The sequence below is a fragment of the Pinus tabuliformis genome, chromosome 3_2, assembly GCF_031772625.1.
Source record: "Pinus tabuliformis cultivar Carrire ecotype Pingquan chromosome 3_2, CPIR1, whole genome shotgun sequence".
NCBI lineage: Eukaryota > Viridiplantae > Streptophyta > Pinopsida > Pinales > Pinaceae > Pinus > Pinus tabuliformis.
This window is the reverse complement of record NC_142302.1, coordinates 1067422913-1067495001: the sequence shown is the minus strand read 5'-3', so window position 1 is coordinate 1067495001 and position 72089 is coordinate 1067422913. Positions and strand designations below refer to the sequence as shown.

General features: G+C 35.6%; 2 pseudogenes; both read right to left on the bottom strand.

Moving 5' to 3' along the window:
• Nucleotides 1-34742: 34742 nt before the first annotated feature.
• LOC149184343 (uncharacterized) lies at nucleotides 34743-36213 on the bottom strand (annotated as a pseudogene).
• Nucleotides 36214-37128: 915 nt separating this feature from the next.
• Nucleotides 37129-38458, bottom strand: LOC149184342 (uncharacterized; annotated as a pseudogene).
• Nucleotides 38459-72089: the final 33631 nt, after the last annotated feature.

Sequence of the window (72089 nt, the reverse complement as noted above, 5' to 3'; positions counted from 1 at the left end):
TGGGTGTGGAATGCTCATCACATTGAACACCCTCCTCATTATTTCTGTCTCCCATTCACTGAAATTCAACAATCTGCCAACATTCAGGAATGACTATTGGATGATTTTGTGCAACAAACAAATCATCATGTGCTTGTATCTCCTCCCCATGCTCACTCCCAGATGTTTCACCTGATTCCTATACACAACACACTTTAACTTGTTATAATAATAATAATAATAATAATATCCATTTTTAAGGTCACAGCCAAGCCAGACACCAATATTGGTGTATGAGACCCCCTTGTTTGTGGGACAAGGGACCCACCTCCGCACAGCGATTTGACTGCTAAGTGTACGAAGGCATACATACTCTACCCCCCTCTGGTTTTGAACCTGTGACCTCTTAAGAGGAAACACATGCTCTTAACCATTAGGCCCACTCAAGCTGTATTAATAACATTAAAACCTCCAATTGATTTATTGCATTATTCATATAATATTATAAACAACTAACCTCGGATCCATAACCAGTAATTATTTTTTCCCCTCGATTTATCATGTGTTGGCGAAGACCTTGGGAACCATGTAATACAACATATTTTAGGTCTTCCTCTGAAGCTTCCTTTTGAAACTGGTGAACCTACATTAACAAAGATAATCATATCTATAAGGTAAAATAACTAATAAGATACAATTAACTCAACGTGACCATGGTTACTTTGCCTAAAATAGAAAATATAATAGATGGAAATATCACTTACCATACCACCACGAATACTATTATATCCACCAGAGCCTAATTTGTGAGATCCAATTTTTGACACCCTAGCTTGGGTTGCTTTTCTTGTATCGCGTAGGCGTCTGTTAGCTCCTCCTTGATGGCGTATAGTTTGGATTTCTAAGGACTTTCCTCTTAAACGTGGCATCTTTCATAAGTTCATCCCATGTCACTTGGTCTCTGATCCAAGTTGGACGTGGATGCATCAATTTTTTTGTCAACTTTGTCCTTAAATTGGACCTCTTTAAGTGCATGTATTTACTTGCAATCTGTAAAATAAGTTCCTTATCAAATCCAGGATTACCAAATGCTATTACTACATCTTTAAATAGTTCCTCCTTTTTGGCATTGGCTTGTTTCCTCCAATCCATTTGGATGGTATTTCCAAATAATTCTTCTGCACGATGAAAATAAAGTGATAAAATTTCAGCCCTTTTGCATCCTTCAAGACATTTCCTTTTGAAGTGAGCAAGATTGTAACTTCTTGCATTCCTTTTGTGGTCACCGATGATATTGTTGTAGTCTTGGGGATTGAGGAAGGTTCCCTTATAGATACATTAGGCACTGTGTCACTTACTTCCTACATTTACAATGAAATTGTGGAACTATTAAGAACCCAACCAAAATATGAAACTATTTTTCATATCTAAAATAATGATCCTAAACATAACAAATGAAATGATAAAAAAAAAAAAAAAAATTTACTTATTGATCTGTTGCAGGAGCTACACTCTCCAACAATGACATTTCCCATAACTGAATTTGTTCAATTATTTCTTGTGTGATTTGAACATTTGCAGGAATATCTGGTAGGAGCCTTAACATTCTTGTTTGTGAGTCTATAAGACTCCTCAAAGAAACTTGTTCTGGTCCTGGTGGGAGAATGCTGACTAGACCCACATTTGATGTAGAGGGAATGTTATGGGGTTCTGGTCTAGGTGTAGATGGCATAACATGACCCTCTATACCAACAGATTGTGTAAAGGGCATGTTATTGGTTCTAGTCTAGGTGTAGATGGCATAACATGACCCTCTATACCAACATATTGTGTAAAGGGCATGTTATGCGGTTCTGGTCTAGGTGTAGATGGCATAACATGACCCTCTATACCAACAGATTGTGTAAAGGGCATGTTATGGGGTTCTGGTCTAGGTGTATATGGCATAACATGACCCTCTATACCAACAGATTGTATACTTGTTGGAGTCACCCTAGAAACATCCTGCAAGGCACAAATATAAATAATAAGATGGAATAACAGATGAATAATGTTGAAATATGTAACTAGGTTCGGTCTTCATAATGACATATCTAATCACAATTCTATGTAATTTATGTAAAAAAAGGAAAAAGAAGATTATTTTTGTTATGACTGAGGCATGGGTTTCATGAACACATGAAGAAGCAAGTCCCATTATAGAATGACAATATCTCAGAAGACTCATTAAAAGAAGGTCATGAAGGTGGCAAATGATCAATGAAATGTAGTGTAAAGTTGCAAATAATCATGGCAACCAAAATACTAATCAGTACAGATAGGTGTCCATGAGGTATGTATAATAATTTTATTTTAAAGGGTCCCTCATAAGATGTAGTAGGGTTGAATTTATGGGTTTATATTTTAAGAAATACCCTAGTATTTAGAAACCTTAATCTTAAGGTATTTGTTCCCTATGATTTGATTTCTAGGTAATGGGATAAACTCTAGAATGACATAAAGGGAAAAGAGTATGATCTAATGTTTGAATTTAAGAAACCCTAAAAAGGCCTCTTGATTACATAAAAACCCTAAAAAAGTAACTTGACATCACGCTTTGGAATAACATATTGCTTGGGTTACTTGTTAAAATAGTATTGTATGTACAAGAAGAAAAAAACAGATGGGGTGATCCATTTGAAGGCATGATGTAGCTCTTCGTAACACCTCATAAATCATGGAGTCGTTGTGCAAAAACTTTATTAAATATATGCCCTAGATTTCTCAACAAATAACATAATCAAACTCACATAAATAAATGGTTGAATCTTACATCTTGCATAACATTAGATGTATATGGGGGCATTAACGATCCCTGCATGCCAACATTGGTTGTATTGAGGGGCATAAATGAATCCTACATGCCAACAAAATGCACGCTTACTAAAAACACAAATATTAATAAATATATATAGTGAAATAAGTTAACTAAATGCAAAAAAATATTGAACAAGTTTTACCACTATCATTACCTTAGATGTTTTATAAGGTGTTATAGGGGTTGGAATGACTTTAGCAATTGCCTGCATTCCACAAACATAAATTAGCATAATATAATAAGGAATATAAGATAATTGAAAATATAAAAGACAATATTCAAGCTTACCTCATGCATCATCATAGCAGTGTCTTGCCCTCGTGCATTTCTTAACATTTCCATGAAAGTAGTGAATATCATTGAACCCCCTATGGTAGCATCAGTAACAGCCATGGGTACATTCTTAAAAAAACACATAATAACATAAAAATAAGAAAACCTTGATCAAAAAATGGATAAGAAAATAGAATCGGTAACACCAAATATGTGTTGAGTGAGCATTGAAGATCTGTCCAACACTTTGAGGCAAGCTTATCAGAGTGTTCTGACAAGCATTTAACTAGCCACAAACAAACTTTTTAAGTATCATTTTAAAGTTAATTTCTAAAAAAAAATCCAACCTCTAACTAAATCAACAACATAAATAATACAAATACCAAAAGCAACATAAGCAACATAAATACCTGGTCTGCCATTTTGTATAGAATAATGTAATAGAAATCTACGAAGAAACGTTTGTGGACACTCGTTAGGATCATTACATAAATAAATGTTGAAATATATGACAACGTGTAAAACCATAAAATTATTCTAAAATATGTTGGTTTAAACTTCTATGCATGTAATACTAATTTCATTGAGGAGTTCTTTGGATTATATTACAAAGGGTAATACACTGTCTTAAATTGTTGTCACATAATGCAAAGTAATCTCTGTAGAATATCTCCTTGCTGCCTATAAACATTACTTCACTATCTCATTGTAGCCACAATCAACTCCAAACCAGACCTTGCTTGCCTCAAAACCCCAGACCATACCTCAAGATGATTTGCTGCCACATAAAAACCTTAGGGGTGATTTGTTGCCACAAACAATCTGTGAAATCAACATTTGAAAAGAAATGCATATGAAGCATATTAAGCATGCATGGAAACTACTAATCGGAGTCCAAAGAATTATTATGGTAGATGAAGTGATATGGTGTGTTGCCTTAGAAGAGCACCAATATGCAATAAAGAACCCTGAAATATGCTTGGAAAATGAAAAGAAATAAAATAATGTAGATCACTGGTGGCAGAGAGGGTATAAAACCTCAGAATTATGTTTAACCCTCCAATATAGTTAACCACACATGGAATAAGTGAATTCAAATGAATGACAATGCAGTGAATGCCCATGAGCTCTAGTTTCATCAATTCATGAGTAAATGTTGGTGTGGGATTAAACCAAATAATGCCAATTTCATGCCTTATACTTCTCAAAGACCCAAGCTACAAATATCATGGCTTGGCATTATACCTATGTGCAGATTTATGCAGATTTGAGATGTTCAGAGGAGAATCAATCATATTTCCATAACACCCCTCTCGAACCTATTTCATGCTAACAAATTAGAGTGTAGTGCCAAACACATGATCACATATCCAAGCCAAAGATCATCCCAGTGCATCTCCTAGAATGGTTGATATCAAGTGACTCAAACTAATAAAGAGAAGCCACGATTTGACTCCAAGACTATTGAAGACTGGAGAAATTCACTTTTTCGTGTTGCAGACATTAGTGGTTTCGAGCTAGAGGTGTGCAATACTGGGTGAAAACTCAACCTTCACTATCAGTGATAGTATTTTATGTTTGATAAATAGACATAGTTTGTTTGTCACTACTATATTTATTTTCTTTTGAATAACTAGCAAGGAGCTCGAGATGGAGCTGCTAGATAAGGTGGTTAAATGTTTGTCGGAAATAGTGAAAAAGCCAAAGTTGCTCGTGGCCGACTATCCAACAGGCTTGAATTTTAAGTTTCAAGATTTTGAAGAGAGAGTCCTATTGCAGCAACAGAAAAGGGGGAAAGCTCATATATTTGGCATAGTGGGGTTAGGTGGCGTAGGAAAGACAACTTTTGCAAAACATTGAAAAAAGATGAGATTTTAACCCTGTTTTTCATGTGGCCCCATACCTTTTAAAATTGACAAATATATTTGGTGTAAACATGCTGAAACCTTTGCACTACTCTACTAGGAATGGAAAAGAGTATATATCAAGACTATTACATACAAAACAACTAATACCAAAATGATAATGTTGATGTCACAAAGTTCTAAACATTGAAAATAGATACAATGAAAAGACAAGCACCTAGCTCAATCAATATTTCCATACTATTGAAATATATGTCCCCCAAATCTAGACTAGATGACCTAAATTCACTACCCAGTGATAGATAGAGAAATAGGTACTTTGAGGCCAAATGTTTTAAGAAAAAACTAGATGATAACATGGGTAAAAGTATGGAGAATATTGTGAACTCATATGGTAGAAAAATGAGATAGGGAAACTTGTAGTAGAATTAGTGTTGGTAATCTTCCAGTATGAATGTCACTAATAAATTTAGCTCTGATTGTACTCAAATGTTTTTATAAATATCCTCCATAATATTCCAAGGAATTTAATAAAAAGTTTTGAGATTAGAACTAGTTTCAGAAATCAATTTCAAGAGACAAAATCCAATAGTCCTAAGAATAAAAAAGGCAGTCCAATTCGTTCCTTGTATTTGGGGATTAACACTATCTTCAGGTTGAAATAAATTTACATTTTTCCAATTCCCAAGTGAAATTTCAGATCCATGTTAGAAAATTTGTAAACTCAGATATATCTAACCAGTATGATGTTTGCACCAAAAGAGCCTAGGTTCCTTCTACAACATTCATGGAAATGAGATGAACTATCATCTCTTTCATGGCACATTAAATAAGGAAACCAACACAATCTCATGTAAATCAAGATCTAGAATGCACCTAGACATAGGAAACTCGAGGATGAATATCTATCTTGAGTTCACACAAATGGTCGATGTATGAATTATTGTAACTCTAAATATCCAACCTAAATTTAAATAGATTTGGCTAATGTATATGTTAATTTATAGAAATGTACTTCTAAGAAAACCCAAGTGCCTAGAGAGGGGCTGATGACATAAAATTGAAAACCCAAATCATGGTTACAATACTTAAATATAAAATGCTATGTTGTTTAGTTTGAACATATAAAGGAACTTACAAGCATATCTTGCATGAGAAGTGTGGGAAGAGGTTGAAAGAGGGAAATATGGCATCATTTAAAACAATTCTTTTCTCAGAAACCACTGCGTGCAAATTGTTGCATCTTTGAAGCTCTCCTCCTTTCCATTGTCCAGAAAACTTCATAAACCATTTTTTCCATCTATACATAACCATCTTGAGAGATGACAATAAAGATGGGAATAAACCTTCCTTGTACTACCAACTTCAATTCTGCCCATTTTGTGTTGAACTCATGGAAGACCGAGAGGCCACAAAATTGGTGCAACCTAAGTTTTTAAAATGGGTTTATGAGCAAACTACAGAAAAACCCACAACAAATTGAGAATGAGTAGTTATGTAAGTATAAAGGTCCCCAGAATACAAGGTTCCCATTGATAAACAAAACGAAACCTCAATATCCTTCGAGGGGCCAATAATAATGCAGAAAAGCCACCAAAAATTTAGATTGAGATAGTAAATTGGATTATCACAAATTTGTCTCGTAATCCACGATTCAACTGTAGCAAATTATAAGTTTTTTCCATGGAAATAAATCGAGTACTACTGGAAACACGAGAAAGAACTTGTTGACTCAACAATAAGGTAAGATGAACAAAACACATCCAAAAACAACCAACTCCATCGAAACCTTTCGAGAGGACACACGGGATTCTGGGGGGTGTTGGTGGTCTGTAGTAGCATATGTAGGAGGATCAGCCTCGTGAGATTTTTCTAACATTTCCCTGAAACGTTTCATGACCTCCTCATACTTATTAGGTGGATCAAAGATGTGGAATTTCTCTAACATTTACCTGAAAATCCTCATGATCTCTTTATACCTATTGAGCGTAAAATGGTCCATCATTAAATGATTAAAAGTCAATGTACTCAGTGTCATCTCAACCTCGTAGATGGTTTTCAGCATATCGAACGAGGCTTCCATGTCCAACCTAACAATGAGTGCTCAAAACTATGTTATATGTAACGAGATTCCATATAACACCAGGTTATTTAATAAATTTACAAAGAGAAACAACATTATGCCCTAATAAACATTATTACCCTAAATTTACACTCAAATTCATGATGAAAGGGTTAAATGTCTGTCAGAAATAGTGAAAAAGCCAGAGTTGCCCATGGCCGACTATCCAACAGGCTTGAATTTTAAGCTTCAAGATTTTGAAGAGACTGTCCTGTTGCAGCAACAACAAAGGCGGAAATATCAGATATTGGGGATAGTGGGGTTAGGTGGCGTAGTAAAGACAACTTTTGCAAAACATTTCTTCAATATGAAGAAATCAGATTATCACAGATCCTGCTTTTTATTTGAAGTTAGAGATAGTGCAGCTAAAAACTCTTTAAATTTGTGGCAAAGAATACTTCTTAATGCCAACATCTTTGCAATGGAAATACATCAAATTGAACGGAAAATACCTATGGAAAATAAACCCTTTGCTGTCTTCCTTGAAACTTCTAGCTCAGCTTCGAGTTCCTTTGCAAAATAACAGTGAAAGCTCCAGCATATAAAAACTAAAACAATTTAGCGCCAAAAATATTTTCAGCCTCTACACCAAACAAGTTTCGGTGGTTTCAGCGGTCTTGTTTCCATTTTAAGATGGCCTAGCCCGTTGTTTCCTGCTATTTCCCGCGTATGTCTCCCACTTTTCATAAGAATGAGGGTCTTAATATCTATCTCCCACCACCCACGAACGAATAAATGAGTATGTACTCTGCGGTCGTTGGGCCTCATGCCCTTAATTCCCATCACAGAAACCCTAGTCTCGTGGCTTTAATAGATCAATAACTTAACACAAGCGCATTCTTGGCAACAAGATTACAATTTCATAGCCAAAACCAAAAGTCTAAAAAGGAGGAATTATTCCTCTGAGTTCGGCCCAGTCCCTCTGAGTTATTATAACAAAACCCTCAGCCTTAGGCCAGAGAAACCTTTTAAAAATACATTACAGGGATAGTATTCCGTCCAGTTCACAGATGAAGGATGTTAACTAATATCGCTAGCCTAATTCGACAAACAAACACATACCTGGTAGTGGGCGCCAAGAAACTGGTAGACCCAACTGCAATTCGGCATGACTCCGAAGACCCACACCATAGCCAACCAGGGCTGCACATTCAAGTAGAAAACAAGATGAGTATGTGATGACAAAACAAGAGAAAAGCTATAAAACTCAGAAACTATTTAAGTTTAACACCTAAAACGAATATGCGCTTACCTGAAGAGACTATCCAAGCTGGAAACCCTTTCTAAAAACAGAGACTTTGTCTCAGCGCATATCGTGTTGTACCACTAAAAAGAACCAATTTCGAAGGCAACCAGAAGTGGGCAACTTGATCAAAGGCAAACTGTGGCGAGGTAAAGCAGCGGGTAGAGAACCATAACAGAGAAAGACAGAAGTGAACCATTTGAGGACTCGACAGACTAACACTCCCGGCTCGACAACCCTGGGAGATCACCTCAAGACACAGAATGTACCAGGATCTAACACCACGACCGTTGCATTTGGAAGAGGCATCTGCACCATAGAACCGATCTATATTCCCACAGAATGATTCCAACTAGAGGCTCCTTGCATGAAGTCGAAACATGCATAACCCTAGGCATACGACAACCAGGGTACCAACTGGAGGCTCCTTGGCAATCGAACCATGCATAACCAAGGGCTCTTAATACTTAATATATTTTAATTTAAATCTTTTATGTTAAATTTATTAATAACAAACATATATTTAACTTAATTTGATTTCTTATAGGTTTAATAATGTTAAATTCGATAAGAATTTTAAAATGTTATGTTTTTTTACATAGGTTAAGGTTCCGTTTGAAGTTGCTTTTCTGAATTGACTTATTATTGATCTACTAATTGTTGTACTATAGGTAGTGTATCTATTTTATAGTAAGTAATCATTTTACTATAGGTAGTGTCTAGTTATTTTTTAAGGAGCATTCATCAAAACAAAGAAATCTAATGAACCATAATAAATATCATATTTATTGAAGGGATTTTATCATCATAAATTACCAAAATGTACTTTGAGTGACTAATAAAATTCTACTATTACAAATAGATAAAAAAAAAAAAAAAATCATTCCACATTCATAAACACTTCAAGGTGGAATGTGTTATTCTTTAGTAACTACACCTTATTATCTTGACATCTTTACTTTATGTAATGACTATCAATCCTTCACTCTTTATTTGATTATTGTGATTTATTGTATTTGTTTTGCATGTAGGTAAATTATTTAAATAGAAATGCCTCCAAAAAGGAAGGGTCAATCAACAAATTTTTTTAATGTATATTTTAAAACATCAAAGACTTATAATGTTAAAGATATTCCATATATACCTCATTTGAATGATGATGCTAATGAATATATGAATGAAGAGTATTTTGTTGATATAGAAATTCTTGGCAATAAAAAGGAAGGACACGATGGTGGATCTAGTAGTTCGAGGAGCCTTCCCATATAAATGAGTGAGCCAAGAGAACCCAAGAGGTAAAACGGAACTAATTGATGTTCTTTTACAACTGTATTACAAATATTAAAGGTAACCCCCACCGGTAGTGAGCAAGCTTCGAGAAGCTAACCAGGAAGAGGAAAAAAATAAATGAAAACGAAACCCTCTAGCTCCAAAACTAAAAAAACCCTCTTAAAAGGCAGGGCAAGGAAAAAGAATTGTTAACAAGCAAACCCGAATATCTCTCCACAGTTCAGTCTGTACAGGGGACAACATACCCGGAGAGACTGCTCGCTCCATATGCGACTGGAATGCTGCCCCACCTATACAATCGATAGCGCTTTCCGGTCTCACCGCTTCCAAAACCTGCGTGAACCATTTACTGAAGTTATGCGGCCAATTCCATAGCAAGAAAGGAAAACGAAATTCAAAGAAGAAGTGCCAGAAGATAGACAGGGTAAAGTTTATCCACCTCAAAGCGAGCAAAGTAGACCAAAATCCAAGGTTGAGGCAGCACCTAACTTCCTCAGTATTCGCAGACAGTGGTAGGCCTCCAAGCTTCGACCCGAGTAACCCACATCCAGAACAGGAACCCCAAACCGAGCTCTGACATCAAGGGGTGACAAATGAACCCTCATTCCTTGCCTAGGAGATTGATAACCCGCCAGGAGCGCCTCCAGTTGTTCGATGGAAGGGCATGGTTCCTCATCGTCGATGAGTGAGAGGATCCCGAGGAAGACAAACACGTCTGCATTGCACATTAAACAACTTCACAAAGAGGATTATTCCCATGGGACAGTAGGGGTAAAGATCGAAGAGGAGAGCTGTGTTGTCACACTCTGAATAAGTGAGGATGCAATAGATTTCCTAGTGTTCACAAATATGTATGTTTATTACTTCATCTCATAACTGAAATATCACAAGAAAATGTGACACATATGTATCTAAGTTGGGGCAAGAGGAAATAAAGAAATTGAATTAGCCAAGAGTAAAAAAATTGCGACGATATAGTAGCAATAAAGGTTATTTTAGCAAACAATATAGTACCAATACCAACATCGTTCGACAACCTAGTAATTGGGTCTTTTGACTGAAGTCTGAAAGAAGGAACCAGTGAAGTACATTGGTCAATTGGAGGAGCACCAAGGACCACACTTTTTGTCAATGGAACCAAAACTACCATTGAAAGTACATCCAAGAGAAACCAACATACCATGGGGAAATAAAATATCCATCTTGCATATAAATAATATGTCCAGTAAAGACAAATAACATAGTGTGGAAGACAAATATCCACACAATCAAGTTAATCTATTGTGATAATTTGATAGTCATCCATATAGTCATCCAATATATTTCATAGACTTGTGAGTATAAATTGCATTAAAGGAGTCCAGAGGGGTCTCCCTTTGTAAACAAGCATCTGTAAGACAAGTCATGACCCAACATCTAGCATGACTGAGTGGGTCATTGCACAAATCAAGACACAATTTTCTTACATGACGAAGTGGAGATAAGTTCTTATTAGTTAGAGGAAATTATAAGCATGCAAATATAAGACAAATAAATACACAAGCTTCTACTTGAATAAAGGATTTATATTATGTAACACCCTCCTCCCACATTTACCCGAGATAATCGGTCCACCGGGGTAAACATGTGATGAAGAGTTACTATGATATGATTAAACTCCCTAAGTGCAGTTAAGGAAGTGGAACTAACTAACCAACTCTTTATAGACCTCCCTCAGGTGCTACAAGACCCCCAGGAACCAATCCACTAGTCTCGGCGCCCAACCCTTGAGTTAACCTAGCCTTTCAACCCTATCCTACATCACTTGGTCTATGTGACACTATACCCTACATCGCTACATAAATGACACTTCAAGTGATAACTGTAGCCATTATTGCAGGGAAGTTAACTTTTAAAGTGATAATATCTCTCTCTCTCTTTGTGTGTTTTGAGATAATTTGATCGTATCACTTCGATAACACTCAAGGTGTTGGGTTCATCTCAAGTGATACCCATAGCCATTATCGTAAGGAAGTTAACTTTTAAAGTGATAATATCTCTCTCTCCCTTTGTGTGTTTCCAAAGAAGTTGACCCCATTGCTTGGATAACACTCAAGGTGTTGGGTTTGTTACAGATGATATTAGAGCAAATTACAACATTATCCTAGTGTTGGAAATAATTAGGCTTAAAGGTTAAAAGTTGCTATGGTTTTTGTTATGGTGATGACTTGTAACTAAACACTAAATTTATTGCATTACAACAATGAAGAAAAGACATAAGCATGTGATAAGAGTACAAATGAAGTTATAATATTGACAAGGTTGACATCGAAAATGGATATTTTTATTATTTGAAGGTTAGTGTTTCATTTCATTAAAATGATATTGCAAGTACCAAAAACAACAACATGAAATAGGATTGGTGCATGGAATCCACCATCCAAGACACCTTCATTTCAACATTTGCATGAGCTCTAGTCTATTCCAATTCACTTGCATGAGGATAAGTTCGATATATCAGTGGACTAATCAATATGCGAGCTAGTCTTGAGTCCAATAGATGCATGAAATCAGGATTGACACCTCCAATGGGGTGGATTTAGAGATTCCCATATAGGCTATGATGCGTTATGGGAGTGGATTAGGTCTAGCTTTGTTTTAAAGCTTGATCGCATGAAGACAAGATTGAAGGGTTAATAAAACTGGAGAGTTGATAAGTGTGAAAAAGATTTTGTTTTCTCTATTTGGACAGTTCCACATCATATAACTTGTTGAAATAGAATGGAATATCCCCATAATGGTATTTTGTTCTAGTAAGTGCTCTACTTAATGGATAAGTTTTACAAGAATCAAAATATGACATTTTCTCAGCATACTTGGTTGAAGTTGGGTTGTCAAGCTAAAGTAGAGGAGAGGTTGTGCACCCTACGAAGAAGTCTGAAGTTGCAACTAAATCTGAAGGTAGTCGCTAATTTTTCTCAGGAGAAGAATAAGAAGACTAACAAGTGTCTTGTTCCTTATACACCACACCAAAATGCACACAACCATCTGGCCCTCTTCAGTGCTTCCATGGTTATGGTCAATGTTTTCATGGTTATAGGTAGCATTTAATGTTTATAAACTAATGCTAGAATTAGTTTCAAATCTTGGAAATATGAATCAAATAAATGAATGGAAAAAAGATATTGTATGAATAATATCAATGATATGGTTTGTCTACCTTGGGAAGAGGCCAAATAATACCATCAATTATCTTATTGGTCCTCAAAGTTAAATTGATAGGTTGAGAACAACAATCATTTTATGAACATGGTAAAGTTCATAAGAACTTTGGATTAATCTGCACAACTACAATCTATGTTGCACTACATTCTTTAGAATCGGTCAGTTTAGTAGAGAACTAGTCACTTTGGTGTTTTAAGGTCAGTTCAATACAAGACCAACCTTAGCCAATCTGAATCACCAAATTAGACCAATACAACTCTAAAACCATTGGGACCAACCAATTCCACTAGTTCTAGGTTAGTTCCAATAAGAGTGTGCCCTTCTCATCTTCCTCTCAAGTCGTTTTGTTGGATCCTTCCAAGAATGGTGATTTGGAGAGTGCCATAAACTATCGCACTGTTCTGAGCACCTAAGATCATAAGTAGTTAAGCCTTGACAAGAAGGAATTTTCAAGGAACTAGTACAGACATCCCAAAACATATTTAGTGAGGACGTGCATGCAAGGAACTATTACAGACCTCCCAAGATAGTTAGTGATGTTGTGCATGACCAAAAAGTAATACTCTTCATCTTCTAAGTTATGTAATAAACAAGTGAAAGGGACCAAGACATGAAGAGGAAATACATGGAATGACTTTCAGTTCTTGCAACAATGCATGTCATTGAAGACAGGATGATTCGACAATGATAAGAAATATTTTAAGCTACACTAAGAGGTGTATTTCAAAAGATGTGCTTTGTTTTCCATACCTAGCCTCAAAAGGGTTATGCATCAGATGGATTCTCCATGCGGTACTGATATTCTCTCATACCTTCGGTTTCTCGGTCTTCTTATTTTTCTCCTTAGCTCCTTGAGAGTCATCTATCATGTCATCATTCTTCATGGCCCCTGAGAGACATAATTGTGTAGTTTCAACGGGCAATGATTGTTGTGGGATGAGGCCCTTGGGGGACACGTTTACATAGTTTTAGGATGCAAGCCACTGCTATGGGATGAGGCCCTAGGAGGACACATCTACGCAGTTTCAAGATGCAAGGTAGACTAGGTAGTCAAGGAAAAAAACTACACAATTTCTTGAGACAGTGGGTTTCGGCTGAAGGAAGGAGATTGGAGGAAATCACTTTGCAGTTTTCAATGCTAAGGGAGGTTGGAATTTCTGCACATTTCACAGTTCCAACAGGCAAGGGAAAGTCTTGAGGGTTACATATCTGAAGTGCAAAGTTTAGGAAAGTTGGATGAGGTTAGGTTGGTAAGGAAACTCCAAAATTTGGCGAAGTGTGGGATTAATGAAACTGATGTGAACAGTGATAAAACTTGACTATAATCACACACTTGAAAACTTAGAGATACAACATAGACCATACAGAACATATAACGCATACTTCTCTTAATGCAACAACCTTTGTGGCAGCTTACAATAAGTGTGACTTTGATGATAGACTTTGGGAGGATAAAGGCAACACTTGTGTAAGAGTGTGTGAAATGAGTGTGAAACACGTCTATGTGGTGAGGACAACCCATTTTCATAAATATTTCCCCTTGAAGAAAATGAAACCTCCCTTTGCATGACAAGCGATAACTCCCATGCCCAAAGATGACACATTCTATGTAAATATAAAAGCATGAACGACTCTTAAGATCGAAAAGGCGAGCTTTAGATCATAAAATTACCAATAAGTGACTAAGAAACAATTGATCACAATATCCATAGTAGGTTATGATATTTAAGTGCAGGCCAAAATTTTGGAGGGCGTTGCAGTTGCTACAATAGAGCCTTCACCTTCTTGCTAGCTTCTTTTTTAACCAATGCCTTGAATTATACGAACTTGGATAATGTGTCATCTTTCTTCCACATGAAGAAGATCCAACACTTCCGTGAGAAGTCATCAATAAAAATGAAAAAATATTTGTATATGGCAGTGGAGGTTGTCGAGAAAGGTCCATAAACATGATAGTGGATCCTTTCTAGGACTGCATGTGCTTTGTTGTCCCGATCATGGAATGTGGATTTTATGTACTTCCACAATGTACATCCTTTGCATATTGTTGGGTTCTGTTATATTCTTTCCACGACTAGCCCACATAGTTAACCAGGGGGTTAGAGGGAGGGAGGATCCCGCCTTCGTTGCACCGATTATGTAGCAGGGGGGTTTCACAGGGGGTTTGAGGCGTACCGGTAACCCCACTTTATGGGGTCTAGGGTAGCACCCCGGAAAATTTTGGTTTTGGACCCTATGTTAGGATGGGCAGACCCACCTATGGTTTTGTGCATGATCTTCACACATGTTTTTTGACGTGATGCTTTTCGGTCCATGGTATTAGACGTGATGGTTTTTGGTCCATGGTATTGGATGCTTCGGCATGTAGAAATATGTATTATAACATTGAAAGGAACATAATGAAAAAATCAAGCTGGTAGTCCCGGTTTCCGGATCCAGGGGAAAATCTCTGTGTATATGTGTTTTATGTGTTATGCTCTTGCATTGTTTATTTTCTGTGTTTTAGAATTCGTATGTAGGTAATTTTTGTATGGGATTTAAACCTACACATACATCCTACTACTTAAGTGCTCCTTTAGGGAGGCTAGTGGTTATTTGTTGTATAATATTCGAGGTGCCATGATGCAAATGGCCAAGTATTTTGTGCCAAAGTTCAACGACATCATGACCTGCACTTTCTCCTTCTTAGTGCTTAATGCAACATAGTCTTCCACATCTAGATTATACAGGTTCTTCACACAAACCCTGATCTACTTCACCTATCCCGTGGCTATGTGTCTTAGGAACGCTTTTCCTTTGATTAATATCACTTCACAACCATGGTCTTCCAAAATAGCAACAAAGATGAGATTTTTCTTTAGGCCTAGAACAAACATGACATCCTTGAGCCTAATGCAGGAGCATTCGACACTCTTAATCAAACAAGGAATCTAAATTGGAGCAAGGAGGACAACATGGACCATCGGAGAAAACATGGGACATTTCTATTAAAATAAAGCTAGTTTGATAGAATGGATAAAGTCTCTAGAAGACTTATTTAATGTAATCTGCCATATGTATGTATGCATGTAGAGAGAATTAGGGACAATTGAGTGATTCATGGAGAGGATTTGATCGGATCCTTTCAGCGATCCGATCCAATGTGTTTATAAATGATGAACCTACGTGTACAATAGGAAAGAGTGAGAACAAAGTAAATTTGGAGAACAGAGTGATCAAAATGCAGTTGAAGGGGAATTTGCTCCCAAGGCTAAAATGCCTTAGATCTGTAATCATATCGTGTATAATATAAAGTGTGTTCAGTGTTGATATTGTGTGGATTTCAGTGTGTGTATATGTAATAATGCCTTTTCGTGTTATCCGTATATATATGCGATGGTGGCTTAATTCCTGTGTTACGAGATTGTTGATCGACCATCGATCACTATAACGATCGATGGTGATCCATTGATTAACGAAAATAGTTTTATATATGGTGTGTCATGTGTAGACAGAGTCAGTGGCAAAATTGTGTTTTAAGCGTAGAATCCATCAAATGGCGGATGAATGAGAGAATGCATAGGATCGTTTGGATCTCAGAGATCAATGGTCCAGATCAAAATACAAAGGAACCTGAAGGAACTATCAGAACCGTCCAATGGAACAGATCAACGGTCATCACACGGTGGAAGAGCACGAAAGTTATTTTGTGGAAAAAAGTGGTTTCGAAATAGTGGAAGTGGTATTTTGGGTGAGCGAAAAGTGGTAAGTGATATTGAAGGGTGAGAACCCGATTCCACTTAGTGATTGATGTGTAGTAGCGAGGAGGAGAGAGGAAATAGCTTTATCGGGCAGTTAATCCTCGTGCTATTTATCCACCTGAAATCGATGTGGACCATCGGATCCACTAAGTGCAGATCGACGGTGGAGGATTGATGCACCAGTTTGAATATTCAGAGTGAATGTTGACCGTTGGATCCGGGAAAGTAATGGACGGCAAAGATCAGTGAATGGAGAGTGCAGCGGGATGCCGATGGACCGGATGTGGGGACCTGACGATTTATGAATGCGGGTTCATTCTTTTTGAAGTCTGGCCATGCTTTCAACTGTGTGTTTTCCCGTGTATTCCTGTGTATTTCCAATAAAGTGTTGTGGTCCCCATTTATAAAGAAAAATCGACTAAGTCGTATGGTCCTGGTTTTTAAAGGCTAAGGCCACGAATAATTCTTCTGATAAGTTTGTGGGCCAAAACCCACAGGTCTCAGGGTTGAATATTGATATGAAAGGGGTTTTGGCCTTACCCCAAAATCATTTTTCATCATTTGGAGACAGTTTTTGGAGATATTGGGTTCCGGCTGAGGGAAGGACACTGGAGGAAACCACTGTGCATTTTTGAATGGTAAGGGAGGTTGGGATTTCTGTGCATTGCACGGTTCGAACAAGCAACGGAAAAGCTTGAGGGTTACATATGTGAAGTATGTAGTTCAAGAAAGTTGGATGAGGCTAGGTTGCTAAGGAAACTCTGAAATTTAGCTAAGTGTGGGATCAGTGGAACTTATGTGAATAGTGATAAAACTTCACTACGATCACACACTTGAAAACTTATTGATACAACATAGACCATCCAAAACATATAACACATACTTCACTTAATGAAACAACCTTTGTGGCAGCTTACGGCAAGTGCGACTTTGATTATAGACTTCGGGAGGATAAAGGCGACACTTGTGTAAGAGTGTGTGAAATGAGTGTTAAACATGTATCATTCTCATAAATATTTCCCCTTGAAGAAAAACAAACCTCCCTTTGCATGACAAGCGATTACCCCCATGCCCAAAGATGAAACATTCTATGTAAAGATAAAAGCATAAATGACTCTTAAGATCGAAAAGGGGAGCTTGAGATCATCAACTTACCAATAAGTGACTAAGGAACGATTGATCACAATATCCATAGTAGGCTCTGAAATTTAAGTGCAGGCCAAAATTTTGGAGGGTGTTGCAGCCTCTACAATAGAGCCTTCACCTTCTTGCTAGCTTTGTTTTCAACTAGTGTCTTGAATTCTACGAAATCAAAGAATGTCTCATCTTTATTCCACGTGAAGAAGATCCAACACTTCCGTGAGAAGTCATCAATAAAAGTGACAAAATATTTGTGTTTGACAATGTAGATTGTCAAGAAAGGTCCATAAACATCATAATGGATCCTTTCTAGGACTGCATGTGCTCTGTCGTCATGATCATGGAATGTGGATTTTATGTGCTTTTGTAATGTACATCCTTTGCATATATCCTATTGCTTAAGTGCTCCATTAGAGAGGCGAGTGGTTATTTGTTTTATAATATTCGAGGTACCGTGATACAAATGACCAAGTATTTTGTGCCAAAGTTCATCGACATCGCGACCTTCACCTTCTCTGCCTTAGTGCTTAATGTAGCACATTCTTCCACATCTAGCTTATACAGGTTCTTCACACGAACCCTGATCTGCTTCACCTACCCCCTGGCTATGTGTCTCAGGAATGCTTTTCCTTTTTTGAATATCACTTCACAACCATGGTAAACCAACCACTCAGTGAATGCTAGTAGACAGACCCCTAATCCTTTACCTTTACCTTTTTTTGCTATCGCCTCATATTGAAATTTTGAAGACAAAATATTTCTTTTCTCTTAAAAAATTGTCTTAAATTCCCCCTCCGTGTAGTAGTGCCAAATGCAACAATAAACAAGTTGTCTCTAATCATATCAGCATATATGAAAGGGACAGAAGAGGAATTGATGTTCGAGAAATCTTGTCAGTAAAACTTGTCACGTTATTCTTAGTCGACTACCCCCACAAAACAAAGATCCCAACAAATCGTTGTCTTTATATAAGATAATGTGAATGGTAAGTAAAATAACAACCTCGGTATAGGTGCAAGACAATAGCTGTCTACAAGCTGGCCGACTTAGGGCACACTGTCACAATCAATTTTTCAATTGTAATTAGATAATATCATCTTAAATTGATATGTTTATGTCTTAATTGTTAATTGTATTAAACATAGGTTTTTTTTCTAAGTAGTATTTATCTATTAATATAATACAAAAAAAGTTACATAGAAACCTGATCTCAGAGATGTTAAGCATCAGTCATCATCACAAAATGAACCTGTTGGTATTAGACTACCCCAACAGAGGGGAAACCAATCCAAGAAGCTTTGAAGACTGCCCCTGTTATGGGGGAAACCAGCCATTGAACCAGAATAACTATTTCAAAGTAGACCTTGGTTTTCCAAAATGAACAAAGAGGAATGCAATCCTGAACCAAAAAGATAAGGACATAACCAAGTAACAGTATGCCATTTCCACCTAGCAGAGAGTCAACCAGAGAATTCAAGACACTTGGCGTGAAAACAGAACACATCCATACCATAAAACCACAAATCATAGAAACATAGCTTCCTGGAAGTCGGACACCTTTTCGAGAGACCAAAAACCACAAAACGTGAGATGAATCCACTTGGGAGCTGGAGACCTTTGCATGAGGCCACATGTTAAGCTGGTGGTTCCTCTAGAGCTGGCTCTTCCTCAATCCGGTAGGTAAACTAATACCAATCGTCATCCTCTTCAGACGCACTGCGACCTTAGTTGGAGAATCTACAGTGCCTTCAGCATCCATCTGTCGCTTACCAGTGTCCCCAGCATTATCTTTGTCATGTAGAGCCTTACTGCTTTCACCTTGTTGCTTGTTGTTGATCCCATGACTACCTGTCTCTTCCCTATTCTGCTTGTTCCCATGACTACCTGTCTCTTCCCTATTCTGCTTGTTCCCATGACTGGACAGAGTAGCTTGCGTCGCAGACTCTTCCTTGAAAGAAATTGTGATGGTAGCAGTGATTGTAGGCCTGTTTAGTGAACTGCAGAAATGAAATTGTGTGTTGTGAGGGCCAAAAAGAGGAGGGAGTGGGAGATCCATAGTGTGGACAACATTGTCCCTCCAACCTCTCCCACTTCTGGTATTCTGGTAGCTATGAGTGGGGTTAATGAGCGAGTTTGGAAATTTAGTAGTTGAGGCCGGGGAGTCAGAGGTGGAACTGGTAGAAGCTCGCGAGTAGTTAAAACCTCCATGCGAACCTCCACACCTACTGTGCATGCAGTGCCTAAGGCGAGCCATTGCTGAATTGACAGTGAAAGAATTGGAATGAAGGCGGCGATGAGCGGGAGCAGGGGTGGGCGAACCACAATCAAGAAGACAATGACAGGAATGTGAAAAATGAAAACCATTACCAAAATTCTGACAAGGGAGAATTAGGCAGCGACTGCCTGTAGCAGTTCTGAAACATGGTTCAGTCGCTTGCGGAGGACAAACGCCATGGTGAAGGGGAGGAGTAACAAAACGGTTTGCAGGGGCCATGGTGTTGAAGGAGGTGAGCTCGTCACAGCTTTCGAAGTCAATAAATGTCACCTAGAAGGTGTTTTTAATCTTTCTGCAGTGAGCTCTCAGGACGAAGCACTTAGCCAAATGGCTTCCCAACCCGCCGGCGATCCATCTTGTCATTTAAATGTCGTTGTTGACACCCGCATCCGGGTGTGTTTCCTCTGCATTTTCCCTTTCCTTTTGCACTAGATCATTGAAATCCTGCAATTGATGAGTATTGGCTATAGTGCTAAGTGCTCCTACATGAAGAGTCTTACCACTTTCAACGCCAATGTTTTCTAGGAGGTCTTCTACTTTGTTACCATTCCGACGAGTGTGCCTGATGGTAACTGCTCTATGAATGAGTAGCCACTGTTCAATCTGTTCCAGTCTTTACGCCAATCTCTAACTGCTACCCACTTTATGTGCTGGAGTTCCCTATCAGATCTGGTTGATCATGTTAATTAAGATCTCAGAGTCCCCTTCAATTATGAGGGGGAAGAATCTATTGTTGTGAGCCAGGAGAAGTCCTTGCCAAATTCCTTCTAATTCGGTTGAGTTGTTTGTATCCCAACCTATTGACCCCATGAATGTTTGGAGAACATTGCCCTTGTGATTTCTAAATATTCCCCCAAATCCTGCTTTACTTGGATTTCCCTTTGATGCTCCATCAAAGTTGAGTAGTACCATGTGTGGTGGGAGTGGAGTCCATTTGTCAGGTGTATCTCCAGAGGGAGAGATTTTCCTTAGGTGTACCTGCTCATGGTTCCACTGAAGGTTCCAGTTCAGCCATATATTTTGTTCCTGTGGTTTGGATGGGAAATAATCATCAAGCCACGTTTGGAGCATCAAGGTTTCTCGTATGTTTTGACATATATTGATCCATAGAACTTCTATGGGAGAGGAATGGTCTTTGAAGATGCAGCTATTTCTCTCTTTCCAGATTGTCCACATGAGGAAACCTGGTATTAGCTTCCATAAGGTGTTTACGATTTTGCTTTTATAAGGGTGAGGTGCCCAAGAACGAATAGTGTTGGTTAAATCCTCCTTATTTCATCCATATCTTTGACATCTGAAGCTAACCTTCTCCCAAAGTCGGGTTGCTAACAGACATGAGTTTAGGAGATGTTCCTTACTTTCTTCTGCCTATTTATAATTTGGGTAGATGGAAGGTCTGTGAAAACTCCATTTCCTTAGATTATCCCAAGTAAGGATTCTATTTTGGTACAACAACCAGAGAAAGGTGGAGATTTTTGGCCAAATTGGTGGTTCCCAAACTTTGTGCCAGAGGCTATCCTTGACAGTATGGTCCCTTAGTATTATATGATATGGTTCCTGGGAAGTGAAGGTACCTCTCGTTTCATAACCCCATCAGATGATGTCTTTCTTATCTGATTGGCGAATTTTCCTATTTGAGAGTTCTGTATCGAGGCTATCTTTGATGGATTGCGTGGCTTGCCCAAGAATGAGGTTCGAGCATAACCATTGCCTATAACCTTGGTTGTGAACTTCCTCCCAAAGTTGATTTACTTTGATCGTCAGTTGCTCTACCCAATCATGAAGCTGGTGGGGCGTGAGTAGGTCCTTCAATTTTGGTCTTTGCTGCCAGGAGTCCTCCCAAAACCTCGCATTATCTCCATTTTTTATTTCCCAAAAACTGTGTTGTTGGATTAGATCTTTATGTTCTTTAGCAACATTCCAAATTAGAGAGCTTGTGCCAACTTCTTTGAGCCGAATTAAATCATCCACTGGTTTATTATGAGCATACTTAGCTGTCCAGAGGATTTCCTAAGGAGTATATGGGTTCGAGACCCATCTCCACCAGATGCGCGCTCCCATGACCTCGTTGTTGTGCTGAGGATCCCGTAATCCTCCTCTTTTTTCCTCCAATCTTGTAATCATGTTGAAGTCCCCTCCTGTGATCCAAAGTGGGTGGGATATTTCTGATTTGATCTGAGTTAGGGTGTTCAATGTGTCTACTTTGTTTGTTGCGTCCTGGGGGAAGTAGACATTAGTTAAGTGTCAATGAACATTTGTCCCTGTTAAATGAAACTTGGCCTGAATAAAGTGCTTACTGACATGTATGTTGGTAAGTGTTATAGCTCTATCATCCCAAACGATGGCTAGCCCTCCTGAGACTTCCATGGCTTCCACCACCACTTCTTTGCTTCCTAGCCATGCTTTGGCAAGGATCTGATCCAACGTTGTGGAGTTACACTTGGTCTCCTGCAAGAAGAGAATTTGAGGCTTTTCCTGTTGTAGCATGTTCCTTATTAATCGTCCCTTCCCCGGGCTGTTGAGGCCTCTGATGTTCCATGAGATGAGCTTCATGATTCACGATTGGGAAGGGGATTGTCTATAATTCTTATTCTTAGAGTTTGATCCTACCTAACTTACATTGAGATATATCACCACCTTCCTGGAGAAAAATGCATATGCCATATCTAAATGTTGGTATTTTTGTATTCAAATGCTCCACCTTATTGTGATATCAAAGATATTATTTTATTTCTTCAAAGATTCACTTAGCTCTCTCGAGACACTCATAACTTATGAGTAACAAGTATACTTAACTACCTTTTTAGAGATTTACATACACCAAGTTGCTTGCCTCTTACATCCAATCCTCCAACACTACTAGGAAGAGGCCCTATGGCTAACTTCAAAGGTTACATAAACAAAATTTCAAAAGCTTAAATTACTCCCTTAACATCATGATCATTACACTTTTCTTTATGGCCTTAAATGTTAGAAATGCATCTCTTAAGCAACATGAATACCTCTTTCTTTTCAAGCTTCATTATCATTACAAATATGTTACCTACTAATATACGCCTAATGATTTTTTCTTCATATTTCTTCTTTTAAATCATTTTTTTCTTTATTTCTAGTGTATTTTAATATTCACATTCTCATCTCCATATATTCATTCTTAATAGTTTTTTTAATATTCACATTCTCATCTCTATATATTCATTCTTAATACTTTTTCAAACCAACAGTAGTTCTTATAAATATTAAATATAAAAGTGGTCATTGTATTAAATATAAAGTTTTGTTTAAAATATTTTTGTATGAAAATACTTTTGTTTTAAATATAAAGTTTTGTCTAAAAATAATTTTGTCTTAAATTGTTTTTGTCTTAAAATAATTTTGTCTTAAACTATTTTTGTCTTAAATATAAAATTTTGTCTTTAAATTTTTGTCTCAAACTACTTTTGTCTTAAATATAAAGTTTTGTCTCAAAATATTTTCGTCTTAAATTATTTTGTCTTAAATATAAAGTTGTGTCTTAAAATATTTTTGTCTCAAACTACTTTTGTCTTAAAATATTTTTGTCTTAAACTATTTTTTTCTTAAATATAAAATTTTGTCTTAAAATATTTTTGTCTCAATCTATTTTTGTCTTAAAGTTTATATTTAAGACAGATGAATTGATATTAATTTTTAATATAAAATAACTAAAATAAAAAAATGATTTTTTGAGACAAAGGATTTCTTTTGTCTCAACAAAAGGTCTCAAAAGTACCCTTTGTGTAGTAGTGAACGGACCCCATTATCTGACAGAAATTTGAATATAGAGCTCATGGTATCTTTCACATCGTCACTGAGTGCTCCGAGTGAAGGCGCGTCACTGTTGCCTATAACATTGAAGGCACGGGGGTAGACACCTTGATGTTCTGCAGATTGGCATTTTGGATCGCAGTTTGAATGTTGTTCATGGCAGGAACAAGATACGATACGTACTGCGAGCTAGGCAAAACCTCGTTGCCCACCGCAATATATTTGATACTGGTGCTGGAATAGGGGACAATATTGTCATTAACCCAAGCATTTGCTGAGTCCTGGCTAGAGGAGATGGCATGCAAATCGTTGTTACTGACTCCTACAATTACATCGATCCCAGAATTTGCAAAAGCATTCAATGCACCACTGTCTGGACCGAAAAGATTCATTTTCCCGATGTTGTGGTCGTTCAGCAAAGTTACCACCTGGTCTGCAGGTGGCAGATTGTCTCCGAGTATCCCGTAGTTCACTCCTATTTTATCACCATCTGCACAATCAAATGAAAACTAATCAGTTTAACACAACCCAATCGATGTTAAGCCTTGCATAACAATTGAATTTCAAAAAGTAAAAAATAGTTGGTTGGTGCCGTGTGGGACGGGTTGCAGCCTACGACCATTGAATGTTTAATCGTAGTAGTCTCCTGGGTGGCAGGGTTGCAGCCTACCACCATTGAATGAACGAGAGCCGCCGGCACCCTTAGTCATCGCCAGTGCAAAGAGTTCCAATCTACAACTTTCAAGGTTCAGCAAGAACCAGCGCAGTCTGCAAGAATCAAATAGTTTATTCGCCAGCAGTCGTTATTGGCCTGCAGCGCGATGTGCGCTGGCAGCAGCGCCGCGTTAGTATTTCTAAGCGCTCGTCAATCGATTTGAGGAAAGTGAAAGGTTTAATGAGCATGGGCATATTTTGAAGAGTTAGGCCGTCGGAGTGTTTGTTTTTTTAAAGAGATTAAAGATTTTTATATTCATCCTGGGCAATTATAACGGTCTTAAAATATTCTAAAGGCATTGTTCAAGTTTTTTTTCCCAAGCCTTAGTATATTGTAATCCGTTTATCAAATTAATTTTCAATTTAATTTAGTTGCTATTAACAAATTTATTTTCTAATATTTTATTATAATTATCAAATATTAAACTAGCATTTGTACCAGATGTTGCAAAGGAACCACCGTAAGGTATAAAGTGCGGAAATCCATTATCCATGTAGTGTGTGCATTATTCAACAAGGTGGATCTCTCTAAATTTGTTGCAAACATTTATGTTGTTGCATTGCTAATTTATTTAAAATCTGATACTACCTCCTCTTCTTGGAATATTAATTTTTTATCACAATCCCTCTGATTATTGGCATCACAATTTTTTCCACTTTAGTGGCTTTACCTTCAACCTAAAGAAACATGAATTTCAGTCACTCAATTAAAAAGAAATTGCTAAATTGCTATTTATCAGGTTTTGCATAAAAACAATTAATAACTCATATTTACAACCCTTTAAATATTTACAACCCTTTAAGTCTTGTATTTATAACTCATATTTATAACCCTTTAAAATGAAACTATCTATATTTTTATTAATAATAAAAAGAATCTTCTTTATAAAACTGACACTCACATGCTACTCCTATATACTTATCTTATATTTAATATTCAGTGTCCATCAATTAAATGACAAGTTGAAAACTCAACTTAATTGCACCTTTCTGAACTCCTTTGTGGGAATTCATGTCCCATTAATTTAATGGAAAATTGAAGTTTCAAATATAGTACACTTTTTATACCAGATTCAGAAAGTTCATGAACAAACTTTCAAGGTTTTGATGGATCTGGGTCGTTTGTATTTTCTCTGATATTCTGGGTCGTTTGTATTTTCTCTGATGTTGACTATATTAAAAAAGCCAAAATCTCTTGGATTGTGGTGAAACCTTGGCTAAACCATAATCCAAGTGGAACCATGAACAATCCAGGATTAACGAGTATATTACGAAACCCAAAATGGGGTAACTTTAGCTAAACCATAAATCCAATTGGAACCATGAACAGTCAAGGATTATCGTCGCCAAAAACATAAAAAGGTACATTGTTTATATTAGTATACGTCCAATAGAACTTGTTATACCATATTGTGGATTCTTGTGGCCAACCAGTGAGAACAAAATACTATGCTACCTTTGTGGGTGGAATCTAATTCATTGTATCTAACCCCGGCCAATGTGTTGTATGCCCCAATGAATATCTAATAAACTATATAATCCAAGAATTTTGTAACACAGCATATACTGATAAGGAGGTCTCCTTCCACAGGCTCTAGCATTTACAACGTGGAGTTGCAGCAGTAACTCGCTACTGAAAAATAACTATTTAGCAATGTGTTTATTTTGTAAAGAAACATGCCGAACAATATTCCATATGGGCACAAACTGGAATTGACTAACAGAGACCAATTAACATTTCACATTTGTAGCTTTGCTAACTGTTTATGTTCTATAAAATACTGATAAAATGATAACCTTACAGAAAAAGAAGACATCACTTTGTATGGTGTGTTATTTGTATTTACACAATTGATTTTTTAATTCAATTAGCTATGTTATTCTCTGTGCTTTTGCTGGGTTCCTTCATCACCACCATCATTGGGAAATTCATTTCCCTCTTGAAGTATGAAACGAGTAGCAATTCCCAATTGATCTCACACTACCACCACAAAGAAGCTAACAATCCTGATATATAAATCGAACCAACCATCCTATCAAGCAATCCATGTAGTTCTCAATCTATAGCTTTGATAACCCAAAACTCAAATCTTTTATATCTAATATGCACAAAAATTTTCACATTAATATGTTTGGATCTCATTCTAATATCTTTACAGATCTGATACAAAGCCATCCATGGCTTCATCGTTTAAAAAACCATCTATGAAAGGATCGTCACTCTCCAACAACCCACTGAAAGAGGCAATTTTGGGCAGTTGCAGTTTGTTTTGCTGATCAATATTAGGCAAAGAAGCCATCACTTCATCTGCACTTGGTGATTCATCTCGTTCTACCCCTTGTACTCTTTGAGAATGACCATTTTTCTTGTAAATTCGGCACAATACCCAATCATCAAGATGGAGAACATAAGTACCATCAAAATCAACAATACCAATTTTAGTTGAATGAATCAATTCCTATTCATAAAGAATAAAAAAAAAAGAACTGTGAAAGGAAAATCATTCATATTGATCAATATTCACCGGTATATGAACAATAATTCCATCAAATATTATCACAAAACAGTCAAATTAGAAGATTTCAACAATATTCTGGAGCCCAGATACAAGAATTCAACTAATAGCTATACTTACTCTCAAAGAACCCTTCTTGTTAGGTATGTAATGGGCATCCTCCACTGCGGGGTCAAAATGCCAAGGTAGCCGTTAGCTTATGCCATTAGAAATAGCCAGTTTTCTAGGCATAACAAGGAGTACTTTATCAAGCTTCTACAGTATACAAACCTGGGTTTTTTACACCAAAATCCAACCTCCCTTACATTACAAATATATATTCTAATGAAAGAATATATAGGAAAAACATAATCCTCAAGCTGTTACAAGATTTTAGGAATAAAATCCTGACAGTAAACTAAAAATAAATTTAATTTTAAGTTGCTACAAGGAATACGGAAATGATAGAAAATCCTCTGCCATCGAATTGAAAATTGATTCTTTGATTGTTGATATCCTGCCTGCAAATTTGAATCTGTTGTAAATATTCCTAAAAATCTATCAACCTCCCTTTAAACAGGGTCAACTATGCCACCTGTTATCCAATGGTCCTTTTATCCAATTTTTAAAGAGAAATTTTTGTCATATGTTGAACTATGGTTTACGAAACCTTTTGTTTCATATAACTTATTTGAAAAATATACTCTACTTTATCCATGGGTTAATTCCTCATGTAAAAATATAATTAGTGGTAAAATTCGTAGGATAAATTAATTACTCTTTTCCTAGACATCTGGCAAAACTACAAAGAAAAAGTGTCTAGCTATCAAAAACCATGGTTTTCATCTCTTTGATATCCTAATGCCATAAAACAATGATATAGGAGTACATCAATAATTGGAAATCCATTGTGTTTGGTGTTTCTCAATATTTGTATGTTATTTTTCTACCCTCTCTTTTCCAACAAGAGTTATGAATGTACCTATGACAACATCACTGGCAGTCAATTCTCTCATATATGGCTCTGCATGTGCTTCAAGGAAAATAAGCTCCTTCATGTGAACAACTTGGTCATAGACACCACTGAAGCCATCTCTATTATCAACATTTTGCTGCTCTTTTTTGAATCCATGACCAAATTGCAGAGGTAGCATCTTCTCGTGCCTAAGAAACTACATAGATTGAGATTGATGGAAGCCATCATTAGCTTACATACATAAACTTGTAGCTAACATACACATTATACAATATTAAATATTGAATATTTCTCCATAGACCTTGACCCCATAGTAGACCTGTAAATAAAAACCTCAATAATATGTTGTACAATTTTGACATTCACTTGCTTGTTTGCAAACACACTCTCCAAATTATCTAAACAGCTCCTTGGATTGGCAAGATCAAAAATCCAGATCAGCATCAAGATGATACCAAACCAAAGCCTTCTCTTTAGCTTCTATGGAAAAACCATCAGTAGTCTCAGTACATAATTTCATAACAGGCTTTTTTGTTTTCTTCCAGTAAAAGTTTGTAGTGGGTTGTTGTTTTTCATTCAGTATCTTGGTTCATTTAGCAATTGGGTCAGATGTTGCAATGGAAACGCCGTAAGGCAATAGCATATAACATTAATTAATGTTTTTTGACAATTTTTGAAAGGCAGAAAAATATCAAGAAAAGGCAAGGACCATGCTACAGTGAAAACTTACATCTTGCTACCTCCGAGTAGGACCAAGCTCTAATCCTTGAACTCTATTGGAAAAGTTCAGTGAGCACAAAGTTTCTCCCATGTCATTTTCATGGGGACTAATTTGTACAAATAAAGTCTTTGTGCATCCTCGTGAGTGAACATGCATCATATTGGTGTTAGATGTTGTGGAAGGACTCTGAGACAAGACAATATCATACCATCTCTATATGGGCCCATTCCTTATGCCATCAGCTGCCAAAACATGGCTCCTCCACCTGCTCTTCCCATGCTAGCAGAAGCATATATTTGTTTATAAACCATATCAAATAAATTGTCTCTCTAGTCGATGCCGAATCCTAGGTCTTTAGATCCCAAAATCTACAAACAGAACTGGTTTCTTCAATATTCTGCTTCCATCTTCTAGATGGTTCTTTATCTAACCTAACTGAACAGTTAATAAATAAGGGCAAACTGCTCTTTGTATTCAGACTGATGCCCTTCCAAACGAACTTGCTTTGTGTACAGAGATATGCAGAGGAATATGTTAATAAACCCCAATTTATTTCCCAAAGCGATAAGAAAATAAGGGCAAACTCACTTCAAAAATTCTTAATGCTACCGTTCCATCTTCACTCAGATTGTGGTGGAAATAGAAAGCTTTCCCAAAAGATTGCAAGAAGAAAATGAGACAGCATTAAGAAATTCAGTTGAATTTGGAGGATATGAATGCAATGGCAAGGAAAATCTATTAAACTTCAATGAACAAATATGTTGCATAAATCTACCACCATTGGAATAGGAATATTTAATCCCATGAAGCCACTGGTGGCTTGGGCTGAAGGTCCCTCACCAATTTGAAGAATATATGACTTTCTAATGATATTTCTTAAAGGAAACCCAAGAAAACAATGTTCTGAAACCACAAGGCGTTTATTATTAGCTCCATATTTGCTAAAATTTGCATTTTCTGTCTTACAAACGTTCTGAAGCTAAGTTGTCTTCTTGCATGGATGCAAACGAACAATTTGCAAATGATGAGGAGAATTAGGGATTTAAAAATATAAATTTTCATGCCTGCTAGTTCCTAAAGAGTATCCCAATAACTCTAGCACATATAAAAAGCAAATTCTTTGTAGGAAAAGAAAATGCAAATCTGTTAAACTTAAATGATCAAATATGTTGCATAAATCTGCCACCAACGACGTTGAAATAGCACATTTATATTAGTCTCACGAAGAAGCATGAACCTGCCAAGTTCCAACACTAAAATATTTTTTAAAACATATATATGGAAATTTGTTCATCTCTTTATTGGATGCGTTGTGCATTTGATATTCATAAGTTCTCTTCCTGGGCGCACTTACTCTTTCTTGGCACACACTTGTGTTTGATTCTTGATGACATGCTTGGTTTTTTCAACACATGGATATTTTCTTGTTGGCACTCTCAGTTTGCTGCTGAGATTTGAAAAGTGGGATGAAAAAAACCAAGAGTAGAATTGCATGGGGGTGGTTCCCTCATGGTGAGCTTCACCAATTCACAATATACACCTAGTTGACTTGAAACCCAAATAAACCATACTCCAAATTGACTTGAACAAAATTTCATATTTCTGGCACATTTATGATCCTCTTAGGTTAGCCATTTTCTTGGCTATTTTCGAACTTAGTTTTTATTTGTGTCTCTTCCAGTTTTCTCTGCAAACCATTGCACAAACCACTACCATTTAATGGCCCCTTGAATAGCAGATTCGATGAACCTTTTACCAAGCGAAATCATACCAATTTCCACGACTAATTTGTGCTAAAATTTATTGTGTTTTGGTTGTTGCTTCCCTAGCGAAATTGTGCCTCTATCAACGGATTTCGTGTCCCTTCAATAAACGACTTGATGGGTGCCTTGCCAACTAAAAATGTGCTCCCTTTTGTTGCGACTTGGTTGGTAAATTCTCAGCAAAATCATGGATCTAATCCTAGTGAATTCGTCCTCTTTTTATACTTCATTTTGGTCACCAAAACACCCAGCAAAATCGAACCTCTTGGCTCTGTCAACCGTGTCTGCAATTGTAAATTTTTTATATTACCTCTCTGACTTTGCATATTACATTTTTCTCAACCTTAACTAATTTCATCTTACTGGACCCTGGTTGTCCACACATCTGCCTCTGCTCACAACTTAGCCATATTTTCATTATTAGTTTGATCAAATATCACTGGTGATATGTTTCTCGCACTGTCATTGTTCATTATAAGCAGTTTTTTTGCATCTACATTCAAATATTTCAAGGCAATGTCCTAGTTTATTGTAGAATCCATTGACAGAAAAGAGACACTTGCAGTCACTATAGGAAAAGTGTATCATCATTTGATATATTGATTGATCTAGATTCTATAGGAAGGGGAAGCTGGGTAGAATGTACCATATACGTGAGCTCCAGCTTGAATTTCACAACCCCAATATCTCAATGCAGCATTAACATATATACAATTACTAAGGTTTGTGGGTCTGCAAATCTCTTGATCCTTTCTATAACATGTTGTCAAGCTTCTCAAAATTAAGAAAATGGAGACAAACAAATAACAAATGTGTCATCCTTTAATCCTTGCAATGTAACTAAGATGGCAGTTGGAATCATGATTGGCCTCTGGAAAATGCCCTTTCAACCAGTGAATTCAATACAAAAACTAAGGATTGTAAGAAGATCCATCCTTGAGTTCTCTTCACTAGTGAATGACTAATTAATTACAAGTATAGAATATCTACTTCTATTTGGAAATAAAACATATTCCTAGGAGATCTTTGATATGACCAATGAGGAAGTTTAATCTAGTTTCCATTAACAATATCACAATCATAAAATGATGTGAAAATAGAATATTGCTTGCCCATCCATTCACTGTTCCATCTCATTTCTATGAACATATATGCCTCACATTCATTACAGAACACTGGCATTGTTATGACTACAATTCAATGACTTTTGTTGGTGCAATTAAAAACATTGTGTGATAGATGCAACAAAAGGTGGTAATGCCCCTGTCATAGTACTAACACTAAGGTATGCCATTGATAATCGTTGAGTAATACAACCCTATAATATCTTGATTACAAATTGACTATGATGCAAAGAATATAGTGAAAAAATCTTAGGGCCATATACTAATCGTTATGAGAATAAGAACAGCCAATAACGCTGGTCGATTTCTGGAAAAGCTCAAAAATTTTAACTGTATCATTTTGCCAAGAAAATGTTACAACATCCCCAATCCAATAAATCATTCATGGGAGTTTAAACACCCTAAGTAGCTAGAAGCTTCCATCTTTGACCTGCTTCTCCAATCCATGAATGCCTTGATAATAGTTTCTTCTAGGGCTTCATCTTCCTCAACTTCTTTGGGGAAACTCTATGTTCTGCTCCTTATTACTCACATAATGAATATATGTTGCATCACCAATTCCCTACATTCAGAAGCTTCTTTCTATGCTGCATGCAGAATTTCTACCAAAGGACAGGCTATATATGTGTTCAACAAAATAGAAACAAATTCTTCATTGGCATGTATGCAGAGGATCTTTAGTATAGATAATGAGGAAGACAAACCCTTCATTATGCCCTTCTCCTTAAGAATGTGTATGTCCAAGCTGTGTTGTATTTTTATTTGGAATCCTTTTCAAGCGCATGACATTCTCACAATAAATACCATCCAGAGGATTACTACACATTCAAAGTCGTTATAGCCATCCACTCATCCTCCATAGCTTATATCTTTATGGGGAGAAGAAAAGATGATACCTCCCAAAAACGAAATCAAGAGTTGTTCTAGCCTTGTACATTAAGAGCAGCTACTGGATCTTCAACATTGTTTCCAAATACAACCGAATTATTACACTGACCATCATCCATAACGACTTCATGACTTCCCACAACCACATTCAATCTGAAGAAACTGAGTTGAATATCTCGAACAGCTGCATTAAATCATCAAACTGGGTGTAAAAATGGTTCCATTATGACATAAATTAAATTTTGTAATTGTAGGGATTCAAGACTAATTTCCAATTAGCATGAGGCCTTATTATGAATGTAATATCAGCACTTTTCAAGTATAAATTTCTATGATAAAATAGTGACTGCCATTCAGGGTACAAATACATCTGCTGGGAAACTTGACCAGAAATCACTATTAGCAAATTTCACACGAGTGTTGTGCATAAGAAAACTATTAAGTATCGTAACAACACGATTACAAATAGTTTGAGAAGGTAAGGAATACATCAGCTAAATAAGATATTTCCCTTGATATCATGCAAACGACATATCCATACTCTGCCATTGCAGAAACAAGTGTTCAAATTTTCTTTCTTTTCTAAAAATGCAAAGAATGTTACCTCACTTTTAAGAGCTGAGTCACATTTTGTAAATGCCATTACTGGGATTGATAACACTCCAGAGAGCTCTGTTGAAAGAAATAATCACAAATGTATCAATGACATTCCTTTCTTCTGCCTACAAAGATGAGCACCCCCAATCACACCTGTATGAAGCCATTGATGTGTTGGGTTAAAGGTCCCTCACCAATATACGGCTTTCTAATGCTATTGCTCAAAAGAAACCCAAGAAAACATTGTTCTGACACCACAGGGCATTTATTATTACCTCCATATCTGCTAAAATTTTCATTTTTTGTCTTACAAACGTTTTGAAGTTAAGCTGTCTTCTCTGAGCATAGATGCAGACGAACAATTTGCAAATGATGAGGAGAATTATGGATTTAAAAATGTAAATTTGCATGCCCACTTGTTCCTAAAGAATATCCCAATAACTCCAGCGCATATAAATAGAAAATTCTTTGTAGGAAAAGAAAAGGAAAATCTGTTAAACTTAAATGATCAAATATGTTACATAAATCGGCCACCAACAACGTTGAAACAATACATTTATATTGGTCTCACAAAGAAGCATGAACCTACCAAGTTCCAACACTAATTGCTACCAAAGGATAGCCTAGATATGTGTTCAACAAAATAGCAACAAATTCTTCATTGGGTCACAATGGGGCTATAGTAAATAGAACTACACCCTTGGGACATGTTGATAGTATTGCGATTGAAGTAAATGGAACTGTTTTTATGGAATAATGTTGCTTTGGGATCGGGTTGGAGTTAATGGAGCCGCACCCTTGGGACATGTTAATCGAATTGGGTTTGGAGTTAATGGAACTGCATTCCTAGGGCGTGTTGCTCTGGCATTGAGTTGGATTGTGCCTAGAGTTAATGGAACTGCACCTTGGGACATGTTGCTCTGTTGCAGGGGCATCAGGTCGGATAGGGGCCGGGACATGTTGCTTTGTTGCAGGGGCATCAGGTTGGATTGGGGTCGGGACATGTTGCTCTGTTGCAGTGGCATCAGGTTGGATTGGGGTCGGAGTTGAGGAAACTGCACTGCTGGGACATGTCGCTCCAAGGACTCCTAAGTTGTTTCCTGCGCAATTTCTACTGCATGGAGTATCTGATGGTAACGACTGTGAAACAGGTGGTGGCCCAACAACCTGTCCTGGATGCATTTGCAGAGGTAGATGTCTGACATTCTGCAATGGATGAGCCACTGATTGCATTGGTAAGGGGATGTTACTCCTTATGTTTTTGGGAAGGGTTGGGGACTTATTTCTCATGAACTCGTTGCTGGAATTTATTCTGAAAGGATAAATGAATTAACTTGCAAAGAGGTTAATCAATTTCTTTTGTAATCACAGCCACCTTAAGAACTATTTACATATGGAAAGTTTAGAATCACATCAAAATTTTCTAAATCCTACCCTACGCAATATTTAATTCCAGCATCTTCAAAAACATTTCTTATGAATCAAATCAAAATTTTTGAAATTCAACCCTACGTAATATTTAATTCTAGCGTGTTCAAAAACATTTATTATGAATCTCCAGGGATTTTCGTTCTGCAATCCTGAAGTGTCTCAGCCGTCACAAAACCTTAAAGAAAATCTTGAAATATAATGTCCACAAAACCTAAAACATAAACCATTTTACGCTCAATAGGTTGAAATATTGGAACATTTAGTCTGCCCCTTCATCTTGAGCTTTGACAAAAGCTTCTATCGCAACTTTGCGACCAACAACACTTTCTGTCTCACCATAGATCGGTAAATGGGCTTCAGAATTTCCATCCTCTGTAAGCTGAGCATGGGCATCATCTCCTTTATGTAACTTGTGGCGTTTCTTGGATGGCATATCTCTTTCTTCCTTCACTGAATCATCTTTTCTTTTTCCAAGAACATTGTCTTTGCCAGTCTCTGTTGTCTCCTGCTCCTTTGTCTTTGCCATTCCTAACATGGACAGGTGTTTTTTCCCTGACATATGTAGCTCATGAAGATTTTCTAGGCTTCCACAGTTAACCTCACAAAGAGAACACCACCCCACCAGTCCTTGTGGCTGCTTTTTTTGTGGCTTTACTACATCTTCTGAACCCTTTCCCTTCAACTTTTTAAACATGGACTGGTGCTTCTTCCCAAACACATATTGTTTGTGAAGAACTTCCTTTGTGCTACAGGTATCATCACACAGTGAGCACCACCCAGGGATCTTTGGAGTCTTAGCATCCATATCTTTGACGCCTGGGATCTCCCTATGTGCCTTGTTTTTAGACTTTGGTTGCAATCCAGAATCTGAGTTATTACCCAACCTAGACTTGAAAATCTCAAAAGCATACCCAATGTTAGTAATAAAAATAGTATGCTCTATAATTTCCAATATGAAGATCAACCTCTTTGCATTTTCCCAGCCTCTAAAAGATAGCAGAGAGGTTGTTTTAATGCCTACTGAGTGTGGTATTGCCCTCAACAGTGATAAAGGCTCCCACAATATCAAACATTGCTCAATTAGTAAACAAAAAGAATGGACAAATTAATGAAACAGTAAACAACTTTTCTAGCACAATAAGAAAAGGTAGAAAAAGAATGGATACACTAGTGAATCAGAAAAAAAAGTTCAAAGTTGAGAGGCTAAGAAGTGAATGAAAAAGGATGGATACATTGCACAATCTGGAATGGAAATTTGAAAAAAAAAAACAGATACCTCTTGTTGGCGTGACTGATGTTGATAGATCTGAGGTGGAGGTGAAGTTTGATTAACAAATTCCTACTATTGATATTGCTGAGTTGGATTCACAAACCAGTTCAAGCTCTGCAAATGGCCAACGAAATATCCAATAGGCTCTGCCATATAATTCACAATATTCAAAATGGTTTCTCTGTCAATAATGGGTTGTCTGTAGGGATCCCTAATCATCGTGTCTCTGAGGTCATGGGTACCAATCGAGGAGAAAGGGTAGGTGGCATTGCCCTGCCTCCCATGTGAATGGGGACAGATTGGCGGAGAGCAAATGCCGAGGAAGACAACGATGTTGATGAGAATGGTAAGGGGGAAGAGTTGTAACACCTTGCAGAGATTCCAATGTGTATTAAGTGTGGCCTGAAGATAACCTTGATAAAGGAGCCCTTGCACCACCATGATTCTCTGTATAATCCATTTAGGACACTCCATTGGGCACATGAATCCATATAGAAGAGAATTTACCACCAGAAGTGGAAACATCTTGCTCTATTGGTTGATCCTCGGGGCTGTTCCTCTTTCGGTCATTTGTTCCTGAATTACATCAAAATTGCAACAAAATAACTTAGTCCACATTAATAAACTGAACCCTTCTGGAGCCAACACGTGAATCTACCCGTCTAGGCACTTGCAAGAAATGTTGCATGGGAGACTGTAATGTAAACTGAACACTGAGTACCTGAAGAAGCGATATTCCCATCAAGTTTAGACAGATGAATTTGCTCAGAAGACAATTTACCAGCACAAATCGAAGCATCCCGCTATGTTCGTTGATCCCCGTTTAGTTTTACAGAGGCCCCTTGCTACAAAGAACCTTCTCTAAAAACCTTTCAACGTTGAAAGGATAAACGAATTAACTTGCAAAGAGGTTAATCAATTTCTTTCGTAATCACAACCACCTTAAGAATTGTTTACATATGGAAATTTCATAATCACATCAAAATTTTCTAAATCCTACCCTACGCAATATTTAATTCCAGCATCTTCAAAACATTTCTTATGAATCACATAAAAAATTTTGAAATTCAACCCTACGTAATGTTTAATTCCAGCGTGTTCAAAAACATTTCTTATGAATCTCCAGGGATTTCTGTTCTGCAATCCTGAAGTGTCTCAACTATCACAAAACCTTAAAGAAAATTTTGAAATCTAATGTCCACAAAACCTAAAACACAGACCATTTTACGCTCAACAAGTTGAAAGCTTGGAACATTTAATTTGCCCCTTCATCTTGAGCTTTGACAAAAGCTTCTTCCGCAACTTTGCGACCAACAACACTTTCTGTCTCACCATAGGCCAGTAAATAGGCTTCATAATTTCCATCCTCTGTAAGCTAGGCATGGTTAGCATCTCCTTTATGTAACTTGTGGCGTTTCTTGGATGGCATATCTCTTTCTTCCTTCACTGAATCATCTTTTCATTTTCCAAGAACATTGTCTTTGCCAGTCTCTGTTGTCCCCTGCTCCTTTGTCTTTGCCATTCCTAACATGGACATATGTTTTTTACCTGACATATGCAGCTCATGAAGATTTTCTAGGCTTCCACAGTTAACCTCACAAAGAAAACACCACCCCACCAGTTCTTGTGGCTGCTTTTTCTATGGCTTTACTACATCTTCTGAACCCTTTTCCTTCAACTTTTTTAACCTGGACTGGTGCTTCTTCCCAAACACATGTTGTTTGTGAAGAACTTCCTTTGTATTATAGGTAACATCACAGAGTGAGCACCACCGAGGGATCTTTGGAGTCTTAGCATCAATATCTTTGATGCCTGGGATCTCCCTATGTGCCTTGTTTTTAGACTTTGGTTGCAATCCAGAATATGAGTTCTTACCCAACCTAGACTTCAAAATCTGAAAAGCATACCCAATGTTAGTAATAAAAATAGTATGCTCTATAATTTCGAATATGAATATCAACCTCTCTGCATTTTCCCAGCCTCAGAAAGACAGCAGAGAGGTTGTTTTAATGCCTACTGAGTGTGGTATTTCCCTCAACAGGGATAAAGGCTCCCACAATATCAAACATTGCTCAATTAGTAAACAAAAAGAATGGACAAATTACTGAAACAGCAAACAACTTTTCTGGCACAATAAGAAAAGGTAGAAAAAGAATGGATACACTAGTGAATCAGAAAACAAAGTTCAAAGTTGAGAGGCTAAGAAGTGAATGAAAAAGGATGGATACATTACACAATATGGAATGGAAATTTGAAAAAAAAAAATAGATACCTCTTGTTGGCTTGACTAATGTTGATAGATCTGAGGTGGAGGTGAAGTTTGATTAATAAATTCCTGTTGTTGATATTGCTGAGTTGGATTCACAGACCGGTTCAAGCTCTTCAAATGGCCAATGGAATATCCAATAGGCTTAGCCCCATAATTCATAATATTCAAAATGGTTTCTCTGTCAGTAATGGGTTGTCTGTAGGGATCCCTAATCATTGTGTCTCTGAGGTCATGGGTACCAATCGAGGAGAAAGGGTAGGCGGCATTGCCCTACCTCCCATGTGAATGGGGTCAGATTGGCAGAGAGCAAACGCCGAGGAAGGCAACGATGTTGATGAGAATGGTAAGGGGGAAGAGTTGCAACGCCTGGCAGAGATTCCAGTGTGTAGTAAGTGTGGCCGAAGATAACCTTGATAAGGAGCCCTCGCACCGCCATGATTCCGTGTTGCTCACGCGATAGCGAGGGAGGAAACAGTAACGGATTTTTTCTCCGAGCGCTCAGAAAGTTGAATACTAATCAAGTAAATATCATGAACAGTTCCAACCATTCAACTACCTTCCTTTGATCGAACGATTAACAATCATCTAATCGTCTAACACATAATCTAACGACACATAGGGATGACACATAGATTTTAGGAAAGTTCATTTCAGAGGGAAACGCCTTACGGCGTAATTAAATATTTGTTAATTATAAAAATAAGTTTTAATTTTTATAAAAATATATATTCTAATATTATGATTGGTTAAAATTTTTGATAGGTTAATTTTATAGAGTTTAAAATTTATTTATCATAAATAAAAGATTAATTTAAAAATTAAAATTTCAAAAAAAACTCACACTAACTTCTGTCCAAAATATTAATGATCAAAGCATGCACTCATTTTAGGATCGCAGTTGTCTATAACGCAACTTTTTGAAAGGCTTTCCGGCTGGTTTTTCTGGTCGAAATCCGGCAGGAATTTATTGGAATCGCAAGTTTGATAGCTAGTTTTTGCACAGTCAAAGCGTCCCAGTGGTTTTTTAGGGTGCTGAATCCAAATATGCAGTTAAAAAACCATTTTAACTGCAAAAAATCAAGATTTAACCTCAATTTCTTCCGCCGGATTCCGTCACCGGAATCTCCAAAAAGTCGCATTATAGACAACTCCTTTTAGGATCTAGTACAGGATCTAGTATTTTTGTACTTTACCACAATTCAATTTGTTCCATTTCAAGATATTTAAATAAACGTCACGTCAGGCCTGTAATTTCAAATCCTCATTTGAAAATTTGATGACTTTTTAAATTTTGCATATCTTTCATTTGAAATTCGAATCAAATTGATAAGCGTCATACTTTCACTTATTTGAAAACTTTCTTTCAAAAACTTGCAAATTTATTTTAGAACACAAAATAAATCAACCAACCAATGAAAACTAAATCAAATATACAGCAAGTGCTAAAAATTAAATATACAGTAAGTGAAAAAAATTAGTGATCACATAGTAAAATTACTAATCAACTAGTGCAATTGCTCTTATAATACAACTCCATCAAAGATGTGCTGCACATTTGAGTGAAATTCATAAAGAACTCACTCGAAAGATTGTTGTAGTAAATGCATATTTGAAGAAATTTCTACTAATTGAAGAATTATGTTTCATAAATAGACCACACAAAACTTTTACCGCACTACATTCTTGCTATACATAGATCTACTACACTACTTAGCTTATAAATTGCTTTGATATGCTATCTAAAAGTGAAAATGCAGACAAAAAACACGGTTGTACATATTTGTATAGGGTCAGAAATTGGGTCTAAAAGTGAAATTGTAGAAAAAGATATGATTATATATATTTGTATAGGGTGAGAAATTGAGTGAGAAATGGTTGGGAATGTAAATTAGGAGAAAATTAATCCAACCAAAAAAAAATGGTAACTACTAAATCTAAATGTCTTAATTTATTTATGGGAGATTTTAGGGACTTGCTTTACATAGATCTACTACACTGGTTCGATTATAAATTGGCTCGATATGCTATCTAAAAGTGAAATTGCAGAAACAAACATGGTTGTATAGATTTGTATAGGGTGAGAAATGGTTCGGAATGTAAATTAGGAAAAATTTAATCCAACCAAAAAAAGATCAGTGGAAAAACGTTTTTGATTTAAAAGGGTTTTTGAAAAAATGGTAATTACCAAATCTAAATATGTCTCAATTTTTTTTTTTTTTTTTGGAGATTTTAAGCCAACTAACGATAAATTTAACAAGTGATAATCAATTTAACTGATGGTCCATCTTAACTCATTTCCAGAATTATGAAAATAAGTAATCAAATTGAAAGTTTATAATGAATCTTATTTATAAACATTAATTTTAAATGTTCAATCATTCATAAATATTTAATAATAAATTTTAAAATGAGTTTTTTTATAATATTTTAAAGTCTTTAATGGCTAACGATATGTGGCCCACGATACATGGACCTGTATATTACAAGCTGATTTAACAACAAACTAAAGAGTTTAATAAAGAAATTTAGTTAGTGATTAGTATATTTAAACTTTTATTAATCTTGTTACTAATTTGTGAAGGAAGCATGTGTAGATCGTTGAGTAGAAGCATCTATCTCTAGAAGTATTTCACCAAAACTTCCTCAAAGAGACAGAAGTGTATGTTTTGAAGAGAGATTTTGATAAAATTCTGGACTCATCTCTAAATGCATGAGAGGGGTTTAAATACTAAAGTTATAAAACTAAAAATAGATTATTACAAAAATTGTTGAGGAGGTTTAAACGACCTACCTCAATTTATGCAAAAATAAAATCAAAATTAAAGTAAACAGGGTGACTAACTATGTTGCATTCAATCTTTCAGATCGCAAATATCCACCATATTCTTTAGTTGTGTAGGCTGGCTGGCTTCAGTTTTCAATTGTCCATCGAATACGCCATTAGTCAGTGCTGGTGCCATTTTTTCGGAAAAAGTGGTTAGGCATCACAGGGTCATTCATTGGATGTGAGGCTTGACCAATTGTTTCCAGTATGCCTCCTAGTCTAGCCTGGTCATTTGCCATATCACTTCCACTATCTGTTTCCATTGTTGTTTAAGCTGTTTCACATCTGGAAAGAACCCTCGAATAGACCCTTCCACTAGATTGGAACCATGCAAATTCTCATTGATATTTTCTATGATAACGTTTGTCGTTGCCGCCAAATCTGTTGTTGCCATTTCTTCTTCTTTAAGCCGAGAATCCCAGATTGCAAACATAATTTCCTTATGTGATTCTTCTAGTTTGGGCAGGTTACCTATTTCGCAATAAGATTTCAAGTGTGAAATCTTCTGGCACAGTAATTATTTTTGATGCATCAACTGGGAATTAAGTCCAAGTGCTTCGGTAATAAACTGATCAATTATTTTATCATCTTTATGTAGATCAGTTATTTCCTACACCTCTGCTTCCTTTCGGCTAAGATGATTTGATGTTCTATTTGCATCTATTCAAATCTTGTTGAAGCTTGGCCAATTGTATCTCTGCCTGCTAGTCGGATTTGGCTTGTTGTAATTGTTCCTCAAGTGACATTATTTTATTTTCCTTTTCTCTAAGAAAAATTTGGAGTTATGTTGCTTTTTCTATGGTCGTTGTAGCATAAGCACCTACAAACTGCGAGAGTCTAGTTAGGTTGGCGGATGGATCAATGGGCAAGTCCTTCCATAGAACATCCATTAGTTCATTTTCGGGGGTAGTAATAGCTATAGAGTCCAATTTCTTTTCTTTCTTTGTCTTTTCACCACGGCCTTATGCTATGGGTTATAGGATACATCCAAAGGGTGTATTTCTTCAATTCTCATAATTATTTCAGAGGTGGGGGTAACAGGGATATGCTCTACTTTTGGTGCATTTGCAGTTTCTTCCATTGTAATTTCCAGAGTTGTTTTTTGTTGTGGAGTTTGCAACTTTGGCACCTGTTCCTATATATTGAGAATTTTATTAAAATTATCCCACTCTACCTCTAAGTCAATTACTGTTGGTTTTATTGGTTGTGCAGAGGTAGTAGGGATTTCAACCTGCTTGCTAGCTGAAGCTTCTTCAGCTATCTTTCGTGTAGATTGGGTCATATCCGTGATGCTTCTGCTTTTGCCATTTTGTGATGATTGTTGCGATTACCCGATAGATTTTTCTTGAGACTCTACCTCAGAATCAGATTTGGAATTTTCTTTGGAGTCACCTTCTATAGTCACACTGGGAGTAGGCTCCCTTATTGGTTCAATTAATAATTGGTAAAATGGGACCATTGCCAGCCTTCTTTCTCTGTAACTGTAAATTTTTTCCAGATCTTCTTGGTCAAAAAGTAGTTGTGCCATATGCTTCAACTCTACAAAGGTGTTTTTCTACAAAAAGATATCATCAAAAACATCCTCCTCATTAGTGAATACTTTTATTTTCACCAAAGCGGTGAAATTCTTGACAATGCCAAACGAGTCATACTGTCTCCAAGGAATTTGGGTAATTGTAGAGATAGCATGTTCTCTTCTTCTTTGAACGTGTCCCAGGTTTTGTAGTTCAAATTCTCCACACTGTACATGGAATGCAGGCCAAATGGCCTTCTTTGATTCTTTTAGTGTATGGCTCATTCCTCCCTCACTAGCTGTCTGGTAGGCTATCTCCCTAGCAATCAATTTATCTGGAGCATAGTATGGGAGGATGTGGGGGGAAGTGATGTTGCCAAACACTCTGATATATGTAAATGTTTCCTCCCCGAACCATCTGGCCACTGGGATGATGTCAACTTCAACTTCTTTGGAAAACCTTGGGGCATCTCAATTATAAAGCCACTTGTGAATAGGGAGCATAACTCCATGGAAAATATTGAAAAAATGTGGTTGAAAATTGGATTGCCACATGACCTTGTGGTACACATGAATGGGAAGTGGATTTTGAACAGTCCATTTCCATCCCATAATGAGGAGCTTTGAACTAAAACAAATAGCATCCATAACATAGGTGCTCATAAAAAATGGAGGTTAAACCCTCGAAGCAATACTTCTTCTCCTTCTATACTCGATAATTGTTTTTCTAAATTGCCTGACAAGATTTGGGCCCAATTAATTATAGTTGCGTTAACGACAACCACTCTTGGGAGAACTTAGTACTATCAAGTCTGTCAAACAATCTACATAACATAGCCACAACAAAACTATAAGGGGTGAAAATAGATGCAATAGTGTACATACCATTTTTGTCTTTCTTGATTTTCTCTTCATTATTCGACTAGGCGCGGGTGCAATCCGCTGGGTCGTTGTTCTCTTTAGCAAACTTCTCTTCGAATTGCCTGTTGTAGATGACATGTGGCTCTGGCTTCTTGTCTTGAATTCTCTATCTGAGATGTCTCCTTCGTCAATAACCCATTTTACCATGTCAGTATAAGGGATTATCTTCCGTCGAGTGGCTATGCGATGCAAAAATGAGCAAGTTGTATCTAACATGGAAGTGCCTGAGGAATCGCGTTCTTCAACTATAACATTAATTTCCATAATCCTTGGTTGTTCCTCCTCTAGTATGTTGTACATAGTCTCCCATGTAGAGGTTCCTCCCTCTCTGTTGCATGTGGTATCTGTGAATAGGGGATTCTTCTCAGTCTTCTCAAAGGCAATAGCCTTGCATTTCTTCCCCATTGTTCTCAACGCTCTACTTTATGGTTTTTTCCTGAAATGAAGAACAACAACTATCAAACACTCAAAGATGAACGTAAATATGAAATAATGCAGATAGCTTGTAAAGGTGGTAAAAGAAACATTATTTGAATGCATGTAACAAGATAGCATATCAAGATGAATGGCTTTTCACACATAATTACAATTATTTCCCACTAATGCCCACTAATGATTCATTATTCCTTAGCTTTATTGCTCATAAATGTTTGCGTTGTAAAATGGGATGAAAGCTTCTAGGGTGGCGAGCCATTGTACTGTGATGATAGCGATAGTGTGATTTGCGAAGCAATATCATAGATCGCAATATCGCAAGATGTGCCTTCTAGCATTCTTACCTCTTGTTATGTGTCTGCGAGATGCGAGATGTGAGTCGTCGAGTAGTTGTTTCACATATAGTTAATTGCTAGGTTTATCCTATGCAATAGACTTGACAGACTCATAATATTTACTTTTAGTATTCTAAGGTGTGGGTCCGGGCTCGAATCGAATTTCGCAATATCGGCTGATGGTTAGTGCGAAGTGTTTGCTTGAATACCCTAAATGCGATGCTATAAAAGTCAAAGCACCTTCGCGGTTTCGCAACTCGCAAATCTTGCTATATCGTTTTTAAGAGAGAGTTATTCATGAGTCGTGATATGCGATGCGAGACTTAAGCCTAAAAAATCTTAACGACTTCTGTTTTCGTCAGATTTTATGATAATTTAGATCATGGAGCCCTTATTTAATCACTTTGCTTGATTTTGGAGGTTTTTTAGAAAGGTCCTTTGGTGGGTTTTAGACATGCTATATATGAAAAGGTAAGTCTTTAGTAGTTCCCAAAAAGGTTTTCATTTTTATCTTTGCTTTGTTCAAAAAATAAAAGAAATGACTAAATGCTAAGTTTTGTTTTTTGGATGAAACTTTTTAAAGGGTCCCCATTTAGTTAAAGTAACATTAACTACTATCATTAACAAATGGGGGTTGTTGAATACCACAACACTTTGGTGTGTGAGGTAAGTCGTGTTGGTTCTTCAACGTTCACCAAATTGCAAACTCAAATAAAAATCTGGACTATACTCCTCTTTTTTATCAGATTCTAAACTTTAACCACTCTAGTAGAAAGCCACTCATTAAATATCTTTCAAAAGAAGTCCTTAGTTGGATTTTATAGTTTTCACTTGTTACTTAATTGCATTTCATTCCAATGAATTCTTTATGATCCAAATACATTTCTTGTGAAGCATATAATCATTTATTTCCAGGACCACAATTGTAAAGGGATGCAGGGAAGTCATATAACTTCACTACATACTAAATCTTAGTACAAAACCAATTCATGTGAGGCATTTGAGGTTTTTTCTATGTAAACTAGATCAAATATTTCACATCACACTTGAGCATCACAATTCTTGATAATACCTATTAACCAATAATGGGTTGGCATAACCTATTGAAAAATATCCTTAGGAAGCCCAAACAATTTTCAATCTGAGGGGATTCTTGGCCTTGCGAGGATTACATGCCCAGACACACTTTGCAGGTGGTAATTTTTTCCATCTCTCCCAAAATTAGATCTCTTGCCAAAATTAGCCCTCTATTTTTACATTTTCAAAGACAATTGGCATTGTATTGCAAATGGATTAGATCAATTTTTAACTAGAACCGATATTACAGTTAAATTGGGGAAAATATTTGACATGAAAAAAATGCACATATTGATATCGACTCAAATTTTTGTTGATGGTAGTTTTTATACTGTTTGATGGATGAATAATTATTTTCATTGCCTATGCAATCAACGTAGGTTTATTGAATATTCTCTGCAGGAGCAATGCCACCTGTCTGATTGATTTTATCATGGATAGGTTTGTGAAATTTTGAATTACAGTTTTAACTATGTTTGGAAGAGGGTGACCATATGGAAGTTGTAGTGATAAATCTCTCTACAAAGGTATAGTAGTTGGCTTTTCTATTAAAAATGATACTAGAGATATTAACATCGTTTATGTGCAATAGGATTTGGATGATGAATGAAGTTTTTATATTCTATGTTATATATTTTGACCCTTTCATGGTGGAATTTGTATTCAATCATGATAAGTTGTTGAAATGCTTATTTTGACCAAAATTTACTGGTTGAATTTAAAACTAATGCCTGTAAGGTCAGTCGATTGACTCTAAATGAACAGATTTAATCTCACTACAATGACTACAACCATAATTTTTCTTATTAGAACTCTACCATTTGCAAATGGGATATCAAGGTACTATTTTCAGTACAAGAAGACGATAATCATATAGTTGTAGAAACAATTTTAAGGCACCAACATAGATTCCTTTGTCCTTCTTAACAACTAATACATAATTACTGAGGTTGGTTAGGGGCAAGCTATGTAGAAGGCATATTGGTCTTGTAGGACCAAATAATAGGCTAATAGGAGGTGCCACCCCATTGTAGATGCCTATGTCGACATAATCATTAGAAAATGTTAGGAGCTTTTATAGTTGTAGAATAATTCCAAGGCACCTATGTTGCATCTGACCTCACTACTATCTAACACACATGCATAAGGAGGATGGATACATAGAGAGTTAAGGAGGGGGGAGGTTGAGTAGAAGGAATATTAGTTCCCGACAATCCAAGGAATTGTGTGTATATTTTCATGTTCAGAACAACAATATTTCAACCCGAGTTGACCAACCATCACATCTTGAGTCTTGAAAATACCCATCAACCATTAGTGGGTTGGCATAACCTGTTGAACAATATCCTTAGGACCTTAGCTAATCAGAACATAGATTCAGAGTGTTGATCACTCAAAAAATGGAAGAGGATGATCATTAAGCTCCTAAGGCTCCACAAGATATCAAGTAAAATGTCTTCTCAGTTATTCTCATTGCCTATGCAATCAACATAGTTTTATTGAATATTCTCAGCAAGTGCTACGTCGCTTGTCTGATTGATTTTATCATGGGTAGGTTTGTGAAATCTTGAATTACAGTTTTAACTATGTTTAGAAAAGGATGGTCATATGGAAGTTGATGTGATAAATCTGTTCATTTTTTTTACAAGTCTAGATAACCACTGAATTACAAATTATATGAATATGCTTGTTTCTCCTTCATAATTTTTCATGTAGTGCTACAGGAATATTATTAATGGGAAACATCTGATGTGAGAAAAACCACAAATAAACAATTTTAAAGAAAAAACAACCTTTATAAAATTTTTAATCTATAATACATATTTTTTTCTCTCTACTTTCATAAAATGACAACAAAACTTTTTGAGAATAATATTTTCTCAATGCTCTCTAGATAAACTCATATTCAACCATTGCTAGAAATTGTTGAACTTGACCCTAGTTAGTCGATGAAAATTTTAACTCTACAATATCGCAATTCCATCTCTAATGGCACACATATGAAACACCTCATGCTTCCAATAGATTTCAATGACCTCGTTGCAAATATTGTTGGAAAAGGGTTTTATTATACATGTTAAAAGTTGGACTACTTCAGCTATTGTTCCATCAATTTAAGTTTGTTACAAATTTCTTATTTTAACTTTAAAAATTTTCTTGATACCACTTTTGAATCCAACAATTACTCCTATGACTATCATTTACCGTGTAAGTCTATAATTCTAATAAAATTCTAGACTTATGCTCCATCTATACCCTTAATTGGTAATCCAAAAAAAAATGAGTATTTTGATCACTTCTCAAGAATACACTCCCTCCTCATCGAACCAAGAGCCTTCATAGAAAATGCACTACCCGCTTCCTTCTATTCAAAACACATCCATCATGTCATTCCATATTCTCATCAGAGCACTAAATCTTACCAATATGGAACCAGTAAAGTGTTTGGTTTTGACCTCTTCGATATACAAGGTGGAGAAATACACATTACTTGTTTCAAAAATGTTGCTTATTATTTTTTTGACAAAATCCAAGTTGGAAATGTCTACATTGACTCAAAAGGAAATGTGAAAATGGATAATAAGAAATACAACCACTTAAATAATGACTGGGAAATTTTGTTAAATGCAACATCTACCATAGAGCATGTTTCCAATGAAAGAACACATAACCTAATTGTGCATTTCAATATAAAATCAATCAATGATTTTAGAACAACAATCATCAAATCAATTGTTGATTCTCTTGGTATTGTTATTGAGATTTCCAATCCATGCACAATACGTAGAAAGTACGGCTCTGAAGTTACTAAGCAAACAATACAACCTTAAAGACATTTTTGGATATAACATAGAAGTGATCTTCCGGGGAGGAAATTTTGATGTTGTATCACAAGAAATTTCCTCCTTATGTGCTGCAAGAAATAACCCTATCATTGCAATCAAGTTTGCTCGCGTCGGAGGATTTAATGGAAAAAAGTTCACACTGCAACAAGATCCATTATTCTTGTAGATCCTGACATTGAAGAGGCCCACAAGCTAAAGTCATGGTTTAAAAAATAATTTTCCACTACAACTTCTACATCCTTAACAACAAGATATTCACCTTCTTTTTTCCATCAACCAAAAAAATAACAATTGAAAATATTTACACAATCGATTCCTCCGAGAAAGTTGTATTCTACCAACTTAAGGGCACAATAATTTATTTTTTATGGATATATTTTACGACCTTTCTTGCCCGTCTATTTTTGATGAAAAGAAATGCATGAAAAACTTATTCCAAAAAATACAAGCATATGGTATTGCCCAGAATGCAATGTTGAAGTAATTGACTATGATTACAGATACTTACTTAAGATCGACATACAAGATCGCACTAGTGAGTTGGTTTCAATAGTTTCTTTCGAAGACGCCACATCTACAATTCTTTGGATTAATGCAAAGGTTTTATATGATTTATCCTTGGATCTAGATCGAACCAATGAAATTGTCTCCAAAGCACTCTGGATAGATATCATCTTCACTCTATCAGTGAAGACAAAAACATTTAGAGGAATACCATGCTTGAAATGTGTTATTGTGAAAGAAGAAAGATTTCACTTCACAACAGATTGCAACAACATCCTTCGAGCAATAGATAACATGTCGATATCTCAGATAGATTTCATTACATGTACTTTTGTCCTTTTTGCAATTTGTATTATTTTACTTTATAGATACAATTTTAGACCATATAGTATTGTATGTCTTCTTGGAAAATTCTCTTATTCAGTATTGAAATAAATATGCGTCCTGCATTGTATCTATTATTGCATGTGTAGATACACTTATTCACATTGTTTTTACCTTCCTTCTTTCAACAAATGAGGGAACTTGATGCATTACACATGCAATTATCTTCATGTATAGTTGCAAATTACTGAATTTTTCTTTCAAGCACACTGTTGTAATCATAAATTAACATAGATATATTCAAAACTTCATTTTTTTTCCTTTTATATATTAACATGGTTGTTTTCTCTTTAAATAACATTTTCGTTTTCCCTCCCTTGCGTATAGGTACCTTAAATTGTGAAAATGTATGCTTCTTATAACGATGAATGTGCCCAAAAATAATATGAAGCAAATAAAGAATGAATAAATGCACGCCAGTGTGAGGTTTATCATGCTAAAAAAGGCATCATAGATTCCCAAAAAACAAAAACAGATAAAAAAACCAACAATCATCGTTTGAATCATATGATGAAAATTCACATTTTCCATCAAACCTCTACATATTTAACACTTCCCACCCCGAAAGAATTCCTCTTTTGCAATTTTCAGACTCTCGATCTCTTGAGAAAAACACTCAAACAAGTATATCCACAACTCATTGCCCCAACCCCTCCATTGAACATGCTTTCAACAACATTCACACTAATGTTTCACATCATGAATTCGATGCAAATATTGATAAAATTGCACATAAATGTCCATGCTCGATCTGTCTTAAATCATATCCGCAATTCGAACCAAATGTATTGCTGCTCTAGATGCATGTATGAAACAAAAGGTCATTTCTTATCATTATCAAACAACATGGATCCTAATTGTGAGAGATTTTTCAGCGAAAATCACATGGAGTACCATTTGTCGACGCGTTTCGAACCAACTAGTGTGGTTCATCGTCAGGACAAGTTATGGATCAACTTGTCCTGACGATGAACCACACTAGTTGGTTCGAAACGCGTCGACAAATGGTACTCCATGTGATTTTCGCTGAAAAATCTCTCACAATCTTGATATGGATCACAGAAGCCTGAACTCTTTAACATGGATCCTAGTCCTCAACCACCTACCCTTCCTTCTCTTCACAAATAGAATAAATTCTCATTGCTAGGGTTAACCCAATACTCCAAGCAACACACACATGTGGTGGCCAATATAAGTACACTAGCCACACATTTTTTTTCCGCGAGACTACAAAAAATCACAAGAATGTTTCCACGACGTGTTGAAGACTTGGAAATTCTAATTATTACACGTCATAGTAATGACCATCATGCTTGTGATTGCATTGTTAGTAAAGATTGTGTGCTTGCTACATTAGAAGCCAAATTGGAAAATAAACCATACTATAAGAATGCTCACATTGATAAGAACGCACTAGCATCCTTACCAACATTCCCCACCAATTTCTCCTTCTCCCTTCCCCATTCCAATACCTCATACCCAACTTCTGACCTATCACCTAAGACACCACTTGACCCCATTGAAGATTCCGTGAACCCACACCCACACCACACATAATCATTTATACCCACTATTCCCAATACAAATACATAAATCCAAGAAATACGACAATATTTACATGGCTAGAACCACCATTCTGATACTACAATTGAATGGCCACTGATTGGAGAATGCCCAATCAATGAATACAACACACAATTTCTTCTCTTTATGGCTTTCCCCAACCATTTCCCCACCGGAGCTCCAATGCCAAATCAACCAAGAATGAACTCAATGCATTTACATGAATATGCACTTCATCTCATACATTACCATGATAACACGTTCGGAAAGCACCCACAATTTCGCTACTACATATGCAATCTCATGATGCAACATCATAGTCAAGAAATAGGTTCCTTTTGGTTAAAAAAAAGGCATCGCAAATAACTTTCTAACATCTACCCACAATCTGAACATCCAATTAGAACAATTTCCAATTAAGAAGTTGTGAGAACAAGTCTTGTGATTCGGTTCCTCTCTACATGGCACAAGATCATTTAGGCACAATGTTAAAAGTGAACTAACATACATGATATGTCATCTCAGTTTCCTGAGGTTTTTCTTCATTAAGTGCAACTAATACAAAATGGCCTGATCTTCATGTAGTCATGCTAGGATGTCAACTTCCTGATGTTGCACAACAACAAAAATGGAGAGATGATAATATTATCTCTAACCCGCATTTAACATCACTATATATGCACCATAGATTAACAACATTCCGTGAAGTTATCTTAGAGAAACACTTGCATACGAAAGACTATTGGTACAAGTACACACTCTACCGCGTTACTTTCATAATTATCTAATCATCAAACCCTGTCTAATGAAAAATCATTTAACGAAAATGTATACTTCACGGGTATGAATTGAAGCATAAATGATCCACACACATACATGTTTCCCTTTGGATAGAAACACGCCTGATATGGAAAGCCTCAACTGTGATGACACAAAACATTTGATAATGCTGAGCGATTCTTTGACAAATACATATCAGCTTGGAACCCCCACCTTTCTACACTTTCAAACAAACCCATTACTCATCAAAATTTAGAAGACCCTTGCCTATTGTCCGTGCCACATATTTTCAGAAGAAATCCTTTTAATGATTATGAACAACTCATCAATTGCATTAAACGACACAAAAATTCACCAACATCACATGCCTATGAAAGGAAGGCTCCTCATTCTAATTTCGTTATAAATCACCTTGGGAATTACATCCAAAATCATCCTTGTTCATTGACTCCCCATACACACCTTGTCGCAATGATTATCAAAACAATACCCATAACCCTACCATCCTATCTATAAGGCATGCAAATGTTGACTTCCAAGCAATACTCTCAATCCATGTCGTACATAAATGTATTGCAAATATGCATCCAAAGAAGAAAAAAAATCTGAAATCTTCCACCACATGCTACGTATAATTATCCTTGCTTCACCTAATGCTGACCCAAAAACATCCACATTTCAAAAATTCCTTGTAGAAACCCATGTTGATTGTGAAACTGGAGCACAAGAAACTTGTCATATGTTACAAAAATTACCATTGACATTGTGTAGTCGATCTTCCTTTCCTTTAAATGTAAGCCAAAAAATTTGTATATGTCTTCCATAAAATAAAACCACCTCTTCTCCATCACCACACATCATAGATACATACATCCAATGCCCATCTGCCCTGGAATCTACATCACTTATAGAAATAGAAAGATCTTGGTCATATCATCCTCATTGAAAGACAAAAAAATGGAAACTTAGACCTGAAAAAGAACTTTTTCATTTCATTCCATGCTACTCCTCAATACCATCCACAATGGAACCTTTCTACGCTGACTTTTGTCGAGTTGTTCTTCTGCTATACAAACCATTTCGTCACATTTCTCAAGATATAGGAGATTCTGCTAAATAATTCATCATAAACCAGCAAAACTTTCATCCTTTATACAAACCTTGGCATCAACACCACACACTATTTGATATTGAACCTGGTGCAAATGATAACTCAACTATTCATGAAACCCATCCTCGAGACACCATGGAGTTAAATGAATGGGAATTACTCTCCCAATTTCACCCTACAAATGAGCTCTTCATAAATGACCTTGACATGCTTGGCCTGGGTGGTTTTGACGATAACCATAACTAGACTCATACCACTATCCCATTAGATCTACAAGTAAAAAGGCATACAATTGATTGAGAATAATTGCTCTGTCCAACTAATTCTTCAAACACATAAACATATCCTGGCGAACCTTAACTCATTATCTCCAATGAAAATAAAATCCCTAAATATTATTTCTAATTAGTTTTCTAAGAAGGATATTTTGCCCCCTCTAAGAATGATAATACAAGGCATTGTTGGTAGTGCAAAATCCCATCTTATAAATATCACAAAAGAGATGTTCATAACCCTTTCCAGCTCAAAACCTTCATCGATCATGCTCCTCACCCCTACATGCATTTCGACCTTCAAAATACAAGCATCGACAATCCATTTTGCCCTCCACCTTACTATAAAGAATGTTATGCCCTTAGAAGGAAATGCTCTTGCAACATTCGAAGAAAAACTTAAGCATATCTGATACATACTAATTGATTAAATGAGCTTCATTGGGCCAAATCCTCTCAGCCACATTGATGAACGTCTTCGAGAGGCATTTCCACTACAAAGAAACACTATGTTCAGTGGTTGTTCCATTATATTAGTCGGTGATCTCGGCCCATTATCATCCGTCAAAGGCATAAAACTATATGTAGGAACAAGCCATGGAAGCGAATTGTGGAACACATTCAACATAGCCATCGTATTAGATACAACATTATATCAACAAGGCAACAACATCGCCCAGCTTACTTTCAGAAACATCCTCAATAACATCATAAATGCAAATCCAACAATTAACAACTATAACATCTTCATGTCATGAACAAACTTCTTTTTGTAAGAATATGAAATGCATTATTTCCATGATTCCATGCATATATTTCCAACGAATGCTCAAACATTGGTCCACAATAAGCAAATGATAAAATATTTGAACACTCCTATTGCAAGATCCATTGGAGAAGACGACAACACATATTCCAGCCTTTCCTCAGAAGAAGAGAAACTTTAGCGAATTGTCTTGCTATGCAAATGCAAAAAAGTGATGCTAAATTCCAACCTTTGGGTTTCAACTGAACTTGTTAATGGTTCCCTTGGGGAAATTATATCCATATATTACAAGAAATCTATTTCACCTCCACAGCTTCCAACATTTGTTTTCATAACTTTTCGCAAATACATCGGGCCTCCATGGGATGAAAAAAATTCGACTGACTTTCCTATTCTAGCAATAAAAGAAATGGATGCACGCAAATTCCACTAAATATGGCTTGGGCATTAACTATACATAAATCTCAGGGTATGAAATTGTGAAAATCAATAATATACATTAGAAAAACTAAACGTCAAGTTACCACATTCACAACAATTTCAAGAGTCCTTCTCTACAAGATATCTAAATTTTCCTCGCATTCATTTTCAATCATTACATAAAAATGAAAGACAATAAAAACATTGCTTGCAGAAAACATGCAGAAGAAAATCTCTGTTCAATGCCTCCTCTAGACGCTCTGCGTCAATCCATATGTTAACATCTCCAAAAGTTTCCCATATTTATTAAGCTCGATGTATTTTTATCGTATACCTTTTATATCTATTAACAATAGTCAAATTTAATATGTATTAATACATGGTTGCAAGTACTATGTTGTTATTATATTTTTTAACTACTTCCTTCTAACATTATCATTCTTATGGAGAAGGACATATGGACTTGGAAATATCACAACTATATATTTACTGCAACAAAAAATAAGCATTAATAATTACCTTACAAAATATAGAAAAAAAAATTATACGAGTTCAAATTCTGAACATACAACTATACTGCCTTCATCCAACTTTACAATTATTACTAAAAATAAAATTTTGTTTGAAACGTATAATCCACATATATCAATGTGAAAGAATGTGAAAAACATGAGCGCACTAGAAATCAATAAATAAGCATCTTCAACTACACATAAATCTTCAATGGTGTTCGATATTCCGTTGGTCGCCTTGCATTTTCAACTAGAAGTATTGAAATTCCCATGACCAATGTAATTTCAATTTCATTCATTTGAGTTTCATTATAACACAATTTGCATGCAAATTATCTCTAACCAATTTCAAGAGTTAAATTCCATATTCAAAATAATAATAATCCTTCTACATTTTTTGAACGAAATATTCCTTTTGTAGGTTCGTTAGTTCTTCTTCGAGTCTTCGATGTCTTCAAACCATTGTGATTCAATTTCAAATATGAAAAGATAACCATAATGTTGTTCACGATGTTATATTTTTCTATTTACCTCTTCCATTATAATCTACTAGTAATTTTTTATTGAAACTTAAAAAACCATCTTCGGAGATCAAGAGGCAATCTATGTTAGAAACATTATACTATCTGTAAATTTCACATAATGTAAATCATTTATCTTTATTTTCCACATTTGCATGAAAACTTGTTTATTAATTCTTAATTTCAATGACCATTTACGTGTCACAATTGTTCCTCAATTTATGCCTTACGTCGTTTCTTTTGAAACATCTTGTGCAAATGCTAGTTTTACATCATTATTTATTCATTATAAGCCTAGATGTATTACTGAAACCATACCATTTTATTATTATAAAAATATAATAGATATCATTTTTGGGATTCAACTGCGTTAAGTAAGTCATTCAAACGTATGACCATTTCCATGAGAGGTAGTCGTAACTGACTAATTTCTCATGATTTTTGAATAGTTCACTTAGCACTCATTGCATCGGGTGATGCTCACAGGGGTGAAGAAGTGGGATTGAAACTAGTGAAATGTGGAGAACGAATCACATAGCATCAATCATCACTTCCGCGGCTTGCACCCGGTAACCAGGACTTCCCAGGAGGTCACCCATCCCAGAACTCCTCTGGCTCAAGCGCGCTTAACTGTGGAGTTTTTCCCACAATCAAGCCCACTTAGCTTGCTACCCCATTTGCTAAGGTTTAGCAAATGGGGTAGCAAGATAAGTGGGCTTGATTGTGGGAAAAACTCCACAGTTAAGCGCGCTTGAGCCAGAGGAGTTCTGGGATGGGTGACCTCCTGGGAAGTCCTGGATACCGGGTGCAAGCCCCGGAAGTGATGATTGATGCTATGTGATTCGTTCTCCACATTTCACTAGTTTCAATCCCACTTCTTCACCCCTGTGAGCATCACCCGATGCAATGAGTGCTAAGTGAACTATTCAAAAATCATGAGAAATTAGTCAGTTACGACTACCTCTCCTGGAAATGGTCATACGTTTGAATGACTTACTTAACGCAGTTGAATCCCAAAAATGATATCTAAAAATATAATAATGAAAATTTATGGTTAAAATAATATTTAGCCCATGAAGCTTTGGATTGATGGTCAATGGGTGCATTGTTAAGGCACTCCTTGTGAATGGGTGCATTGTTAAGGCACTCCTTGTGATAGGTCACTGGTTCAAATCCCCATAGATGCTTACTTACCAAAAAAAATTATGATTAAACCAATGGTTCAATATACAAGTATAACAAAAGTGTTAAACCCTAACGGTTGAATACACCAATTCTCTTTATTTTTGCATACATTATAATATGTTATTAAAAATTTAGTGAAGTGATATATCGTCATAGTAATTCTGATGTGGATACGTTACAAAAAGAAGTTGAAATGCTTGGCATGCAAATGTTGAATACACCAGCAGCCACACGTTCGGTATGAATAATTTAGCGTATGAATATTTAACGAAATAATATTTCTTCCATTATAACTGCCTCACACGTGGGCATACCTTTGCATGGAATGCATATGCAACAACTCAGGTAATCAATACCACAAAACACTTTCCAAATGTTGAATATGCATACATTTAATAATACGCTTTCCAACTGTTGCAATCTATGTTTTATAATTTTTCTTTTAAATATATTTTTCACTAATTAGCATACGTGGTTAGCAATCAGAGGGACAATAGAATTTTAATCATGATCCGTAAAAAGATAATTGAAGTATGGTTTAAATATATGTTTTATATATGTAAGGGAGTTATCATTTTTAATTCGAGATATTGATTGAGTATTAATAGGGAATTATTTTTACTAAACTTGAAGAGTGTTGGCTACCAAACATACTCCAACATAGTCAACTACATTAGTAAATGTGGTTGATTAATGTTGTAATACCACATTGTGATGGTGTACAAATCAGAGTGTAATGTAACATTCTTACTCTGTTTTCCACATTGTGACATATAATATATTTCTTTACCATTTGAGTATCATAACATGCTTAGTTTTTATTATTAATCAATAATATTAATAGCAAATTATGTTTGAACAAAGTTGAAGACTATTGATTGTTAAACATAGTGAAACAAAGTCGAAGAGTCACTCATACTATGAAATGTGATTGACCACATTTTGTAATGTTGTACTGCGACGTTAGAAACATTTCTGTACAATTCCAACATAACATCATCATCATCATTATTATTATTATTATTATTACTACTTAGCTTTATTATTAATTAATTATTATTACTATTATTAGTATTATCAGTATTATCATTGTGACCAATTAAGGATGGCCATTGTTGGTTAAGGTTGACAATGAATGACTTTGGTGTCATTCATTATCAAGCATGGATGACTATAATATAAAATGTTTCAATTACATTGACTGAGGATGGCTAGTAAACAAAGTTGACTATTGTCAAATATGGTAAACATAATGTTGATGAGTCTGAATGTGGTCATGTTTAGCTATGTTTGATTAATGTGGTTGATTATAATAATTATGTGTTAAATAATTTTTTAAAATTATGTATTAATACTTTAATTAATATATCAATGTATTAATGATAATTAATTAATTAATTAATATCATTTTTAATTAATATATTGTCAAATATTTTAATTAATGTTATTAAACATTTAAATGTTTTAATGTTTTAAATAAATAAAGTTTTAATGTTTCAATAAATTAATGTTACATTAACTAAGGGTGAATTTCAGTGAACAATGTTGATTATTGTGAAATACCGTAAACATAAGGTTTACCAAATCTAAATGAGGTCATATTTCCTTGCGTTTGACTAATTTGTTTACTATAATAACTATGAATTAAATATTTTTTCCAGTTCTTTATTAATGTTGTAATTAATATATCGATGTATTAATATTAATAAATTAATGTCATTTTTAACTAATATTAATATATTTATTTAAAGATTTTTAAATAAATGTTTTAATTAATGTTAATGTGTTAATTTTAATGTTTTAATGTTAATGTCTTAATTAATTAACATTAATATTAATTAATATTTTAATTAAATAAATAGTTAATATTACATTAACTATGGATTGTTTTGGAAAAAAGGAAGGTGCGACGGAAGCACGCTGAGCTAGGATTTGGAACAAGGCTTTAGGGTTGGTAACAATGTAGGGGCAAGGAGGGGTGAGTTCTACTCCCTCCTACAGTCAGGTAGTTGCGAACAGAGACAAGGAAGGGAGTTCGTATAGATTAAAAGAACCAATGGAGGCAGGAATGGAGGAAATAGAATCAAGAAGGAGTCAGAAGGGAGCAAGGAACATGAGATAACAATAAAAAAGCGGAGCATAAGGCGAGGACAGGACCCTACAAACGTAGGGCAACCATTAAACCTAGGTTTATTCTAAATGATCCAACGCTACAGGAACATAAGGATCACATGGAAACATATGCAGTTATTTGCAAATTTATGGGAATATGGCCAACGGAGAAAGCTTTGTATGCTTGGATTAAAAACTATTGGAAACTAAAGGGGGACATAACACTTCACCTTGGGTCAAAGGGTTTCTTCACAGTGGTGTTCACAAACCTTAAGGATAAGGACAGAGCTTTTGATGGTGGACCATATTTCTTTGTGGCTGCAGGCCTCTACACGCGACCATGGGTGATGAATTTTGTCCCGGAACAAGATACATTCACATCCGTATCGGTATGGATAAGACTCTACTCCCTACCTTTAGATCACTAGTTTCCAGAATCACTAAAATCCATAGGAAATAAATTAGGTCATTTTTTAGAAATATCAGTTGCGACCCTACGAGGAAAATACACATCCGTTTCCCGCATATGTGTAGAAATGGATCTATCGGGAGCACTGCCGAATGAAATCATTCTTGAAGTCTATGATGAAGAATGGGTGCGGGTGGTTGACTATGAACATGTCCCTTTCAGATGTCGTAAGTTTCATGAACACGGACACCTCTTTAGAGACTTCCCACTAAACAAACTGATGGATAATACCAAAACCAACACAAGTAAAGACCCTACAGGATTCACAAAGGTAGGAGGCAAAGGGAAAGGAGGAAAAAAGCACGAAAAGAAAACTAATGAGGAAAAGCAACCAAGTCATAACAGTTTCAAGATTTTAGAAGAAGAAGGAGTGAACAACGGAATGAACCAAGCCTCGGAGGATAATCCTGCAGAGAAGGAAAAAGATACTAGCATGGAAGATATACCCGAAAGTAAAATACCAAGGGAGGTTTTTCCAAGCACTATGGAACTTGGTACGGGCCATGAGATGACCCCAAGTGAAGTTGGAACAGAGGACCATGAACTACAGGAAATCCTTGAGAGGGAGAATCTTGATCTAGAAAATTTCCTGGAGCAAGGAACTACCAAAGGAGTTGACTATCTACCACAAGAGGAGTTTGATAGAGAGCAACAACTCTTCCTCTGGAGATCTCAAGCAAAGGGTTTTGGGGTCAAAAGGAACCAGGAAAACCAGGAAAACAAAGGGATAAAATCGATGGAAGTTACATCAGGTCACTCATCTAAGATCCAAGGCAGGAAAAGAGGAAGGATGAGACAGAATGAACTATTGACAAAATGCGGGAAACTCATGATTAACTCAAGTGAGATGAAATATGTCACTAGTTACTCATTCACAAACCTTTCATAATGAAGCTCACACCTAGAACATTAGGGGTCTAGGAAGTAAAGGAGAACAACGAAATCTTAGTAATATGGTATTTATACAGGAAACTAAATGTTCAATAGAAACAATCAGATAGATACATAGCAAATGGCTCATTAAGTATGAGTATCTAGAAGTTAAAGCAAACAACACTGTAGGAGGGATTCTTACTCTTTGGAATCCTCAAACACTTGGAATCCTAGATGTTGAGGCATCCAAGAACTACCTTTCGACGGTGATCCAACCTTTGGGTGATAAGGAACTATATATGATCAGCTGCAAAGGTAGCACGTACTCCACCCTTGATCAGGTAGCAAGGCCGATTTTCCTTGTTACTTCTATGAGCCGATATTGGCAGTAGATGGATAGAAAATGATATCATGGATATGCCAAAGCAGGATGATCTTGGCCTTCACATATTTTTCACCATCAAGTTCAAGGATAAGAGGATCAATTCTATGTATGATGTAAATTATATCACACTCAGAGTGGTGCAATGTCAGCATGGTGGCACCCTCCTGAGACTAGCATGAGATTTGGGCATCACAAGGTTTTACGGTTCAACTACACTTAGGGATGATTTGGTTCCTACAGGGCAAGATCATTTAGATCTTCCATTAGGTTTTAGTGGTTTTATATTGGCATGGGGGACTTCACCAACATGGAACGATGTTGAGTAGGAGGATATTAGGTGAACTTCATGTGGGAGAGATTTCATCCCCATTGGGATTGTGTTGTGTCTTGGAGACTTTACTCTTGGAGTGTATGAGGTGGGCTACTTAGTAGGGAAACTTCATGGGGAGTTGGACCGAGTACTACACTATGAAGGTGATGTTCTTATTCATAGTATGCATATGGCTTCTTTTCCATGTATCTGGTTGGATAGCGAGTGTAGAAAGGTGTGCTTCACATTGATTAAGATGGCTTGAGATCCTTGTATCGAGGGATTCCTTCATGTCGAGACAATGTTGAGATTAGGGATGACGCGGTGGTACATTTGGGACCCGCATATTATTGATGGTCATAGTGGTGATCAGTAATCAGAGAGGGAATTTTTTTAGAAATTGCTTGAGGACAAACAATTTTTTGGCAGGGAGGACTATAATTTCCCCAATTATTAACTTTTCTAAGCGAAATTCTCAATTTTGAAATTTTGGCCAATAATAGTTATTTAAAAAAAAAAATAGGAGAAATAAGTTTTGGAGGTATTAAATAAATTTTGGAGAAAAGGAAATGGTTAGAACTTAGGAAAAAAAGAAAATTAAAGTGAGGATAAGTTGTGGAGATTACCAGAAAGGGAAATCGAGTCATGGGAAAAAAAAGCATGATATCAAAGCATAGTATGAGAGCAATCAAACCATGGTACGAGAAAGGGAAAACAACAATAACAAGAAAGCTAGAGCCTCATTTTCATTATTCTATTTTGGCCTTTCATTTCAGAATTGGAGAGTTTTCTTGCATTGCTTAGCCAAGTCAACTAGTGTTGTTTAGCTCAAGGAATTTCTAAGCAAAATTCCACCCTCATTTTGGAGAACTTCGAGTGTCTCCCTAGTGAGTTAATTTGGCGAGTCCAATTCAGGATTTCTGCAAAGATTTATTATAGGTATTCACTCAGTTTGCCACTCCTGAGGCAGAGAGATAGTTCAAGTTGCTAATTGGAGGATCAACTATTGTGGGTTGGATTTCCAACTATTTTGTAGGAGTTGAGCAGCAGTGTTTTGCTGGGCATTGGTGTTTATTTTGGCCGGAAGTTTGACGAATACATTTTGGAGGGATTTAGAGGAGTTTTCCTTTTGGGAAAGTGTGCATTCTTACGCTAGTTTAACTTTTGTATCTCACTGGTAGATTGTGAAGGGCTACGCGCGGATTTTGGAATTTCAGTGACTAGTGTATTCAGCACAAGATTTTTTTGGGTTTTTCTGGGTTTTGTGAGGGAACTTTGTCATTAAAATTTCATAATTTTCCAGGTGATATTCGGGTCTAAAATCCTCATTCTTATAGGGGGGCGAACTCCTCATTTAACTAGGATTTTCGCACTGTTTTGGGCATTCTGCGATGGTTGGAATTAACTTAAAATATTTCCAGGTTTTATTGGGTGCCATGTGAGGAGCCTCTCTCTAATTTTTCACGAATTTTTGGAGAATATTTGAGGCCTCAAATATTGGTCTTCCTTCAATAGCAACAACGCAAACTTATGGGTCGTGTGAGTTATATGTTATCGCGATTTCAGAATTCACAGGCACAACTTATTGATTTCTACTTTTATTTTGGAGGCTTAATTTTTTATTGGAACAGATCTTCTATGGTCATCACTGTAGCTATTTCTATTGGAAGCTTTGTATGTAATTTCTATATTAAATAATAAGTTGTTCAATTCTCAATTTCTTGTGCTATTTGTAATTGTGGCATTTATGGCTTTTTTGGAATGTTATTTTATTTTTTCCTCAATTTCATGGTTCCTGTTCTACAATTGCCTCAAATAATTTATGGTAGAAAATTTTACGCAATATCCCAATAAAATTAGAATTAGGAAAAATTATAAACGAGGACATTATAAAAAATAATTATGTATACATATAATACTTTTTTCTTTTCTTTTCTTCTTCTTCTTCTTTTTTTTTTTTTTGAGTAAGATTAATTCTATTAAAAAAGAGGAAAAATATTTACATGAGGACCGAAGTCAATACACTGCTATGAAAAGAGACATAATTTCCAAGAAAAAGAAAGTAAGGAAACCAAGAGCAGAACCCACACAGGGGACTAGGATGATGCTTTTCTGGAGTTCCATAGAGACCCAAACAACAAAAACATAGGAAGACCACCGCCTAGTTACCATAGTAGACTTGCCCGAAGAAAGCCATTACAAAACCAAAAAGACAAACCAACGTCGGCGAGAGCAGACTAGTCAGCATGTGGTTCTTCCACGATTTGGCACCAACCAAAATCTGGCACATCAGCAGCAGGAGCGGCGATCTGATCAGAGGGTCCGGGATCTACTGGCAACATCTCAGCATCCTGTGTGCTGCAACCTGGGGCATCCTGTACATGATGTGGCGCCATTCCAATTCCAAGTTGAATCGCAAAAGAAGGACCAGCAACTGCCCCCGAGCCTCCCAGATGAGAATCTGAGCCTTCCAACTGAGTTGTCTCATAGAAGAACACGGATATGTGGGCAGTTATCCGAGGTCGATGCAGAGAGCTGTTGAAAGAGAAAATGGCAGAGCCTGTCGAGGATGGAGGCCCACGATAGTGGCTAGAAGCCTGATGCCTCCCACACCCACTTCAAGTTCCAGGATAACGACCAGTGAAGAGTTCACTGGTGGGGGCAAGGGAGTCCGATGAAGAGCCGGTTGGAGCGCGCCGGGGTTGGCCTCTACGACTCCCCATTCTCTGACAAAGACGAGCCATTGATGAAGGAGCAATGGATAGGTTGCAGACAGGCTGAGCAGTGGACCCGAGATCAAGCCAGTGGCGAGCAGAACAACAAGAACGCGGAGACCCGGGAGAGAGCCCTCGAATGCTAAACACAAGCGAGAGCCTGTGGGCCACCTTTGAATTGCCCAGACCAGTCTCCCTCCCTCCCAACTCAAAGACCGGGCAGAAGACAAAACGGTTGAACAGGGGGACAGAAGCTGTGAAGGGATTGCTTCGAAGCCTTACACAAAAGCCAACGGCAAGAACAGAGACCAAGAGATGATAAACCAACACGAGAACCGCCAAACTAAAACCCAAAGCCCCCCAATGGAAAGAGATGAGCCAAAGGAGCTGCCCTTGGAAGGCCGAACAGAGCTTCCTCATCAAAGGCAAAGAAACTACAGAAAGAACTGGAATTTGAACAGAGGCGAGGGGATGAGCCCAAAGAAACAACTCGCAAGGCTTGAACGTAAACACAGGGCAGTGCCACTCCTTAAGCTTGCCAGACCTTTCTCGAAAAACCACATTCATAACTGCTGCATTGATGATCGCCGTCATCTCTTGCAAGTAGCAGCGTGCGAAGGGAGGATCCATTGCAGAGGACAGAAAGAATGAGCCAGAACCACTTGACAGGGGAATGTAATGACTCGCCTTGCGCGCATGCCAGGCGCTCTTCCTTTCACCTGTATTTAACACATCGTACTGGGTGGGCAGGTGTCGAGCTGCCTCGCCCCACCCCAGTCCTATCATGTTGAATGCCGCATCAGTCACCCGCATCCGGGGGTATACATATAATACTTATGTATTAAGTAATATTTTAAAATTATGTATTAATGATTTAATTATATATAAATTAATTAAGATTATTTTTAATTAATATATTTTCAAATATTTTAATCAATGTTATTAAACATTTAAATGTTTTAATTAATTAAAATTTTAATGTTTAAATTAATAAATCAATTAATATTACAATAACTAAGGATGACATTACAATGTTGACTATTGTGAAACAATGTAAATAAATGAGGTCATATTTCTTTATGTTTGAGTAATTTGTTGACTATAATAATTATGAATTAAGTATTTTTTCTAATTATTTATTAGTTTTGTAATTAATATATCGATGTATTAATGTTAGTAAATTAATATTACTTTTAATTAATATTAATATATTTTAGAAAACAGTCTTTCGGATTAATCGCATTGTAAGGATTGGGTCGACCTTTCGAACCAACTAATGTGTTTTATCCTCAAAACAAGGTGAGAAGTCACACAATTTGAGAGAATAAATAGCATGGATGCATCATTGTTCAACCTTAACGGTTCATAATTAACAATTGGTGAGGTAAAATTGTTTAAAAATGGTTAACTAGTATTTAGTTGGAAATTAATCGTTATGTAATAATTAATTATTTATTATAAAAATTATCAAAATATATTAATTTAAATAATAATATAATAAAAAAATAATATTATGAGTTACCTATTAAATGTAAAATAGGAAAAAATCTAATCATTATAATGAATACTTAATTCATTACATAATAACAAAAACATTTAACCAAATATTATTATATAAATCAATATAATGAAAGTGTTAAATCATAAGTGATGAATACATCAATTCTCTTTATGACATGTTCATATGTTATCAAAAATGTAGTGAAGTGATATATCGTCAAAATAAATTATGATGCGGATATATTACAGAAGGAAGTCCAAATGCCTGGAATGCAAGGGTCGAATACAACAGCAACCGTTATGAATAATTTAATGCATAATATTTTAACTAAATAATATTTCTTACCCTTTAACTTCCTCACAAGTGGGCATATCTTTGAATGGCCTGCATACGCAACCACTGAGGTAATCAACAGCGCAAAACGCTTGCGAACGGTTGAACAAACATTCGTTTAAAAATAAGTTTAAGAGTGTCAACGGTCATGAGTTTCAAAATCAATCCATGTTGCGATGTATGTTTTACGATTTCTTTTTCTTTTTCACATCATACACAGTAAATTTTGTTTAACTGAACTCATTCGATGTGAATCATAGTTATCAAATTCATTTGATATAAAAAAAAATTGAACTTATAAAATTGAATATGGAAAAAATTCGACATTATATATCTTACACATAATTTTTATTTTTATTTTTTTATTTTTTTAAATTTAAATAAGCAATCATTATATGAAAATTCATTAAATCTTTCTCTACCAAGTATATTTATGTTTACTTATTTCCAACGTTAATTTCTCCTATCTAAAATGTTATAGACCCCTTCTCTCTAAAACAACTTAGAAATAATGAAGATCAAAATGCATCAAATTAATTATTATTGCAGACTAGAAAAACATGTAAAAATAAAATCTAATAATATGAGTCACAATAGACAAAACTAGAGTTCAATGTAAAAATCGAGATATTGGATATTAAAATTATGATTTAAGTGATCTCTAAATACCATGAAATTTATCTCTAAATCACTAAATAGATCTATTTGAAAATGTACATGCCATCTACAAACATTGATACAACTCTTAAAGGGTCTTTTTTTGTAGATATCTACAAACTTCTAGAGAATCTGCTTGAAAGACAACAACAATGATATCCAATTTAAGATTCAAATATGAATTTAGATCATTTACTTCATGCTCATTTTGTATTATAGTTAAAAAACAATGTTACTTATAAAATAAACACCTTTAAACCTTATAAAAGAATGCAATAAAAGTAACTAAGAATCATAATATGTCAAACTAGAACAATTCAATCATATAAGTCAAAAAGTTAAGACATAGTTTAAGACTTATGTGCTTATACAAAATGATAATAGTAATAAAAAATTTATGGTCACTACCATAAATGAAGGGCCAAAATTATCTTAAGGTGTGTAGGTCTCAAGGATAATTTTAGGGGCGAATCTTCGCCCTTTGGCGAAATTAAGGGGTTTTAAATTTTTAGTGGGCAAATATTTTGTGTCATAGTACATTTTTACAAATCACCTCAAATAGCCCACCTTATTTTAAGGGAGAGGGTAAAAAAGGTAAATTTAGCCTTTGAAATTAGGACTTACAACCTTCCATTAGCCCATTTTCAAGAATAGGTTTTATTTAAGTGAATCCATTCGCCCATTTTCAAGAATAGGTTTTATTTAAGTAAATCCTATGGGTCAAATACCATATTTATAAAAGAGGTATGGTAAATTAATAAAAATATAAATAAATGAGAGGTATGGTAAATAAATAAAACATTTTTTATATTTACTCCATAAGTCACCTTATATACATGTAAGAGTGTAAACAAATAAAAATATAAGTAAAGTGGAGGTATGGTAAATAAATAAAAATATAAATACTCAAAAGGTATGGTAAATAAATATAAATATAAATAAACTAGACGTGTCATAAATAAATAAAACTTCTTTTTATATTTAGTCCATAACCCTCGTTCTATTTATGAAGGCTCAAGAAAGAGGTTTTGTTTAAGTGAATCCTATGGGCCAAATACCATATTTGTAAAAGAGGTATGGTAAATTAATAAAAATATAAATAAATGAGAGGTATGGTAAACAAATAAAACATTTTTTTATATTTACTCCATAAGTCACCTTATATTTATGAACACTCAAAAAATGGGTTATATTTAGGTGAAACTTATGGCCAAAATACTATGGGACAAATACCATGGACTAGATTGTTATTAATACAATGTAAAAAACCATTATTAACCCTAATATTAGAATTAATAAAAATAAAAATGGCACATGGTATTGACCCATGGTATTCACCAAAATGGCACATGGTATTGACCCATGGTATTCACCTGGAATGTAGCCTATTTAAATGGGGGAATTAAATCAGCGTGTAGCCTATGCTAAGATTCACTAGGACTCTACAAAGTTTTATTATTTAGTGAAAGACTCGCCAAGATCTTACAAGATTTTATAATTGAGTAAAATATTCACCATGCCTCGTGAGAGATTCGCCAAAAAATTATATATACATATTATATTATTGATAAAATCGCCTTCCATTTTTCCTATATACCATGGAGATTCGCCCATTTATTATATTTATAAATTTAGGGGGATCGGACTAGGTCTCTTATCTCCATTGTCTTCATCCACATCAGTGTATTCACTCATGAGAGAGTCATTATCACTACTAGCACTCTCATCTATAATATCTTTGAGCAAAACATCATTCTCATTGATGTGACGTGTGGATGTAGAAGACGATCCCATAATTGGTGCTTGTGAGGTTGCACTAGATGCATTAAAAATAGGGGGAACCTCTCGTACTATATTTGAAGTCGTTTTCTTCCCCTCCAAAGATTTCAACCACAAGTGTAAATTACAATGAATGCTAGCCAAATCTTCCAATTTGCTAGCTCCTAAATGGTTTTTTTTCTTACTATGGATGAACTCATGAGTGCTCCAACTCTTTTCACATGTTGATGCACTAGTGACCTATTTTTTTACATGAAAATAATATTATATTAGTATAATAATTTACATGGAATAATTTGCAAATATACATACAAAGTATAAATAATTATGATGCCTACATACTTAACTCAACACCTTGACTACAAATGTTTGTAGTTCAGGTGTCTCATATCCATGGAGAAACCACCATTGAGCAGGGGTGACCTCTGGATGGTGCATATCTTGTAGTGCCCTAGCTGTAGTGAAAGCATGACCAATCCCTTGCCTATATGATATTGATTGTATTCGTATTTTATATTGTATCTCAGGATCATGATACATCCTCTCCATGCAATTATAAAATCCCTCCATGATATCTCTATCCTTAGGAACGTGAAAGTAATTAGGTGCTAGAAAAAGCCCCGCAGCATGTAATGGTGTATGCAACATACACCACCCTTTTTCCACAACTCTCCATATTGAATTATATACTGAACTATCATTCTTACATACCAATGATATGTGTTCTCTTACCCTATCCATGCCTTCATATACAAAACCCATACATGCAGCATTAGAATCCACCATCCTCAATATTTGTACAATAGGCTCACAAATAGAGATGATTTTTTCTGCACATGACCAAAACATTTCATTGAAGATTGTTTTCTCTATTAGTTTACCACCTTCTGACCTTGACAAAGGAGAGTTGACCCACTCTTCATTGCATACGAATGATCGCAATGCAGCTTTTTGCTCTACCACCCTTTGCAGTGCAATAAAATGGGTGGCAAATCTAGTGTCACCTGGTCTCAGTAGATTCCTGGTTTTGTATTTTCTAAATATACTCAAACTCAATCGGTGGTTAAGAATGAATTTGACTAGTTGCCTTGCTTGAGATATATTTACTTGCACCCAACCTATTTTACCAATGTCATGAAGGGCTAGATCAATACAATGTGCTGCACAAGGTGTCCAAAACAACTTAGGGAAATGCTCCATCAATAGCTCACTAGCATAAACACAATTGGATGCATTATCAGTGACAACTTGGACTACGTTGTCCTCTCCTATAGATAATATGGTGTCCTTTAGTATCTGAAATAAATATTCAGCAGTCTTTGTTTTGTCCATACAATCAATAGTAGACAAATGGATCACTCCCTGAGGACAACAAGAAAGTGTGTTCACAAGAGGTCTAGACTGGTGATAAGTCCAACCATCACTAACTAAAGTACATCCAGAAATAGCCCATGAATCCCTTATTGGTTTAACTCTTTCCTCTATTCTTTGTTTGCTCCTATCAATTCCTTTGGTCCTAAGACTTTCATAGCTGGGAAGAACATATGAGGGACCAAAATGGCCGATCTTTCTTAACATATCATGAAATAATGAGCTTCTGCTAGTGTTGAAAGAGATATTACAAGCAATGAAAAAATCATAAACTACATCATTTACCTCATTTCGCTCAAATGGCTTCCAAGCTTTCTCCAATGTTTGTTGTGTTGGATCAACAACTGGTAAAGTAGGTTCTCTTTGTGATCCATTTGGCATAGAAGATGTCGTAGATGCCACAAATGGTGGGAAAGATCCTGGTGTTGAATTAATAACATTTTCTCCTCCCATGAGTGTATCTTGTGTGTTTTTTTTTCTTGCTTCTTGGACTACCTTTCCTTGCTTATGAGCATTGAATTCTTCACTTAAACTTTTCTTCACATCTTTATCAATTTTAGTACACGCTGCCACTCCTCCACCAGTTCCACCCACAACGCCAAGCAAATGATCTCTTGCTCGAGTCACTAATGTCCCACAAGTATTATTGCAGAACTTGCAATAATTTTTTCCATCATTTTTTCTTTCAAGATATTTCCATTCACGAAGTTTCGATCTAGGTGCCATCAATTTCCTTTAGAGGGTCTCCAAGTATCCTGTTCGCAAGAAAAAAAGTCATTCAAATTCATTGAACTATATTTGTACATATTTTGAAAAACAAAAAATTTCAAACTATAGAGAATACAAAAGAGACAATGCATAGAAGCCTACTTATGAGATTACTTATAATTGAATTAAAAACATGGCAGTGTATGTGAAACTAAAACACATTAATTCCTAGAAATCTAGTAGAAAATTGCAAATATGGCCAGGAAAAATTTCAAAACTATTACTAGAGTGATAATTGGATAGAAACAAGGAAATTAATATTTACATGTCTATTAACAACAAAGACAAAATATTTGATCACAAATAACAAATAATAGTTTTCATTTAATTTCAATTTGTTATGTGTCCTATCTTATCCAAATTTATTACACAATATGTGGCAGTGCCCAACCTTTCTGGTTGACTACGGGAAATGAGCCCCTCTATTTGAATTCCACACCAGTGATCCTTGTTTTGCAATGGAATGCAATCCAGTATCCTTGTTTTGCAATGGAATGCAATCCAGGTAATCACTATACTCCAACCTGGTAATAGATATCATAAAAAAATCATGAGAATAAAAACAAAAATGTGATTTAAATATACTTGCATTTTTTTAATATAAAACTTACAATTCCCTGTATTCCAAAAGTGTTTGGTACATGCATTGATCCAAAATTCTTTGTTGAAAGAGAACAAATTCTTAATTCTAACTCTGTTTTACTACTAATTTGACCAAGAATTCTTTATGGAAGGGAATAAGTTTTTAATTATAGTTTCTAAGTATACTTTTCTACTACATTAAGACATAATTCCATGTTAATTCTCATTACTTGTAGAAGGTTTCCAAAAAAACAAGATTAGTTGGTAAACTAGTTTTATTGCAATTTTTAAAAAAATAGAAATCATAATTTAAATTTAATATGGAAAAAAAAAATACATGTGCAAACTTATAATTTTCTACCAAACTTTAGTGTAAAATTGAACATGTAAATTTAGTTTATTGTTTTTTATATAAAACATGTAGCATGCAAATTTACTAAGCATACCAATCTTACTATACCATTTGTAACTACATAATTTTTTACATGTTATTTATTATTTTATTATTTTATAAAATTTAAAATGTAAATTTACTTTCTACTCTATTCACAAGTGTAACTTTATCTTTATTACTATTTTATCATTTTTTTCATGTAAATTTAATTATTACTCTAGGCGAAACTTACATTTACTATCATTTAGTTTATTCACAAGTGCACAATTATCTTAGGTAGCTGAAATTTCTTATTTTAAATTTTTTTGTAATATAGAAGTTGGCATTTTTCTATAATTTTGTATAGGAGTTATGGATTTGCAACTAAGCTTTTTCATTTTATACTTTTTATATGTATTTTTTAATATTGGATTTATCATTTTCCTATTTTTCATTACAGTTATCCATTTTAAACTAAAATTTGCCATTTTATATTTTTTTGTAATATAGAAGTTATTGTTTTTCTATTTCTTTTATTCACAAGTGCAAACGTATCTTCATAATTTTTTGTAATATTTGTATATGAGTTGTGCATTTGCAAGTGCAACTAAGGTTTCCATTTTCTATTTTTTATTATTTTTTAATATTGGATTTATCCTTTTTTTTTTCTATTTTTTCATAAGCCTTATCCATTGTAAACTCAATTGTGTCATTTTATAATTTTTTGTAATATAGAAGTTACTGTTTTTCTATTTTTTGTATAAAAGTTGTGGATTTGAAAGTTTACCATTTTATATCTTTTATAATTTTTTCTAATATTGATTTATCATTTTTCTATTTTTTTTTGTATGAGTTATCCATTTAACACTTAAATTTGTCATTTTTTAATTTTTCCCAATACAAGTTATGGTTTTTGTTTTTTTATAATAGTTACCAATTTGCAAAGAATTTACTATTTTATAATTATTTTTAAGATAGAAGTTATCACATTTTTTTGCAATTTGCCATTATAGAAGCAGGTCTTTCCCCTATTGAGAGCCTAGCTATCCTTAGGTTTCTGTTGTACAAGCACAAGCTCAACAACATAGACGATCATAGACTTCCTAAGCTAGCTTTAAATTCCAGCCAAAACCACCTAAGGCTCAATCGAGGATGGCATAAAGACACAAGGGCCTAATTAAACTATTGGGAGATCAACGAGAATGATGCATTGCAAAACATAAGTAACATTAAAGATATTGTTACTTATAAGTTCAAAGAAAAATTGTGGTGTGAGAAAGATTTAGCCTCCAAAAGAAAATTAAATTATTATAAGAAGGTCATCAACTCCACCCTTGAAGATCAAAAGTATCTCTCTATTTTAACTAGCTCAAAGAAGAAAATTAATATAGCAAAGATTAGAACGAATTCTCATGAGCTCCATAGTGAAACAGGTCGTTGGGCAGTTCCTAAAACGCCATGGATGGAAAGGATCTGCCATATTTGTGAGAATAGGAGCATCGAGGATGAAAACCACTTCCTCTTAGAGTGCACCACATTAGATCTCAATTTCACAATCTTTGTTACAATACTGACCTTCCTAGCCTTTTACAATGTCAAAATTATAGTTAGCTCGGGAGGCTTCTCTCCAAGCATTTTGAGCATAGGAATAAAATCTTAAATCAAAATAAATAATTTGTTTATTTAGGTCTGATAGTGTGAGAATAATGCAGAAATTAGTTATGAATTGGTTGAACAGAATCAGTTGTTAGTTAGGAATTGGTTGCCAGAAGTAGTTGTGTGTTTCTGCCTATAAGTATGATGTAATTGAGCAAATCACTAATGAAGTTTTGTGTTCTCTTTGTCTCTCGTCTAGTTTAATGTTTAAGTTG